The sequence below is a fragment of the Xiphophorus couchianus genome, chromosome 22 (genome assembly GCF_001444195.1).
Source record: "Xiphophorus couchianus chromosome 22, X_couchianus-1.0, whole genome shotgun sequence".
In the NCBI taxonomy this organism is placed as follows: Eukaryota; Metazoa; Chordata; class Actinopteri; order Cyprinodontiformes; family Poeciliidae; genus Xiphophorus; species Xiphophorus couchianus.
The window spans coordinates 26,543,697-26,615,432 of NC_040249.1; the positions used below are offsets into that span (position 1 = coordinate 26,543,697).

Consider the following 71,736-nt stretch of genomic DNA (forward strand, 5'->3'; position numbering starts at 1 on the left):
GGAAAGCCCAAAACAATATCAGAACACTCACAAAAGTACATTTGAGGTCTTATGGATTATGGTAAAATACCAATCTGATTAAAGTAATAAATTGTTTTAAAGAGGCAGGAAGCCGAAAAAATCGCTCAAAATTATTGGATACAAGCAACTTGCAAACTGCAAAATACATAAATAAACAAATACATTTGAAAAACATGAACATCCAAAATATTAACTTGTTTTTTTTAAAAGAATTACCGTATATTTTGTTTCTTTATGTGGTGACTAGTTCTTTGATATACTTTCTACTTAACTTTATTCAACAGACCATTTTCTCAGATCTTATAGTGACTTGACTTTCTTTCCAGATTTTTCTAATTTTTTTCAAATATACACTTCTAAATAATACATGAACTGAATTCTAACTATGCTTGAAAAAAGCAACACATAACAGGCATAAATGATTATTTGAGGTATTTGTATGTACATAACCTGTTTATTTTCTATTTTGATTGCAGTAAAAGCAACAAAATACCCAGACATCTATATGCTTTTCTATACAGTTTCCATACATATCTAAAAATATATTACATGTAATAAATATTATCTTTCATGAACATTATTTTGGGGAGGACAGATTAGATACTTTTATTTTGAAACGGCCCAGCGGAAGTCAGCCATTGACTGATAGCTTGACCACAGCAGCGAGGCAGCAGCACACAGGGAGCCCGCTGCCACCTCAACATGGAGTAGCTGGAGCCGAGCGCCTACTGCCGAAGAGCGGATTCCTTTGACGGGAATACCCGGCGCCATATATTTAATTTATCTGCCAAGAAAAACCCTCGCCAATGATACAGCGGCCATATTTAGTAGAGTCACAGGGAAGCCCGGCTTTTATTTGAAAAGATGGCGAACGACTCTCCAGCTAAAAGTCTGGTAGACATAGACTTGGCTTCATTGCGGGTGAGTGCTGGGGACCCGAGACGGATGTTTTTCCTGCTCTATATTTATTTATTTTTGCCTCTTTTTTTATTTAATACTTCTCTGTAAACCGTCCTCTGTTTAAAGCGCTTTACACGAGCAGGTTTCGGCGTTTTTTGTGTGGGAAAGATGCTTTAAAAACGAGCGCTGAGGCTCATCGAGGTGTTGCCAGTGTCTGATTTTCCTTTGTTCGAGATGCGTTTGGCATGTAGGGGAAACCAGGGCGCAACAGCTGGCGGACACCGGACAATGTTATCAGTTTTAAGATGTAGCAGCACTTGTTATTGAACCACCCTGTCTTTTTTTTTTTCTCTACTGCAGGATCCGGCTGGGATATTTGAGCTGGTGGAGGTAGTTGGAAATGGCACCTATGGACAAGTATACAAGGTTGGTTGGAGGCATGGCCTGTCCTGTTTTCATCTAATCTGTTTTTCTGTTTTAAACTCTAAGAACAAAGGAAGGGACAATAGGCTGGATGGTAAGGTTGGACCACATGGAGGGAGAACGAGCAGCGCTTTCCCTCTGGTGTTATTGTTAAGAGTTGGCCTGGGAGGTGAGGGTTAATGGCTGAATCAGACCATGTAAACTCTGATGCATCACCCATCTTGCATCAACAAAAGAGTAGATAAGACGTCCTCGCCTTAATGTAGGCAAAACCTCCAAGAGTCAGATGTCACAAACCAACAGAGCATTTAAAGACTTACAATCGGGCCAAGATCATGTAGATACAACATCCTGGGGTGAAACATGATTTATACTTGGAACAGTAGATTGCTCAGATTATGAAATTTGCACTTTCCTTCTTGTTCAGTGTTCCTTCAGGTAACTGACAAAGGATTTAGCAATACTAAATGTTTAGTATGGCAACAAGTCCCTAAATGGGAAATAAATTCTAAAAAATATGCATCCGATGTTAAAAAAATAGCTGGACTACAAAAATTATATTGTAAATAATACATAAATAAACATCACATTTTGAAATTGCTGTTAGAAGTTTATACTCCTAACCTATATACAAAATGTTGTGATATTTCTGAGCTTAGTCAAAACATCTATCAATAGTTTGCATGCAAGACAGTAAAATTTCAATTTATTAGTTAAAAAAAATTACATTTTATAGCACATTTATTATCATTACAATAGTTTACACTATTAATATTCCATAATACTACTTGGACAGCAGTTATATTGGCTCATTATATATGTGTATCTAAAGACTTTGTTTCTAGAACATTTAGTTGTTCTGGGAAAATTTATATATATAGAAAAAACATATTTTTCAGTGATCATTGCTGCTGGGACAGAAATGATTAATTCAGTTTTTCCTGCATCTGGTTTAACTGCTTGTCATATTGTCATGACAACTTCCTCCTACATTATTGTATATTTGATTTTTTCCTGATATCAAGCAGTTATCAAAGAGAGTTGTGACGCTGCAGCCTACAAAGCTGTTTTTAAGAACCATGTAATTGTGGATTTTGTTTGTGTTCCAAATAACAAATGTTCACAGGTCAATGCACAGCGGTGCAATGAAAAATGGATTTCCACCTCAGGATTTCAGGAAACACAAAGTTTCTTAGAAAGCGCACTGAAACAAAACGGCAGATTTTACTTTATATGTGTGTTGTGTTAATGGTATAAGAGGCACAAGAATCTAGCTGATCAGCTGGGAATGGAAAAACAATATGGCAGAGCAACATTTGACTGATTTTTGATCTAGATGCCGAAGTTGGATTTGACCAGAATAACCTTTTGTCTTCACTATGTGGTTATATATCTAACAAAATGGAGGAATAGAAAGATTAGCTCCACTTATGTATCAAAGCACATGTTTCTAATATTTTGGCAGATTTATTTCAAACTCAAAAAGTGCATTGTAGCGCCTGCTGTTTGGTGAATCTCTGGGTTTTTACCTTGCAGGTTTAAACCAGAGTTTGACTCAAACAATCTCCCAACTGGGATTGTCTTCTGAACTGTTCATTTACCAGTTTGAATGCTTCCATCTCATTTAGTTTCTGTACAAATTCACCCCAAAACGGCGCCTCTGCATGTAGTCTTAACTTGTAGCTTCCTCTGTTGTGTTGGCATGGCAATGGCGTGGGTGGCGCTGCAGGTGCATGCAAGGTGGGGTCAACTGGGTCATTACAAGTCTGCCTGTATCACTTTTGGCAGCCGCAGCATGTGATTCAGCAATGCTTGAACGTCATCTCAATGGACAGTTGCTCAAGATCTTTAATAATGAAAATTAGTCTGCATTGGTCATGAACTGTTTTAATGTTGCCAAATATTCTTGAAATCCATTCTGTGTTCCCTCATATGGCTCAAACACACTGATGCAACGATAAAGAATAAAAGTGAAGAACTTTGATGGAGAAATTTGATTTAAAAACTTGCAAATAAGGAGAATATGCTATAAGGAATGATAAACAATAGGATCTGCCTTTTGTGATGTCATCAGAAACGTGTAGGTTTTCGTGCTTGTCTTTTGGATGCCTGTTTTTCTCTCTATTCAATCATTTTTTTAAAAATCGGGAACAAATTGAAAACATGTCAGTAGCTGAAAAACGATATATATAGTCAGTTTATTTGGATTTTTAAACTAAAGTCTGGTCAGTATCTTTACGTTTTCTGTTTATTTACAGCAAAACCAAAAAACTTAAAGACTTTTTTCTAATTTGGTGACTAATTGTGTTCCGCTTGTCCATCTGCACTCGGTGTTGCATTTCCAACACCTTAAACTACCATTGCTTACTGATGAAAGACATCGCCACGCAGGAATGGAGGCAGACGGATTCATCTTTCTGTGCATGATGGTTTTTTTTCTTCTTCTTCTTGCAGCTGGATTGCTAAATGGCATTACCCAGCAGATATGTCCAGTTCAAAGCGTGGCATTGAGGGTTAATGCTGTCTTGTGCTAGCTTTCAGCGGTGCTCCAGTGACCTCCATTCAGTCGTTCCAGCATAATAAACTCCCAGTCTGTCCCCTCCTTGAAATTGTGCTTATGTGACTACTTGAAGTCAACTCTTTTAATGTGGATCCTTCCATGTTATCTTCCCACCACATGCTTTTAAACTCAACATATCATGGAGAAGGGAATTAGAGCCTCTCCCTCTTTTTATTTTTTATTTTTGACCATTTAATCTCTTTCTACATTCAGCGTTCGGCGCTAATTCTATTTGCGAGCGTCGCCATGCGAGAATGGAGCTCACAGTTGTCAGATTAGCTCGCGGTTGACACAAAAGATGTAGTAGTTGCAGGCAGCCTGCATGAGATAAGCCCAAACTGTCTCCAGTGAAGTCGCTGCCAAGTGCTGGAGCTCTGCTGCAGCGGCTTCCTGTCGATCGGCTGTCGATTAGCGAACTGGCCGGAGGGATGTGGCGTTTGCGACTGAGAGAGGAGCAGCTGTCCGGCTCCAGACAGAACCCACAAAGCTCAGCTTGTCTCCGCGGCCGTTTGGGTCTCTCGCTCCGTCAGTCGCTGGGGTCTGTAGAAAGGAGGCGTTTGTCTGCAGCGTTTCAAAGTCCAACCGACTGAATAATCACAACAGGCTCCCCTCTAACTGAAAACTGGGAGGAGTTTTGTCCTCCCTCTGAGGCCTTTTCTGCTTTGTCCACTGCTTGGTCACACTTTGCAAGCCCCTTTATTCCCCCAGATTTGTTTTTTTCCCCCTGTTGTCACAATGTGTTCGAGCTTGTTCTTTATAAGACATTTTCATAAAAGGTTTCTGAATTTGTCAGGCATTTATGATAGTAAAGTTTTTGTAATAATTTTGATTCATTGTTGTGACAAACTCCCATTAATGATGTCTTAAGATCCTCAAAACTATCAGTATTGTCAGGATTGTTACTCATACTATTCATTCAATGAAAGCAACAATACATTTTAAAATATAGCTAAATGCAGCTACAATTTATATAAATCACACTTCTTTCTGTGACTGATGTCCTGAAGACGCATATTCCAAATGGGAATGTTTTTCAAGATCACCATTTGTGTTTCTGGGGATACATTTAATGTGACACTCATTCGCAGCTTCTAAAAAAGAAGTAATGTTTTTTTTTTTGGTATATTATTATCACAATAGTACCACAAAATACAGTGTTAAAACTTTTAGGCCATTTCGCCCACCCATCTTCTGTTTTTACTGAAGAGCTGTAAAAGCAGCACTTTGTAGCACTTAAATGTTTCTGATAATCATATAGATTTTAATCAGATAAATATCAAGTTTTAAATGAACAAGTAATTGCCATCCTTTGGTAAATCACGAATTATCTATAACAACAGCTGCCACACTTATAGCTACCTACTTTAGTCCTTTAGAATAGAACCTGACAGACAACCTGAAGTAGGCTAGATCTCCAATAGCAACACATAATACTTTAGTCTGAAGAAATTTAAGATCAGTTTGGTTATAAGGTCATATCTAAAGGGCAGCACATATCTGCAATGTTGCTTGACCCTGTTTTAATTTTGTCTTAATGGCCATCGCTTAAAGTGATCCTTTTCAAACATGTACTATTCAAGAAGATGAAAGCTACTGAATAAAACATGAATGCCACTCCAACCCTCCCATAGCTGCTACTCTTCTGCACTGCCTTCGTAGTTCTTCTTCCTTTGTTGTTTCATGGCACCAATTGCAGTGGAAGAAAATTATTTAAAGTGGTGGTGAGAAATCTGGTTTAAGTGGAAATATAAAGAAGAAACACAAAGCTCATGTTTTGAAGATGTGTAAAAGACTCGCATAGTAAAAATTAGTAAGTAATTTATGTTCCATATGGGGAAGACTGACATCTGCTGACATAAATTGATAAATATATTAAAAAAATTCACTGATCTGATGTGGGTCAAGATCCAGAAGTTAAAAACGATATTGGCAAGATTTCATAGTCTCTTCAGATTCTAAAATGTGCAACCATTTTAGAATAAAGTGTAGAAACTCTGAAGTCTTTATTTCTGCAAAACAAGAATACAGAAATCTGTGAAGATACCATGAATTTACACTGTAAAAACGAAGGAAGAACCTGGTTTCCTGGTCTTAAAATGCCATGTAAATGTTTTGGTGGCCATGCTGTGCTCCTGTCTCTCTAAACCTGCTCGGTCTGTCAGGATAACGGCCATCGCCCCTGGAGAGGTGCCAGATTACAGTCAGCTTCTAAAAACACAGCAAAGCAGTTTTCCCCCCTCTGTTTTTTGGCAGACAGCCTTAATGAAAATTGCTTTAGGGTTAAAAAGCACACTTTAAATCACTTATGTTGGTTTGGACAGTTAGCTGATTGGTATGTAAGCTGATGGAGATTAATTTGAGTTCAGGTTTTGCATTAATAAGCTTACAAACTAATATTCAAGTTGTTTTCTAATCAGATTGTGATCTGCTCTCTTGGTTACACAAGATTTTCTGATGTCATTCTGACTACAGATATCTGTCAACACTTCTATCATGTGTAAACTAAGCAGTTGTCTGGAAGTTGCAGTTCATACTCTCTTCCATTAGTCACTGTATTTCCAAATATTTGACCTCAGTGTTTTTACATGCTCATGTGTTAGACAAAGAGCTTCTTACTAAGCTCTCCCTGCTTATCAGTGGCACTGACCGACTGAGTGTACCAAGTCTGGGGCCTCTCTTTAGATATCATGACTCAAAAGAAGGAAAAAATGACCCAAGATAAGCCTGAGAGGAACATGAATCCTTGAATTGCAAATGGTATGCAGAGAAGATTCTCCCTGCAGTACAGAATCACCATATATAGTCATCACGCCCGAGCCCACAGCGCCCATGTCGACCTGTCTGCTATGCATCTGTGGGGTGTGCCAACTTCTGTGCCCTGTTATTTTCACACTTCTCCTGCGTTTAGAAAATTAACATCAGAATGCCCAGTTTCAGAAGAACAGAAACCTTGTTTCCTGCAGATCTTTGGTTAAATCTGGAGAATCTTTGCAGCTATGTAGGTCATGTGGTCCATCTTTTCCGTTTGTTTACTCTGCCAATCGAAGTGGCAGCCTCGCCCCTGCCCTCAGAATCAGACGGTCGTCCTCGGGGGGCAAGCTCTGCCTGATGGGCACAAAGGCTCTGAGCTGCTGCTGAACCTCTCCTTCAGTCTGTTTAAAGGCCCACCAACCATATGGGCTGTGCAATACGTGTTTTGTACCACAGGGCAGTGGTTGGAGCAAATTTTGTATTTATGTCCAATTTTAGCAACCTTACAATGTAGTTTGAATAATAAGCATGGGAAAAAATTTTATTTCCTCTCCTTTTGTGTAAATGTTAGTTCATCCCATCTGTCCACATATCCTTCTGATTGTTTATCCATCTGCCTGCTCTTGTCCATTGGTCCATCATTCCATCTTCTGCCCATCTATCCATACGCTATCATACTATCTGGGTGTCAATAGTTTGACTGGTGTCAATTATGAAAGTCCATCCAGTTGTCAATCTTTGTCGTCCCTCCATCCTTCTGGACATCTTTCAGATTCTCCAGAAGGATATCAATCAATCTGTTCCTCTATCCATTGTCTCTGTCCTTCCAGTTGTTTATGATCAGTCCATCCATCTGTCTACCCCATTCAGCATTCATTTCTCTGCTCTATTTTAATAGTTCAAACACCAAATTGATCATAATATGCACAGTGTAAACTTTCTTGGCATTACAGCAGAAGCTAACAATCACAGTCTTAACAAACATTTAACAAACATTTTCTTCAGTCTTTGTTTTCTACTGTCACAATGTCGCCTTTGCTGTCAACTTCAGCCTCTTGGTCACTAAAATCTACATCAAATGGGGGCATTAAAGACAAAACCAGATCATGTGAAAGGCCAATAATAGTCTATAACTGGCAAGCAGAGAGTAACCTACCAAATATGGTGCCCAAGCGGTCTACTGTGATTACACTTTTGCACTCACTGAAACTGCAATTTCAGTACAGAGTGAACATGTTTGGGCTTTCTAATGCTTGAAGCATCCAGTAAAGTTGCGTTAGTGCTGGGGGTGGTAGATGTCACCAGACTGGAGGTTAATCCTCGTCGACCCCTCTGCAGCTGCATGCAGGATTTCCACACACAGCCCTGAAAGTCATGCTTTCTTCAGCAGTTTGTAGAAATGTCAGACAGATGCAAGAAATACATCAATAGGGAAGTATTGATCCATCAGTTGACAATAAGCAGTCAAGTTCAGGTAATGGGGCATTCTAGTATTTTAAGTAACTAGGATTCAATAGGATACAAGAGAAGATTTGCTGTATTTTACAATGCAAAGACAAATTATATGTTGAATTAATCTTTATTACTCACTAATGGGTTTGGTATTGGTGACCGTTGTGTTGCAAAGCAGTGGTCTAGAAGCCTTTGCTAAACCCAGCAGCTCGTCTTGCCTAATTAATTTTTGCTGAATAGAGCTCAGTTGTAAAGATCCTGGCTGCTGATTGGCTGCGGAGGCTTTAGGTCAGAATAGGGGGGTGTTAGCTGGCAACAAGGCCTGGTGTCTTGTGTTAGAACTACTTTACTCTTTCTGCTGTCCACATTCCTCATTATTGAAGGATTGTATCTGATCTCGTTCTTTTTCTTCTTGTGACGTGTGAAACATTGTGAGAAACTCCTCTCGTTTTCACCCTGCACAGTGTGTCTCTCTTTTGTCCTCATCGCCCCCACAGTGACCCTTCTCCCTAATTGGTGTCACAAGACGTAGCGTGTCACCTGACGGGTCACACTGCCCAAACAGAACTCTCTGTGTTTGTCTGTGTGTACATGCTACTGTCCCATTGAGACGCCTCATTACCAAAGTGAACTCGCGAGGTGGTGGGAGAGGAGATGCTCTTCTTCTGCCCAGAGAGGAAACTCTTCTGTCAGCAAAGTTGGATGTTGCAAGAGGAGTAAAACTTTTGTAAAACGTCAAGGTTCCTGCTCAGTCTTCCGGGTCAGGCTATGAATCTGATTAATCACATTTTTTGAAGATTTAGTTTGGACTTTGAAATAAGTCTAATGACAAAATCAAAAATAATAGAAGAAAAATTTCTTAATATTACCAGAAAAAAAGTTTCAATATTTGGGGAATGATGTAGTAATTCCCCAAAATTACTTAATGCTAAAAAAAAAAAAACTTAACTCAAGCTTGTTTTTTTTCTTCTTCCTTTTTTCCCCTCATAATTTTAAGACATTCTTTTGGTAAAATTGTTTATTTATTCTGCTTATGCAAGGATAAATTGCTGTTTTCTCCTAATTAGACAAATTCTTGTAGCCTGGCTCCCATCGTACAACTCACAGAAAGGATGGTTGAAATAAGCCATTCTTTGAAAATATTTTTTTTCCATTTGTAATTTCATTTTTAGAAAAGAGAGAGAAAAAAATCTGATCTGATATGGAAAAAAAAAAAAATCAACTTTTATTTTTAAGCCGTATCGCCCAGTACTTGTATGAAGTCTGATTTAAGTACTGTCTGGGTCTAGATCTGCAAGGAAGAAAATAGTTGGGAAAATTATTTGTTTTCTTAGACTTTATTTTTTATCCAGTTGTTTAAACATTTTATCCACCCTCTTTTTGTGCAAAGGTCCTGGGTTCGATTCCCGGCCTGGGGTCTTTCTGCACGGCGTTTGCATGTTCTCCCTGTGCATGCGTGCGTTCTCTCCGGGTACTCTGACTTCCTCCCACAGTCCAAAAACATGACTGTCAGGTTAACTGGTCTTTCTAAATTCTCCCTAGGTGTGAGTGTATGTTTGTCCTGTCTTGTCTCTGTGTTGCCCTGTGACAGACTGGCGACCTGTCCAGGGTGATCCCGCCTCTTGCCCGGAACGTTAGCTGGCGATAGGCACCAGCACCTCCCGATCCCACTAGGGACAAGAGTGTTATAAAATGGCTGGATGGATGGATTTAATAAATGGTTACCAGACAACTAAGAACTCTGAAAACTTGATTTGGTGAAGTGTGTAAGTTTGACATGGAGCGTCCTAGATGTCAAATTGTCCAAAATAAAACACGCCAACCAAAAATAATAGAATGAAAATTACCAAGCTTATTTTAATGTATCATGTAATAATTCCTTATTGCCACTGGCTTAAACCTGAAAATAACCAAGAACACAAATTTGACATCTAGTTTTTTTCAGCTTTTTTTCATTGCTTTTTTTTGCTGGCACCCTGATTGCTGCTAATATGCTGTAATTCAAGTTGCCGAAGGACAACACCATGAATCTTCTCAGCAGCAAACTGCTGCAATGCAATCAATCGATCAATCAGATCAATCGCCTTCTTGTTTTGGTTTTCTCCCAGCTCTCTATATGTCTGTTTGCTCATTATATCCAACTGTTCTTCTGGTCTCATGGCACTGTCATCCTTCCCCTCTCTGCCTCCTTATCGCTGGCTCTGTGTCTTCAGGGAGGCAGTCTGTGAGAACTGGGTCAGTGTGATGTATGAGGCAGCAGAGAGAGAAAAAAAACCCCAAACCCTGTCAGATCCAGCGACAAGCACGGACTCGTGTGTTTCTACCTGCTGTGGCCTGATCATTTCTCTCCTCCGGATTTATTTGATGCATGTTGGAAAAGCCGTAGGCAGAGGTGTGAGTGTGGGTGAACGGTCTGAAAATAGATATGTTAAATTCCCAAAGACAGATGGATGCTGCGAGTTGAATCCCACCTACTTGCTCTCAAAGTTCAAAATGTCACCTTAGATGTTAATACAAACCCCTTGTAGCAATAACCCTCTGGAGATTTAAAACTAAATAAAAAAAGGAAAATTAAATATTGTCGTAAATCGTAACCAAATATCTTCAAAGAGGCGTTGTGAATGATGATGCTGTGGACAAGAGGATTCTCCAGTAGCAGTTAGTCTTGCAACGAATATGAAAAAGCCTCTGACTGAAGACTGTTATGATGGTTTCATGACTGTCCTAACATGCAAACAACTACATTTCTGAGCAGCAGAGAGCATATTCCACAGTAACATCTCCTGGATGACAGCATCAATTGTTGGCTAATCAACCTCATCTGCTTTTGCTGCTCCATATTAAATCTTTAGTAGTATTGTTAGAGAGACATGAGAGTAGGGAATATGATCCTTTACCATCACGTTCGATGGCTTGAACTTGCTCCTCACTCCTCTCATCCGACAGTTCTGTCCTCAAACAACAACAAATAAAGTTTGAACAAACAATGTTTTTCACCTTCTTGAAAATCATTTGGCTAAAATTTTGAAGCCTTGAAGCAGAGATTAGACCATGGACCGAGAAAACTGATCAGCATGAAACATTCTGCATGGTTAAAACAAACTTGTTGTTTCCCAGCACCGATTTTCAAGGGTTATATTTTATACTTCTACCTAAATTTGCCATTAGTACTCTCATGGTGATACGATCCAGACACGGTGTCTGTTTTCTTCTAAAATAACTTTAGAGTTCATATTCTCCAAGCCATTCATGTCAGCAGCTTTATTTTAGAGCAGCCTTCTTATCGCCTCCTAGTGCTGAGTGAGATTTCTCCCCAAATTTAATGACTGAGCTCTCACAGAAGAGGGTAGATTCCCGTTATTTCTGTCTTTTTAGCTAATATCTTTGGCTCTTAAGACTCTAAGCCATTCAGTGGCCTAATGCTAAGCTGGAGAGAGGCCAGCAGCACATCTGGCCATGGTTAAGAGGAGCTATGATTGAGGGAGTAGAGATGGAGGCCAGGGAGGGCTGAGTGATAACTTAGTGCCTCAGATAACCCTCTCCACAGCCACGCCTTGCTTTCTGCTTCAAGAGGCCCTTCAATGCCTAATAGCAGGGCTCTGATGAATCTCTGGTGATTCTGAAAGCTACAGCATGGTGAAAATAGCATTAGCCCCCTTTCAGATTTCTTGTTTACCTTTTTTGTGCAAATATTAATATAAAAATGTACCCTGAATGCATAAACACAAATGAGTAAATGCAAAAGCAGTTTATTACTGCGCCACTTCTAAAATCACAAAATGTTGCTTGATTGATTTAACCATAATGTTTAGAAACATTTTGTAAAATTTTAATTGGCACACACAAGACTGACTAATCAAAATGTTGTATCATCAAAAATATATTGTAAATAGTTCTCGTCTGATAACCTGAAGTAGGTTAAATTGCACGCCAAACTTAATTGTGATTAATCAATTACAATTACTAAATTGTCAACTAATTTAGTAATTGATTATTCATTAGCTGGAGTATAAAGACTTGAAAAAAGTCAGTTTTCTGAGAAAATCACAACATATTCAGAGCAATACTTGAGCCAAAGCTGTAAAAAACCAAAAAAACAATACATACCTTTTGGATGTAAAAAAACCCCCACCTGTTTTAGCCAAAACTTAAGTTCTAGCTTCTTATTGCATTTTAGGCATAAAATATTTATTTTTTATATGTAAAAATAAAAATACATGCTCATTTGTATCTTTTAATATAGTTCTAATACTTTATTTAAAAAAGTGGTTCAATAAAAAATCTAGAGATTTTTTTCTTTTTTTAATCGATTAATCATCAGAACAATCAATTAATCAATTACTAATATAAACATTAATTGCAGCCCTACTTAAAAGTAAAAATTTCTTTGGCTTCAGCACTCCAGTGAGCCATTAACCACAACTAGTGAAAACATGTGACAGTGGTGAACCTCCCCAGGGCCTGGATGATTTGTTTCTTCAGTATATCCATCCATCCATTTTCTTACACCTTTGTCCCCAGTGGGGTCGGGAAGTGCTGGCGTCTATCTCCAGCTAATGTACTGGGCGAGAGGCAGGGTCCACCCTGGACAGGTCGCCAGTATGTCGCAGGGCAACACAGAGACACACAACCATTCACACACACACACACACACACCTAGGGAGAATTTAGAGAAACCAATTAACCTGACAGTCATGTTTTTGGACTGTGAGAGGAAGCCGGAGTACCCCACTGTGCAGCCTTCTTCAGTATATTCCCACAGATTACCTTTGCAACACTGAGTAGCAGGCCGCTGTATCTTATCATTTGTGTGCTCCCACTCCCAAATAAGTTTTCCTTGCAGACATTCCTCCATAAAAGTGATTTCACAACACAACATGCTTTAATTTTTGATCGACTTACCATTTAAGCCTGTCGGAGTTCCCTTGTCCCGTCTTTGATGGCAGACGGTGGTAAAGTACAGTGTGAAATAAATGTTTAGTGCTATTTTTACCATGTTCGGACTAGAACCAGACTGATATTCATGCAGAGGCTCTTACTTAAAACTAAAACATATGATTAACTTTAGTTACTCAATAGTTTGGGTTTGGGTTGCAGCAGAGGGGATGACACTGATGTTAATCAGCATTGACATGAAATTAGTCAGCTTTGTTGACCAACACTATTAAAGGAGGTTGAGGTTGCAGCTGCATGACTCAAAGATTCATGATATTTAAAATATTCAAGCCAGCTGCCAGAAATCTGTCTAAATCTTCAACTTGTTTGACCTGCTAAGCCATAACTGCGCACATGTCACTTTTGTCGTGAATAGTATATAATAGTAGCATTATTATTCATATATATATATTAGAACACAGACAACAATTGTCAAGTCCCATTGTTGCTATCATTTTTAACATTATATTATTATTTTATAATATGTTATTTGCTGTGGATATACCAATTAGGATCAAGATTATGTCACTCACCCCAATCAGAGCAGAGCATTGGTGCTGTTGAAATAAGAGTTTTTTGTGTGTTAATGGACATAGCTGTATTCTTTCTTTCAATAATACAATGCTAAGGTATTATCGACATGTTAACAAGATGTTAACAACCTGTTAATGTTTATTAATATGTCAGCATGTTAACATATTTTAACATATTGACAAGTTTGCTCTCTGTTTTGATGGGACCTGTTGATATTTTGATGTCTCCCACTTTCACTTTGAGCTTCATTATACTGGGAGAAATTTCACTTAAAATAGTTTGGAGCCAAGAGGCATTTGATGCAGAAAATACTATGCATGAACTTCAAAAAAAAATGTCAAAACCTTCCACATAAAATTAGCCTGAGTTTTAAAAATTAGCTGCACAAAAAACAAAACAAACTGGACAAAAAATGAAAGGACATAATTCAAGTAAAAAATTTTAGGGACTTAACCAGAATCTATTAACCATATCTGTCAAATCTGTTCTGGCTATTTCTACAGGTTATTTAGGTTTTATGATTAGCTTACTGATTTAAACTGATTATTTACCAAGGCAACCTCAATTTAATCTAGCTGATTTACTGTTGATTTCTTGTGCACTGTGGCTCTAACTTCAAAGCATCCAGATGGTTTAATCTATTACAGGGACAATAAATAAATGAGGGATGAAAAGGACTTTTTTTTTCTAACATTGAGCATGACTGTAAAGTGGAGTATTTCGTCATTCGTTGCACTAATGAAGTGTAACCACCCAGTTGCTTTGTGGCATCAGAGCAATAACCTTGAGGATCGGATAACCGTCCCAGACGCTAGAAAACATTTGGAAACATTATGTGACCATAAATACTTCAGTTTCATGGAGGCGGGATTGTTGGGAGGGAGAAAGGCGGATGAACATCCTGACATCCATTCCAAGGCACAGATTTTAACTATTAGGAATGAGCCCAGTTGAACAGACATTTTTGCTAAGCTGTCACAGCTTTGCGTAGTAAAATGTTTGAAATTTTACTAGTTTAATAAAAATAAAATGATCATTATTAAAAACATTTTTAATATGTTTTTACATTGTGTATGATAATTCTAGACTAGAAGATTTAAAATGGCAAACATCAGAGGTTGCAATCAAATGTATCAGATTTGAGGGTTTTGGCCTTCAGCAGTCACCATGTGTTGAAACCCTTGAGTGATTGGCTGATAGTCAATAAATATTCTTACTGGATTGGTCACTAATATGTATTGAATACATACTGTATATAAAATCTGCTTTAATTGCTAAAACCTTTGACAAGGGTTCCTTATTTATGGCAAAAAGATAAGTCTGGTGGTTTATTCAATATTCATTGGATGGTGTAGGAAAGCTAAAGTTCTCTACAAAGATGTTTTCACTGTCAAGAAATCTTTTCAAAATTACAGTATTGGAATTACAATTATTTCAAAGTATTGCTCGAGTTTGACTTTTGATCAGCTCTTCCACATGTTTTTTTTATTTTTATGTGAAGTTGTTGATAGATCTCCTTTTTATTTATTATTATTTTTTTTGTATTTCTACAGACAACAGTAATACATATTGAATAATTGATCAGTAGTTAAATTATAATTGGAAAATATTTTATACATAAATGCAAATTCTTTCAAACTAAATCACAACTCTCAAAACAATCTGTTTCATGCTAGAAGTTGCTGAAAGTTTTGAATTTGAAGAGCATTTTTTATTTTTTTTCATCTGAAATACACATTGCAATTTTTTTTTTGTTTCTCACAACAATGGTGTTACTGGGGCTGGTTGCTCACTCCAGTATGTGTGTGGAGTGTCCCGACAGTGATGCAGTATCCCTCCAGTGTTGTCTCTAAGATGAGGGGAATACCGATGTGGCCAGCTCCCAGAAATGTCCCATGTTTTATCTCCTCCCAGGGTTCGGTGAAGGAGGGGGCTGATGTAAAGAGGCCTCTATTTCTGTCCTTTGTTTATGTAAGGAGTGGTAGCAGGGTGCTGGGAAAACAGAGAAGTCTGGGAATGTTGGATTTATATGCTCATATCTAGGGCACTGTTGGGCTTTAGTACTGGAGATTTGATACCAGTAGGGATTGCCATATAAAACTACTGATTGCAGCACTTAAATAAATAGACACCTAAAGTCTGTGTCTTATTTTTGGTGGAACAGCAGAAAATGTTTCTGCTAATTGTATTATCCTACTTTTTTTATTGTAATTCTTTGAAAATGTTTGACCAAAACTCATCTCTTTTAAATTCTTTTCAACATGTTTTTTCATAAATACACAACTCGGTGGTATAAAGACAAATGAAGATGCGAATTTTTTATTTTAAGTTTTCTTGATGCCTAACTGAGCTGGGGGTATCAGAAAATTAGCAGCAATTTATTCCTAAAGAGTTTTTTTAATGTGCAAAGCTTTGCAGAATAATGCATTTTTAAAATAAACTTAGAGCACAAAAATGCAGAGCACAGATTTATTATTTTACGTACCTGTGCACAGTGGAGTATTGAGGCCACTATAGATTCAGGAAATAAAAATTTTTTGGATGTCTTGCCAAAAACTTTCACACATTTACTAGAAAAAAAAGTAATGTTGAAATGTTGTAAGTTTGCACTAATTTTTTTTCTAATTCCACAATAGAACGGACATTTCTTAACATTGTAAACTCAAATGCACATCTACTTAACTTACCATCTCAAGAGAGCTTGACCCTTTTTTTGTAGAAAATCACTTTAACTTTTTCTTTTTCTCATAAATTTGCAACTTTTAAACATCAGAGAATATCTGGGATTTTACTTGTGAAAACCTCTGCAAAAATGTAGATTTTTTTTTGGGTGTGTGGAGAAATATACTCATCCTTGGCTAGTTTATTTATATATTTATTTATATATTATATATTTATTTTTTACTTCAATATCTACAATGGCTCTAATACGCCATCTTAATCCAGGGACTCGGAGTGAAAGATGAGCAACGAAGCTGTTTTTACAAAACTTTTAAGTGTTCAGTTTATTGGACAGAAATCTCACATTTTTACTTTTGTATTTTACTCTCTTCAGGGACGACATGTCAAGACTGGACAGCTGGCTGCCATCAAAGTCATGGACGTCACAGAGGTAAGACTCAACAGGACCCATTGAATCCCCCTCATTTTCATCCTGGGTCCTACAGCCACAATGATCCCTGCTGTGATCAGCAGGGATCCGACTGCAAAGTTAGGATCCGACTCCATGAGGCCCTGACTTTCCACCTGCCACGCCTTGCTTGAGTCGGCAGAGCGATGAATCAGAAATCTGCTCGACTGATAATCGTATCCTGTTAACGAAAATGTTACCCAACCTCCACCTGGACTTTCTGACTACACTGTAGGAGTGCCTTTCATGGTGTGTTGTAACCTAAGGCCAACAATGCTTCTTTTAAAATGAAACTCACCTGTCACGTAACGCAGAAAGCATGGTTCTCACATCTCTTGACACCTACACAGCCTTCACAGCTGATACCAGTTGTGTAGGCTTAGAACAAGTATGAACAGGTGAGTGTTCCCAGACGGTGATCGTAAAAATTACATGCATTGATTATTTTTCTTTCCAGCGAATAATTTATTGACGAATAATTTATTGACTCATCATGTTCTGACATGATGAAGCTACCTTGAGGATCTCACATGGGGTTTTTATTAACTATAGTCCTTATTTACAACTTTATTTTTCTAAATATTACACTATATATGTGTGATATATGTTTAGAAATGTGAAGTTTTAAAGATTTAAAACTGTTGATGTATTTTTAGTTGGTCCATCTTCAAGTCTGGGGTCAAGCTGACCCAATTTCTCATCGCTGCTCCACATTCTTAAATCCAGCCATACAGCCCAAGAGCTAAAAACAGATGACTCTCTGAGATGCTAATGTGTTTATAAAGATTTGTACAAGCTACCCCTGTTACAATAACCAATAAATCAATTAATTGCACAATAAATTAAAATGAGCGCAATAATTTCCATTTGATCTTTCAAGTGATGCTGCCCCTTAATAGTGAAAAAGCACTCTCTTGAAAATTAATGAGACACAATATGAAGTAGTTTGTACTTTTTGTTTTCGTCAGACTTTATCATCCATTTTATTTGTTTCGGTTGTTTTGTGTGTTTATTTTAGATATTTAAAATGTCTTAAATGTTCTCTGGAAATGAAACTTTATCTTTGAGAGGGTTACATTAAACGCTACTTTGGTTGAAATTGGTCTCAAAACGACAATACTACAGTTTATCGCAATAGTTTCGGGAACAATTTATCTTCCATCAAAATGTTTTGTGACTGGCTTAATTTAAATCATTGATAAGTTTTAGGCTTAGGACTTTACCATCCATCTCCTGCAGTATTTGACTGTGATTGGCATTGGGATTGTCATAGAACGCTAACGTTGGAAGAAGAAGAATCACAATTAGTCCTACTCACATGTACGCAACATACAGGAGCATATAAATGCATCAAAATATGGTGAAAAAGTTTAATAATTTTAGCAATTTTAATAAAAAAAGTTAAGTTAATATGTTGGATAGCTGGAATGATGTATCGAACGCATTAATTTCGGTTCATTTTAATATTTATGGCTGGGGCTAATTGAAACCCAAAATTAGAATAGAGAACAACATCAATAAAAAAGAATATATTTTGCAATCTTTTCTTTTTAGTGAGCTGAAACAAGAGGTGGACGATTGATTTGTTCTTAAGCTTTTCCTTTTGCCTACATCTCCCAGAATGCTGTGGAGTTCAGTGAATATTCTACAAATGGAAATCTCTATCTGACATATTATCTGTTGAAATTGATCATGTGTCTATTGTGATTTTGTATTATTACTGACTTGTCCAGCCATAGGCTGAAATGATGCCAGTTCTTGGTTGGTGCGCCTTTTACATGAGTTATTGTATCAATGCAGCTCGGCATGGAGGTGACTACTTGCTAATTAATTAACTCTGAGTTTCCCAAGAAAGATGGTTTTAATTCTAATACTGACAAGAAAGAACAAATCACTTTGACTGTTTAAAAGACAGTGAAGTTATAGGATTTTTTGATGCTTTTATTTAGCTTCAATTATCTGAGCTGGTACCAGATCAATGCCATCTTCAGAGAGCGTTGATCTATTGTTCCTCGTCGTTCGACCAGAGCCTATCTGCCTGCGTTTTCCTCCTCTAGACACATCGCCATGCGAGTTTCTTTCTTCCCCCTCACCATGTGACTTGTGGCAGCGGGGCTTTCACAGCCGGGGGTGTGATAATTCAACAGCTGCGCGGCAGCACAGAGAAGGGATGGGGAGCAGCGAGGGTCTCGCTCGGCAGAAACGCTTACGTCAACTCAAACGAGTCATGCAGCAGCAGTATGGCCGCCTGCATAGATGCTCATCTGCCATTTTGCTACAGCTGACAAAGACTTGCGGGAAGAAGTCGTGTCTGCACAGATCATTGCTTTTATTTTGGTTGTATTCAGTTTTCAAATATAAAAACCATCACCGTTCTGCCCCCCCTCCACTCTTCGCTTTGTGCTTTTTAAGAGAGGTCATGTACGCATACAGCAAAGCACTCACAGGCTGCTCTCTGCATGTGTTCAATTAGTGTGTCACCATTAATCAGTGTCAAGTTGCTGTTGGGTGAAAGCAACGAGTTTGCACTGTTTTTATGAAGAGTTGGTAGTGGAGGTTATTAGTATGAAAGGTAATTTCCTGCGGAGATTAACTGTAGCATTAATATGAAATTAGCTTCATCGATGGTAAAAACAACAAACTTCAACTCTGCATTCTTTATATGATGCATCATTCTTCTTCTTTGTTCCATTTCCTGCTGATTTATCACTCCCCCATTCTTGTAATCCTTCGCTCATCATGTTTCGGGTAGATTTTCACATCAGTATTCTCAGCTTTCTGCTCTGTGCAGCCTATGATCAGGATAAAAGCAGCTAAAAAACTGTTGTACATATTTCACAGATGTAACCATCAATCTGTTTAACTTGCTACATGAGTCACTCATGCGTCATTAATCCCCAAACAAAGGAATCATTTGCCCAGTGACAAAAACGTCTGCCTTGTTTTCAGAGCAACGTGGTTCTCCTAGACAGAAAACAATAAAAAAAAAAACGCTCGTCCAGGGCAGCCGGTAGTGAAGTTTAACCTCTCTGTTTTCACAGAGCTTAACATTTTGATAAGGATTCCTAGAGCTCTGGTCTGGAATTTGATTTGAGTGTTTCCAGGTCTGGTTAAATATGGAAAATGAGGAAGTATTGAGAAAATATTTGTATTTTGAGATACAAATATCATCTCAAAATGAAGGAAGTGTTACCCTTCATTACACTGCTTAAGAGTTGCCCTTTGTTTCTTTACTTCCTTTTTTCTTTGTTTTGTTTCTTGACACTAGACTCATCCTTTCTTTCCTTTATCCCCTTTATCCTTACTGCTTCCTTGCTTCTTTTATCCCATACCCTAATTCCTATTTTCTACCCTTTTGTCCTTCTTTTCTTCTCTCTCCTTCTTCCCTTCCTCATTTCCTTCTTTATTTCTTTCCCCCATTTCTACCTTCCTTCATTTGTCCCTCCCTTCCTTCCTCTTTCCTTTCTTTCTTCCTTGCTTCTTTTCTTCCTTTCTCTCTTCTATCCTTTCCTTCCCAGTGTCTTCCCTTCAGTCTTTCCACTTTCACTTTTTGCAGGTTTCATATTTAAATTCCTGTGAACCGCAGCAATGTCTGCCATATCATTGTGTATTTTATATGAACATCTAGAAAATCGGATAAATTTTCACCTTTTAGATCATTTAAGACCGACTCCTCTTTAGTGATTGCAACAAATACTTGTTTTTTTCTAACCAGGATATTTCTGTTTGCTTTAATCTTGTATTAAGGATGAAGAGGAGGAAATTAAACTGGAGATCAATATGCTTAAGAAGTACTCCCACCACAGAAACATAGCCACCTACTATGGTGCTTTCATTAAGAAGAGTCCCCCGGGACATGACGACCAGCTCTGGGTAACCCCTGCTGCCTTCCTGGATTACAAAGTTCATGTTGTTGTCTGGTGTCCACTGATGATGTGTGTTTTTGCAGCTGGTGATGGAGTTTTGTGGTGCTGGTTCGATCACAGACCTGGTGAAGAACACAAAGGGAAACCAGCTGAAGGAAGACTGGATTGCCTATATTTCCAGAGAGATTCTTAGAGTAAGCTTCTTCTATATCAACTGGCTGCAGCACAATATTAAGGAAACTTATTTCTATTTCAAAAATGTGTGTTTTGTGCAGTTTTGGCTTGATTACTGTGCTGAACATGTTTTTTTTTTCAGCAAATTGCCTTTTCTTTTTTAGTCTGACTACTTGACAATTATTTCAATAGTCGATTAATTCGATTAAACGTTTCAGCTCTAAATGCATGCTACACTTTTCAGATTGCCTGTTTATTTTTTTTTCATCACCGTTATAATCTGTCCACCTTCCTCAGGGTTTGGCCCACCTACACGCCCACCATGTGATCCACCGTGACATCAAAGGCCAGAACGTCCTGCTGACTGAGAACGCTGAAGTAAAGCTGGGTGAGTTCCTAAAAATCGACATCTGTGCACTTCAATAACCCTACCTAGTCGTATTCCATTAGTTTTCACAACGTTTCCTCTCCAGTGGATTTCGGTGTGAGTGCCCAGCTGGATCGGACAGTCGGGAGGAGAAACACATTCATCGGGACTCCATATTGGATGGCCCCAGAGGTCATCGCTTGTGATGAGAACCCAGATGCCACATATGATTACCGAGTAAGGGTTTAGCGCTCAGAATGTGTCCTTGTTGATATGTTCCCTCACCCGCCGGGTTTGCTTAATGGAAATGTTTGTTGTGTTGCAGAGCGATCTGTGGTCCTGTGGCATCACTGCGATCGAGATGGCAGAGGGCGCGCCGCGTGAGTTTTTGTTTTGCAGCGTAATTTATTTAACCTGTTGATTTCTTTGATCCCTAACGAGTTTATGACTCACCTCGCAGCGCTTTGCGACATGCACCCCATGCGAGCGCTCTTCCTCATCCCAAGAAACCCTCCTCCGAGGCTCAAATCCAAAAAATGGTAAGTTTCACGTAAAACTGATGTCTTTAGTTTGTCTTGGTGAATATTTCTGTATCCCTTCCAATCCACTTTCATGCTGCCATCTTAAGTTAGCTTGTTTCAACTTGCGGTGAAGCTTTCGTTGCTTTCTCTTTTTATGTGCAGTCAGATTTTTATCTCGGGCAGCTACAGAGGCTTAGATCCAAACACTTTGGTGCTGAGCTGAACATCTGTGCTGCACCTGTCCTGGCAGCCTCTGTTGGCAGCAGAAATAACCCAGATTTCTTCTTCTCTCGAGTCTAGATCTTACATTTTTTTGGTTACTTACCACAAATTGATTGTTCCATGGTGTGATTTCAGTTTCACGTAATTTAAGGAAGCTGTAGGAGTGATGAGGATGTTCATGGCTCACATATGATGAAAAGGTATTTAGGATGAGCTCACAGATGTGTTGGGAGTTGTTGCACTTTAATATCAAAGGAACTGTCCAAATACTTTTTCACTTGTACAAAATAACATAATTTCACCGTCCTTGTGTTATCCTGTTGTCATCCAGCTCTAGTTTAGGGGGAATCGTTTAAACAACAAAAGTATTTTTTCCAGTCTTATTGTAAGTTTTGAGGTTTACAGGCAGAATTGGAATTAATTGTTGCCTGATGATTTTATGTTACAATAATCTTCCTTTTCCTGATGACAAATATTAATAACATTTTCTGAAAATTGCGTCTCATTTTACTGACGCTGACACAGAGCGTGGCTACGAAAGGAAAACCTCATCAGTGACGACCTTACTTCTCCTCAAGATGATTCAGAGTGAGATATTTCCAGCAGGATGATGACAATAAGGGCTTGAGTGGTCGAAGGGCGAGCCGATGAGCTCATCAATCAGGTTTTAATCTAGATATCGGGACTATTTCATCAATTAAGAAATAATGATTTATTAACCTTTCCCGTTTTGCCCTGGGAGCACATAATATTCATCCAGCTCCTCCTGTCTTGTTTTCACTTTCCCATGATGCTCCTCTGCATTTTCGGCAGGTCCAAGAAGTTTTTCAGCTTCATAGAGAGCTGTCTGGTGAAGAACTACACGCAGCGGCCTCCGACTGAGCAGCTACTGAAGCATCCCTTCATCCGGGACCAGCCCAATGAGCGGCAGGTCAGGATCCAGCTCAAAGACCACATCGACCGCACCAAGAAGAAGAGAGGGGAGAAGGGTGAGGCTTGGTTTGTTCATTTTAGAGCTTAGTGACGTGCTTCATACAGTCTGGGAAATTAGGTATCCTGAAGTAGTGCCTCAATTCAGAATAAAACAGTTTGGACGTGTTAAAACAAAATGTTGTTTTACGTACAGATGAAACTGAATATGAGTACAGCGGCAGTGAGGATGAGGAAGAGGATCCTCCAGAGCAGGAAGGAGAGCCGAGGTAATCTAGTAACTTCATCATCTCCTGACACCGTCCTCTGGTAACTGTAACAGTTTTCTCCTCTTCTCCATCACATGCAGCTCTATCGTCAACGTGCCGGGAGAGTCGACTCTGCGGCGCGACTTCATCCGCCTGCAGCAGGAGAACAAGGAGCGGTCAGAGGCGCTCCGCCACCAGCAGCTCCTCCAGGAGCAGCAGCTCCGTGAGCAGGAGGAGTACAAGCGCCAACTACTGGCCGAAAGACAGAAACGCATCGAACAACAGAAGGAGCAGAGACGGCGGCTAGAAGAGGTTGGATGTTTTTTTTTGTTTTATTTTTTTAATGCAGAGCGGTGAGGGTCGGGTCGCTTTTCGGAAACATTGACATGTTGCTTTTTAATCTGCAGCAACAGAGACGGGAGCGGGAGATGAGGAGGCAGCAGGAGCGTGAGCAGCGCCGGCGGGAGCAGGAGGAGAAGAGGCGAATGGAGGAGATGGATCGCCGGCGTAAAGAGGAGGAGGAGCGCCGGCGAGCCGAGGAGGAGAAGAGGAGGAATGACCGCGAACAGGTCAATTTATTCACATTCTGGGGAATTTAATCTAAAATATCCGATGATATGAAGTCGGGTCGTGAAGTTCTTGATTTCTGTTCTGGTGCTTCGTTTGGCTAACAGGAGTACATCCGGCGTCAGCTGGAGGAGGAGCAACGGCACCTGGAGAAACTTCAGGAGCAGCTGCTCCGTGAACAGGCCATGTTGCTGGTGAGTTTGTCAGACACACACACACCCACCCCCACACAGAAGCACGCACGCATATAGTCAACACTCATTTTGTCAATTATTTCTTTATAGTAAAACAGTGTGTGTGCTGGGTTTTAGACTCTTTCCCATATGTTTCTTGAATCCCCAAGGTTCAAGAAACACCGTCCTTGTGTTATCCTGGCTTTTTTCTGTAGTGGTTGACCAGGATTTTATTTAGAAGCATCAGAGTAAAGGGGCTGAATATAAAAAGCATGCCCTGCAAGATCACAAAATCTTACAATTTTTTAAAGCTTCTGGAGCAAATATCTTAGTACACTTGAGATAGAAAACAAACTAACTTGCACGTAACTTTTCAGCGAGATATAGGAGACTGTTTTATGTCAATATTTTCTCAATAGTGATTTTTTTTTAAAGTACTAGTTTCGCTGGCAGATTTTCACTTGTAGCACAGGAAAACGTCTTGTTATAAGTGAGATAATCTGTCTGTGGAACTATTAGTTTCAATCTGTATTAAGGCGTTATTGACCCAAATTGTACTGAAAAGTTACTTGTAAGTTAGTTCTGTTAAATGTACTGAGATATTTGCTCTAGAAACTAGACTACAACAATTGTTTTGCAGTGTTCCACACCTTTCAGGTTTTTATGATAAAGAAAACCAAGGGTGAGCTTTTTTGCTCCATTTCACAATCATGTATCACTTTAGTTTTTTCCATAAAGGTTTCATTGAAATGCATAAAAGTTTGCATTCATGTGGCAAAATGTGGGAAAGTTCAAGGAGTGCGGATGTATTTAGAAGCACTGCATCTCATACTGACGGCCTAATTTCAGGTTTCCATGGAAGACACCTTGTGTTTTTGTATTTCTTTTAGTTTGTGTCATGTATCTGTTTTATAATAAAGGCTGAATCAAACAAAATGGCAGTAGCTCATGTGTTTCCACCACCGCGCTCTGCAACAGGAGTTCAAGTGGCGTGAGCTGGAGGAGCAGCGCAAGGCAGAGCGCCTGCATAAGCGCTTGCAGCAGGAGCAGGCCTACCTGCTGTCGCTGCAGCATGAATCCAAACCGGAGCCTGGCGACAAGACAAACCCCCCACCAGACCTTAGCAAACCCCCACAGACCTCCACTCTGCCCCCCGACGGAGCCCACACCCCTTCCCCTAAAGCCGAGGGCCTTGACGCCGCTGCTTCCGAGTCCACTAAAGCCCCTCTGGTTGTCCCCGGAGACGGCGCTAAGTCCCAGCTAGGAGAGCAAGATGGGAGTGATGAGAGCACCCCCCCTGTTACTGAAACCCCCACTGACTCTAAAGCTCCCCAGGCAGAAAGTTTGGAGGCTGCCGCTCATCCCCCTCAGCCAATCAGAGAGGTGAACCTCCTCCCTGGCTCTCTCTGCCCTGCTGCCTGCTCTTTTCAGCTTCCACTTGCTTGCCTTCACACACTATAATTATAGAGGCACTATCTGACACACACAAATAGTTTCCTTAGTGTTTTTTTTATTGTATATGGAGGTGGTAAAGAAGTTTTTAGGTTTGGATGAAAGTTTCTGCCTCTGAACTTTGCCTGAAAGGCTGTCGGTGTGTAACCAAAGTGCCAGATGCATGCAGACGACTGAGGCCCAAACTAACATGCAGAGAATGTCCCGTCTGCAAGGAGCCCCTCGTCTGTCTTTAACTGTCGACTTTCTTCACGCTGGGCCTTAGTATTTACAGATGTGTATCTGTTTGCACGCTGCAAAAACACAAAATCTTACAAAGTATTTATGGTTTGCAAATATCTTAGTACACTTGGAATAAGATAAATCTAATATATAAGTAAACTTTCAGCAAGCTTATTTTAAGTAAATACTCCCTTAATGTTGATTAAAAAGTGCTAGTTCCACTGGAAGATTATTTTACTTGTAATATGGGAACAAGACATTTTCCCCATATTACAAGTAAAATAATCTTCCAGTGATTTTGTGTTTTTGCGGTTCGAATGTGTCTACTTCTGAGTTTCCAGTATGTTAATATCTTTCTCACCAGTTGCCTGTATTAAAAAAATGAAGACAAGGAGATGTGAACTGCATTTTATGTAAATATTCAACTTTGGTGGCAATTGTTGTCACTTTCAGCTGTAGTTCCTTTTTGCTAGTTTTTTTTTTTTCTCTTGTCAGATTTGGTTCATCCATTAAAATATCCCCAAGCCTTCATCCCATGTTTGTCGTCTTCAGGCTGACGAGCGTTTCCGAAAAAACATTCAGGGCTCCCCTCAGTCCGCCCCTCCTTCCAAGCAGCCCCCTCTGCCTCCCCGCTCCTCTGAACCTTACTCCAACGGCGGCTCGGCTTCGGAGGCCACCGCCATGCACCGACCCATGGAGCCTCAGGTAACTCCTTCCTCCTCCTCTCCTCCATACTCTTATAATTTAGGTTTAATTGGAATAATATGAGTTTTTCTGCTTGGAAATCTTTTCTGAGTAATTTTGACAACTTAAGTTGATGTTATATGCAACTGAACCACACTTGAAGGTTTATTAACGGGACTGGTTGGAAACAAAAACAAATTTGAGCCAAAGAAATGCAAAAAATGAAGTTTTTTAAAATGAGGGACGCATTGTTTTGTGTTCTGTGTCTGCATGTCTATCTATCAAAGCACATGTAAGTGCTAAACCTCGCGCATCTTCCCCTCGTGTCTCACTGTGTTGTCCGCTTGTTTCGCTTCCCCTCCTCTTCCTCACTCCCTAAAAGGTCCAGTGGTCCCACCTGGCTGCTCTAAAGAGCAGCAACAGTGCGGCCCCTTCTCCTCCTCCGCCCGTGGTCTCTCGCTCCCAGTCCTTCAGTGAGTCTGGCGGCGTGAGCTCTAGCTTTGCACAGCTTCACCTGCGCTCCCAGGACCCCCACCATCACCACCACCCATTGCCTGTACGCCCCGACCCCCAACCCCAACCTCCCCTCCACCACCCCCAGGCCCAGACCCGGCTCGAACGCCAGACCAGCGGCGAGGAGGTTCCTCCCAAGGTAAGGAGCTGGCGAGGGCCGCTCTTATCCCACTCCCCTCCCCTCACTGTCAGCCTCCTCCTCTCACATCGTCCTTCACTCTTTCCGTCTGCCTTTGTTTTATCTCGTTTTAGTCACAGCAGAGGTAACTCATAAAATCCATTAGAATTAAAGCTTGAAGTAACAAAATCCAGTCACTACAAAGGACTTTCTGATTCAGATGGCTTAAAGGGCTCATGTGTTGCTCATTACGTCATAATGAACGGGTTTCTTTTCTTCTCATTTTATTTTTATTTTCATACTGTTAAGTTTTTTTCTGATCCAGATGTACAATGCTTTTGGAAAAGTGTTTTCCCTTCAATGTAAAATCCAGAGAAGGGTAGTAACTACTTACATTTGCTTGAGTAACTTTTTGAAAAGGTATACTTTTAGGAGTAGTTTTATTACAATATAATTTCTACTTTTACTTGAAAGTAGAACACGATATATTGAGTATTATAAAGTATTGCTACTCTTAGAGAAATTTCTGGATACTCTGCCTACTGTGAATAACCTCAATGAATGTTGATCAAATTTATTCTGACCAAAGATTCACCAGACACAAATACACTCCTGCAGATTTTGTTAATGTTTCCCAAGTTTTATACTGAAAGAAACTAATTTCGATTTTCTTTTTCTTTTGCCTGATTTTATTTTAATGTTCTTTAAATTAATTATTCTAATTTTGGTCCTTAAAATAACCAAAACCTTTTTACCAAATACTTTTTTACTTGAGTAATGTCTTGGACATCTATTTTTTGCTTTTACTTCCTCTGAGAAATACTGAGAAATTTTGCTTGCTACTGAAGTAATATTTTTGGATTCTCTACCCACCTCTGGTCAAATCAAATCTGAATAAATGCAAAAAAGATACTTTCAAATTGTAATTTCATCTATTAAAGGGAACACCTACAAACGTCACTTCACTCAATTAAGGTCAAAGTTCATGACATAAGCAATAAGAAAGATGTGGGTGGGGCTGCTTTACGCTCAAGAGTGTTTGGATAGGCCTGCAGCACCCCAGCAAAACAGCCGTATTTTGCGAGGCAGCAAACACTTCTTCACAGCATTGTATGTTTGTGTGTAACGTTTTTAAATCCTTTCTCATTTGTGACAACAGAAGCAAAATAAAATATTTATCGGAAACACCTTTGACTCTCTCTGACAGGTACCAGTGAGGACAACATCCAGGTCTCCTGTGCTGTCTCGCAGAGAGTCCCCGCTGCCATCTCAGCCCAACCAGAGGAGCGTTGGCAGGTCAGTGACGGACAAATTGAATTTATCCAACCGTGAGCAATTATTTAAAAATTTTGGACTAATTTAAAATGTACCAAAAGAAGTTATTTATTTTCCACGTTAAAGGTGTTATTTTTCTGCTGTGACCTGAGCTGTGAGGTTGAGCTAATACAATCAGACAAAAAAATAAATAATTGTTTCTGTCGCAATCTACTGTTAACAGCCAACAAAAGAAGCCAACAAAGAAGCAGAAACTAGTGGCATTTTTCTGAGGTTTGAACTGGAACGCATTCAAGTTGACTTTGACATTTCACCCAGATCCTAGTTCAAAGATAAAAACAAAAAGGCTAACTACAGTTAGCATTACACACCTTTAATTATGCATTTCTCAGATGTTTTAACCTTTAAACAATTGAGCCACAGAAGTGCAAGTTAACTGGTTTTTACTGCATTTTAAAAACCTGGCAGCCATGTTGGAGTTTGAAGTCCGGGTTTCCTTTTGTTTCTTTTGTTTTTATGGCTAAACTCAGAAAAACAGTAAAACCTTGTGTACTACTTTTTAAAGTGCTTGGTGGCACAGTGGTTCTTGGAAGTATTTACATGTTCATGTTAAAATAGTGTCTGTTTATGACTTAAAATCTCAAAATATAATATTGTATTTGTCAAGTTATTGTTAACTGATAAAATGTGAAAAGTTTCAGTACCTTGCAATAGTTTTGCAAGGTACTGTGAGAGGGTGGCTGAGTAATAATCAGTAATCATGTCATGTCACCATAACTCACTAGATTTGTCAAACAGAACTGTACCATGACACTGAATAACACTGCACAGCGACAGGGATGCATACATTTATTCTAGACGGTTTACTTAGGTTGTGCTGTTGCGTTTTTTGTGTTGTAGTAATGTGGAGCAGCGCCCCCTGTGGGACAGAGTGGAGAAGCTGCAGTCTCGGCCCGGCAGCGGCAGCTCCTCGGGCTCCAACGCCAGCTCCCAGGCCAGTCCGGGTGACCGTTTCAGACCACGTTGTGAGTCACCTGGTACTGTACACATGTCACATACTATACTAACAAACTGTGATTGCTAGAAGATTAAAAACAGCCTCTGTCCATGTTGGGTTTCTTCTCACTAATGCTGTTTTGTTTTCATAAAGCTTCGTCTAAATCTGAAGGCTCGCCTCTGCAGCGTCCGGAAAACATCCCAAAAAAGCAAGAAGAGAAGAACTCCTCCAGGCCTACTCGGCCAGCCGTAAGTTCTCAATCTCAATAAAGACTTAAAAAAACATGTCAATTTCCCAACTTTATTCCTCATGTGAAAGATAAAAAGGTGAAAAATTAAGCAATCTTTTTCCTGATTCATATTCAGATCATAAACAAATAATTCATGATTTAAATAGATCAAAAAACAAATTGTTTTTTTATACTATTGATTGCTTTTTCCAACAAAAAAAAAATTATATCAGAGATAACAGTGTTTTAGAAAATGGAAAATAATCTATAAGAAAAACATAGAAAAGTGTAGAATTAATTTGACTTTCCAGGTCTAGATATGAACAGAAAAACAAAACAGATTAAACCGTCTGTAATTTTTATTTTGTTATCTGAAAGACAACAAACAAAACTGAATTTAACTTTTACTGTATTTTACTGTCCACATTTCATAAAAAGTATTTGAAACCAAAGTCTGGAATTTTGAAACACAGTTCCCTGAATTCAGTGCAGGTTTTACGAGTCAAAGTGTTTCCTCAGCCTGGTTTTTACTGCTCCGATGTCCAGAAGTTGATCAAAACTGACAGGAAAATCAAACCCCTGATTGCATACTTGATGGTGAACAGCTGGGACCTGTTTTCATTTTTCTCTTGACCTCCTTTGTTTTCTGCCACTCTTACTTTTCCAACCCAGGGTGACATGGTAAGCGTCGTTCATGCATTTGCGTCATCACATCCGTGTTATGCTCGGGGTTCCTGCACGCTTTGGAAAAGCTTAGATTTCCTACCTGAGTTTTTGAGTTTGGGGTAAATATGGGAAAAATTAAAATAAGCTCGGAAAAATATGCGTTTTTACAGACTTTATTTCTTTTCCCATTTTGTTAGATGCTGTTGTCCCTTCTCCTTTCCTTCTGTATGTCCTTCCTCTTACTGTTTCTTTCCTTCCTTGTGTCCTACACCCTTCCTTCCATTTTCTTGTGCTTTGTTCTCTTTCCTTCCCTTCTTTCTTTAATTCTCCCTTCCTATGTTAAGACCTTATTTCCTTCCAGTCTCTGTTTTGTCGGATTCTGTCGAGTCTAGAAATATCGGCCATATTTCACAGTGAACTTATTTTAAATTTTTAAATGATCCCAAAGAACTGGGAGCTCCGGAAACCAAAGCTTCGGAAAGTTCAACATATTTCCATGAACGATGTGTAGGAACCCATTATGACTGCACCTTCACTCCACTCCCTGCATTGCACAAGTAAATGTGAATGATGATGATGATGATGATGCAGCATGCCTGCCTCCTGTTCACCGCTCACCATCAACACAAAGCGGCTTAACCCTCAGCTGCAGCTTTCTGAATCTGAATTTGAATGCATATAAACTCCTGCTGCTTCTCTACATGTCAGAGTGGTTCCTAATCTCACCTGGCCTTGTTGTCGGATCAGATTGCAGCCTGCTTGTTTTGTCGAGCATGTCGGGGAAATGTTCCCTCCCTTTTCCTGCTTGTGGTTGACATTATAAAACAGCATCATGAGGTTCCTGATTATATGCTCCTAAGACAGTCTCAATGCATCCTGGTGACATTTTTCACTGATTCCCAGGCTGAGTTTGTTTCTAAACAACCTGTTTGAGCCTAGAAATTCAGTAAACTCACCTGATTAGGTCTCTGCCAACTTGTAGAAAGTGAGGAGAAATTGGTGTGGCTTTAGCTTCAGATGTTTTAATGCTGTTCAGATGAAGAGTCTTTCATCTGTTCTTGCAGGACCTGACTGCTCTGGCCAAGGAGCTGCGTGCGGTGGACGACGTGCGGCCTCCTCACAAGGTGACCGACTACTCCTCATCGAGCGACGACTCCGGCACCACGGATGAGGAGGACGAGGAGGAGGTGGACCAGGAGGCGGGAGACGAGTCCACCTCAGGAGCTGAGGACTCCAGGACGGGGTGAGTCAAAGTGTTTCACCAAAAGGAAATGTTAGCCTCAGAAAAATAAATATATGGGAGATTTTTATATCTAAGTTTGAACTTGCATCTTCCTTCTTTGAGGCCTTATGTCTTTCAAATTTTTTCTTCCTTCCTAACTGGTGCCTTTTTTTTCCTTGCCTTTGTACTTCCAACTTTGAATCCTTCCTTCATTCTTCCTTTCCTTCTGCCTTTTTGTCTCACTTCCAGTCCTTCCTTTATTCCCTCGCTTTCTTCCTTTGTTCCTTCATTGCGACTTTTGTCAATTCTTGACTCCTCTCTCCTTAATTTACTTCCTTTTTTACTGCATTTTTTTCCTTCCCCTTCCTTCCATCCTCAAGTCTTCATTACTTTCTCTGGTGGTGTCTTTCCTTCCTTCTTTTTTCCTTCCATATTTCTTTTTTCTATTTTTTTTTGTTTGTTTGCTTTTCTTTTTTTTCTTGTCTGCTTTCATTCATTCTTTCTTGCTTGCTTGCTTTCCTGTTGATTTTCCAGTTTGCTTTCTTGTATTCTTGTATCAGTTTTCTCCAGGTTCCATATTGGAAAAACTGCAGATATTCATCATAAATTCAAAGTAAAGTTTAGTATTTCAGATATTTAAAATGAACATGAAGGACTGAAAACTGGAAAGTTGAGTCTGGGGAAAGTCTGGAAGCTCAGTAAACCCAAACTGAGCTGAATGATCTTAACCCTCCTCTGACCCCCTGCAGGAGGCTGAGCAATGGAGAGACTGATTCAGCTAAGACCATGCTGGTGGACGACCTGGAGAGCGAACAAGCCACCACTCCCTCCAAAGACGGCACCCTGGTTATCAGACAGGTAGAAAATCTTCCTTACTGAAGTAAAAAATGTTTTAATTTGACAAAAATCCAGTTTTCATTTTCTCTGCCCAGGCTCCATGTTATTCATTCGCCTCTCTGCCTTGTTTTGCTGCATGTTGATTGTGTTGTGATGTTCCACCTTCACTGATCTTGTTGTTAAAATGCAGCTTGCGTTTACAGCTGGTGGTGTTGCTCTTCAAAGATAAATGACTGGATTATGCATAGAATTTGCTAAAGTATTCACACTCTGAACTTTTTCGCGTTTTGTCACATTTCACCCAAAAACAACAAACAAATTTGGACTGAATAGAGAGTATCTGTGAAGCCAATTGGTTTTAGGTCGGGACTTTAACTAGGCTATTCTAACATATGTGTAATATTACCATCAACTTGGTTCGGCTTAACGTTTCTGAAAATGTGCCAGAATTAGCCAAAAGACTGTTTTTCATCTGTTTTGCTAAAAACAAAGGTTAAACAAAAGAACGACACAAATTTGGTCAATAAATACAATCACTACAAATAGTAAATACAAAACTGCAAAACAATTCAGTACATTTTAAGAAATACTAATCGATCACAGAGCGAATTAGTATATTTTAACAGTTTAATTATTAATGCATTGTGCCACAACAAAATGGATGAATGAATTTGACATCGTTGGTATAAAGGGGGCTGAATATAGTATTCTCCTATTGTAAAATATCAGAAAAAACATCTTTCATTCAACTTTACAAAGATGCTCTACTTTTTTCTCATCTAATATAAACTATGTAAAAAAGCCGACGGGGTCTGAATACGTTTGCATCTGGATAAAATGTTGCAAAGCTCTGAAACCTGCAGCTCCTCTTCCTCTCCACCTGCTTGCTCGAGCCCAAGTGTGCCTGTTCTTGCTTCCAGAGCACAGCTGACACAAAGCGGTTGGTCAGTCTCTCATCTTCCTCCTCTTCCTCGCCCGGCTCCGGCCCCAGTCAGGGCGTCCCGGAGAAAAACGGCTTTCCGGGCCGCATTCACCACCTGCCAGACCTTATCCAGCAGAGCCATCACTCCCCTTCCTCTTCTCCAGCCATCCTTTCCTCCATCTCCATGTCACCCTCCTCCTTCTCCTCCACCTTTCAGTCATCCTCTAGCCAGGCCAGTCCTGGAATGTGCTCACAGATTCCCCTGGACGAGCTCACTGCCATAGAGGTATGTCGCCCTCACACCACAGAGGCAAACAAACAAGAAACGGACGGTTTGGGAATAAACAGGCTCAGATGTGGAGAGATTGAGTTAAACTAAACATTTAATAGTGTAAAACTGGGACTGGGGGATGAATCAGTTTTTATCAGTCAATCAAATTATTTGTTTTTAAAGATTTAGTTTTTGGGAAAAATCTGGATTTTTTTTTTTTTAGCATTCTTTGGGTTTCAATAGTTGAGTGATGTCAGCACACCTGGGGCGGCCATCTTGTTTGAGAGGAGTTTCTGTTTGAACTGTGAGTTCAGATCAACTCTACGACAAAATATTAATTATTTTATAGAGAAAATAGTCATAATGTTACAAGAATAGAGTCTTAATATCTACAGAATAAAGTCGAGTGAAGTAGTAATTTTATTAAATTAATTATTCAAGCTTTTTACTCATTAAAACAACTTTTATGACATTCTTCTGGTAAAATTGTGTCTGAATTCTGCTAATGTTATAATTATTATAACAACAATTCTCCTAGAGTGACCCTAAAACTCTCTTGTACAGCTCACAGAAGGAATGCTTGAAATACAAGCCACTTTTTGAAAAATATTTTCTACTATTTGTCATTTCTTTTTTTTTAGAAATAAAGCAAGAAAAAAAATATTAAAATTGAATCTGGTAAGGAAAAAAAGTCCAATTTTATTTTAAACGGTATCGCCCAGGCCTAGTAAAACAAAGTCATTTACAGCTACCATGCACACATCTGATCCTGTCTATACCGACTGTGCAGTCCTTGGCTGTTGGTTCCTGTCTGCATCCTCCTGGCTTCACTTTTGCCTCCGTCTGACTCGACTCACACCTGGTTTTAATCCCTGAGCTCCTGCATTTTTCTTCTTTCCTGCTCCACAATCCACTGCCTCAAACTGCCGCTAACATCGGTGCCTCCAGCTAGCAGGATGTGGCCACAACGTGGCGGAAACTAAACCGGATCTTTGGATTAATGATAGCGAGAGGATTCTGACTAGAATGACCTGCATTTCTTGTGATTAAAGAAATCTTTGTTTTTCCTCTAACAAATCAAAGCGGCCTGCGCCTGGAAAGACTTTAATTTCCTTCAGCTCAGTTCTTATTGTCCCGCTTGTTTCATTTAAAATGTTTCTTCTCTCGCCTTTCTCTGAAACACTAACAATTTGCACGCGTTTAAACATGTTTTACTGCCCGTTTGTGTCGATAAAGTTCAGCTTGAAGTGGTTTTGTAAGAATTTATTGATGGTGTGTAAAAAAAACAAAAGAACTTTGTTGTTCTTGCCATCTGACTTTAAATCTGACTAAACTTTTCCTGTTTTAGGTAGAATCGACAGAATTATTTCTATTTGCTAAATGTCAAACATAATGACATAATTTAGCCACTTTCATCTGTTTTAAGAAATCGCACACAAAAACACAACATCAATGGATCGTGCGGTTATCATGCCTTTCAGGTAGAAGACTTTCTTTTGTGTGCAAAATGTATAAATCAACATAAATAGTTAGATTAAAGTTTGCAAATTTACTCAGATAATTTTCATGCTGAAATTTAAGTTGGCTATAATGACCGTCGTTACATTTTAATGTTAAAAAATGTCATTATTCTGACATTAAGTATATATAAGATTTGCTAAATTTAATGACTGACCAAAAACAGGAAAGGTTTAGTGTGAGTTAATTTCAGACACGGTTTTCAAATCTCTTCTTCCAGTTTTGTCTAACTAATTCTGAAGGTTCAAGCCTTCAGAGCTGCTTTCCTATTTAAAACTCTTGTTTCTTTCTTAATGTCAAATATCTTCCAGTCCCAGTCAGAGAACAACTCCATGTCCAAACACAAGTCCTCTTCATCGTTCACACCCTTCATTGACCCTCGTCTTCTTCAGATATCTCCATCCAGCGGCAGCTCCCTTAACAACATGGGTAAGGCGGCCATGTTGTGAAATATTGAAACAGACTGTGTATAATTATTTGTATTGTTTGTATTTGACTCAGTATTATTTTGAAATGCTCAATTATGTGTGCCCTTTAAAATAAAAGCAACTAACACTTTATTTATACTTTAAACTATTTTAGGACTTTATTTTTCTATCTAAAACTCTCATTAGTTTTACTACACACCTATAAATATTGGATGAATATTTGGAAAATGCACCTCCATACTGTTGTGTACAGTACAAGACATGTTTCTGTTTGGCATATAGAAGTCTTTAAATGGCAAGAAATGTTTAATAAAACATTTTTATGTCAGATTAAGCATCTTCAAACAAAGTCAGGTTTATTTTAAAGCCTTTTGCACATATTAGCCCCTAATCACAGGACGTTTGTTTAGATTGAGAGTGTTGTATATTTGAAAGAAAAAAGTCCAACCAGAACTGCTTCTGTCTGCCTCCTCCAGCTGGATTTGGTCAAGAAGGTCGGCTCGCTGACCCACTGAGGTCCGACCCGTCCCGCAAAGGATCGGTGGTCAACGTCAACCCTGTCAACACGCGCCCACCAAGCGACACTCCAGAGATCCGCAAGTACAAGAAGAGGTTCAACTCTGAGATCCTGTGTGCAGCACTCTGGGGTAGGCGTTAAAATCAAATTTTTTAAAAATCCAGAAATGGGAGCTGGTTGACTTTGACTTGGACAGGTTGGTTAATTTGTTGTCCTGTGTCTGTTTCAGGAGTGAACCTGCTGGTCGGGACAGAGAGTGGGCTGATGCTACTGGACCGAAGCGGTCAGGGGAAAGTCTACCCACTGATTAATCGACGTCGCATCCAGCAGATGGACGTCTTGGAGGGACTCAACGTTCTGGTCACCATATCAGGTGAGGACTGCACAAATCTCTCATGGATTTCCAAATTCAGAATCTCTGTACTTGTTATGCAAAGCCGGTTCTATGGTTCTTCTCTGGGTTGTTGCAGGTAAAAAGAACAAACTGCGAGTGTACTACCTGTCGTGGCTCAGGAACAAGATTTTGCACAACGACCCTGAAGTGGAAAAGAAACAGGGCTGGGTGAATGTGGGCGACCTCGAGGGCTGCGTCCACTACAAAGTCGGTATGTTTTGTCGTTTGTTTAAATTTTATTAATAAATGATATTTATTTAAATCTTATTTGTGAACCAGAAATCCTTTAAAAGTCTTTATATTAGATGATTATCTAAAAATTGTTCCTTTTTTTTCTGAACATTGCAGTGAAATACGAGAGGATTAAGTTCTTGGTGTTGGCCTTGAAGAACTCTGTGGAAGTGTACGCCTGGGCTCCCAAACCCTACCATAAATTCATGGCATTCAAAGTAAGGAGCATGACAGATTAAATTTTCTAGTCAAAGGATTTTTACCCCTGATTCTTACACATTTTATTACATTACAACCTGATTCTGAAAACATCCATTTCCTCTCTGAATCTAACACCTGGCTGGTCTGTAGTCTTTTGGCGACCTCGTGCACAAGCCTCTGCTGGTCGACTTGACTGTGGAGGAGGGTCAGAGGTTAAAGGTCATCTACGGCTCCTGCTCAGGCTTCCACGCCGTCGACGTGGATTCCGGCGCCGTCTACGACATTTACCTGCCCACACACGTAAGCGTTCAGGCCCGGACCATGAAGCCACAGCGTTGTTTTCCGCTCTTTACCGCCTAATTCTCTGTTTCTCCAGATCCAGACCAACATTCAGTGCCACGCCATCATCATCCTCCCCAACACGGACGGCATCGAGCTGCTGGTGTGCTACGAGGACGAGGGCGTCTACGTGAACACCTACGGACGCATAACCAAGGACGTGGTGCTGCAGTGGGGAGAAATGCCGACTTCAGTGGGTGAGGAGGCATTTCCAAACAGAAACTAAATAAATGTATCATCACCTCATGAAGGTAACGCGCTCCTTGTTCTGCTGCAGCCTACATTAGGTCAAACCAGATAATGGGCTGGGGAGAGAAAGCTATCGAGATCCGCTCGGTGGAGACGGGACACCTGGACGGCGTCTTTATGCACAAAAGAGCCCAGAGACTTAAATTTCTTTGCGAGAGGAATGACAAGGTCAGAATGAAATGCTTTTTTAACTTAGCATATTATAAAATAGTAGCACTCTCTCTCATGATCGGTACTTTAGTTTTACTTTTTGGTATCGGCATCTTTTGTTTCCCCCAAACCATCATTTATTTTTTGTTGTTGTTTTTTTAGGTCTTTTTCGCCTCCGTGCGTCAAGGCGGCGCCAGCCAGGTGTATTTTATGACCCTGGGACGCTCCTCCCTTATGAGCTGGTAGCCAACGAGACGACCTTGCCCACGCAGCGACGAGCCGACGACGAACCATCCTGAGCCTGACCTGGAGGAGCTCCCTCTCACACGCTCAGGCAAAACCAACCACAGTTTGGACTGTAACCATGAAAATAAAGCGGGAGCGAATGGAGGCGTGTTAGGTTTGTCACCTTTAGGTCTGTAGTTGCCTCGCTGCCCTGCGCTTTCCTCCATCTCCTCTGAGGGAACAATGGTAATCGATTTATTCTGTGTCGCAGTAAAACTTGTATGTAATTAACAAATTGTCCGGAGGGGTCAACAAAAGGCCTAAACAGCTTTTGCTGTTTGGAAAAACAAAACTTGATGTGCCAGAACTTGTGTAGCTGTTGACCTCCCTGTCAAGCATGTTTCTGAACAACTCCAGTCCTCCCCTCTGACCGGTGCTTGACGTGTGAATCTGCGTCTTCACTTTGTTCGCCTTAAAGTGAAAACTCCTATAGGGACCTTTGATTTATCTGTTAAACACAGGGTACAGGATCAGCAGCTTGTATATACATCGTGCTGTAAGTTATGTTTGACAGTATCCCTGTTGGTGACGTCATGACGCAAAATTACACCCAGATTTTATTTGTGTTTTTTTTTAAATACACTGTATATTTTGTATGTGACTTGCTGCATATAAATAAACGTCAACAAAGCAGGACACATCAGATGAGCTGTAAAGGAAAAATCCACACTATTTATCCTCAATCTGTAATATTTTTAGGGCTCTAACTTTCTCACGAAGTGTTTGGTTTGACTCTGCTGTCAGGTTTCGTTTTTTTTCTACTGGAAATCTAAAAACACAAAGTAAACACATCCAGAAATGTGACATTCATCCTATTTTTTGTTCTTTTTATATTAGTTCCAAGTAGGGCTAGGGTTAAACTGTGAATTAGCAGGCAGGATTAGCAGGATGACGGGCTGGAAAAAGGGAATAAGAATCGGCTCTTCGTCTCTCTGCACAATCGGGACATTTACCCGTTTCTCGCTTAATCTGTAGCTTTACGGTTGCCTTCGAAGGGTTCCCTGTCGATTTTTAAATTGGAGCTAGACCCTGAAGACATTTGGATGTTGTGTACTGCTGGAACTCCTAAAACCAGTCATGTCACCTAATCTTGGACCTCTTTTTAATGACGCTTGGTTGTTTACATAATCATGTCCAGATCAAAAGGCATCCAAACCAAACAAATGTTTTACTTTTCATATCTGAAGCCCATTCTTCACTTCACTTCCCCTCCCTTTCCGCAGTTAAAATGCATCTGTGCTTTCATTCAGACAACACAACTTCCTAGCAGTCTTTGCTGTCAGACGGTGCCTTCAGGTGCATCTGAGGGTGATGGGATCAATATTAGGTGCTTTTTTTTGTAGTCTTGGGCTGATAAAAATCACTCGTTCTAACAGCAGTGTTACAGAACCACTTCAGATCATTTTTTTACTTAGTCTTTGTTTCTGACATTTCTCTACAGATAAGTATGCGACTGCAGTGGTTTTTAAATTGTAATGCACACCTTATGTTCGAAATGTTTACAGAAGCAGATGTTTTTCCTTTTGTTTTGCTTTATTATTTTTTTTAAACCAGTGTGTGTCAGTATGAATATTTATGGTTTATTTTTAGGCTAGACTCCCCCCTGTTTTGTATTTTGTAGCCCTCTTTGTATTATCATTTAGACGTTTCTGTGCAGGGATAATCAACTTCTGCTCAATAAGTCCACAGTGTCATTTCACTTGATTCCTCTGCATCCTTCGCAGTGCACAGTAGGCCGCTGGCTGTGTGGCAAAAGATGTTTTCCACTACCCAGGTGACACGTTTTTCCTTAAACGTCACTCTGCCGTGCCTCTAATTTATGTCCTCTCTGTGTGTGCTATGGGGGATTACTGTGTTTTACTGAAAGTCTTTTTTTTCCCCTCCATTGAATAAAATCAGACGTGATTTACAGAGTTGTCATTATTTCGTAAAACATCTATTTTTCTGTAAATGTCTAGGTTGCTTCTGATGGTGCGAAAAATACTTAAACTATAGCTTGCTTAGGACAAGTGGCTAATAATCTGTACACAGAATTTTTAATGTAGTTTTTATTGCATGTAACTTTAGCAAGATATAGGAGCTTGTTTTAAGTCAATACTTCTAGAATATTGATAAAAAGTACTTGTTCCACTGGTAGATTACAACATTGGAAAAATGTCTTGTTATAAATGATATAATCTACTGGTGGAACTATTACTTTTTAACCAATATTAAGGATTTACTGACTTAAAAACGGTTTCTATATTGTACTGAAATGTTACTTGCAAGATAAAATCACTTTCTATGAAGGATGAGTAACTAATAAAGTGCCGAGTGGACCTCTTTAATCTGCCTAAAGAGTGGCTTTAGGACTGGCACGTTATGAAACTTTATTTTTAGATTTAAGGCTAGCCTTAATTTTAATAAAAATATCACTTGTATTTTTTAGTCTAACCACAAGGGGGGGGGCTATTGCACCTCTCAAGCAGAAGGCCTTTTTAGCAGCGCAATACGCTTTGTAAATTAATTTTAACACTAAATGTCATAGCTTCCTGTTTATTTTATTTATATTTTTGAAAATTTAGACTTACGCGTTTTATCTTAGTAAACGTATTTCAGATACTGTGTAAATCTTTACATTGAAACTTATGTATGATTTTAAAAAAATGCTTACTTTCAGCTTTTGCCTCGTTTTTGTAACAAAACCAAGTGGTTAGATTTTATTGTGAAACTCCAAACCGGAAACTACTTTGTTGCTCTATCAGCTCGACGGAGGTTGGTTGGGTCACGCTGCAGCCCCAGCCGGATGTTTTGTTGCGTCCGTCTCCGGCCCAGGATGGAAGGTTTTGCTCGTTTTAGCCCCGAACTGGTGCAGCGGCGTCCCTGACCGGGTAAGTGGCCGAGTCTGGCGGTGAGCTGAGCGGACTCATTAGCCGGAGGAGCTGCGTGTTGGTGCGGGTGGAAGCTGGAAGGGAGGTCGTGACGGTGTTGGGTTTCTGCGGTGGCCGCGCACGCCTCTGCGCGGGCCCTCCGCGACGTCTTAAATATGGATAGTGGAGCAGATTGTAGAGGATGAGGATGGGGTGTTGCCATTCCCTTTAAAAAATGCATATCTGCAAATAAGAGCATGGATGTTGTGGACTGAAGAAGGCCGAGATTATGCATGTGTAAGGAAAGGGAGTTCGTTTCTTCCACCTGCTTTGTGTTTATATCCAAAACATGGACTCTGTGCATTATGTTTGAAGCAACAAAGTGGACATTTGTAAATTAAACCTTAGTGTGTTGATTATCCTCTCCAATAAACTACCTTCTGTCTTGTTTGCTCGTTTTGTCCATGCGGTATCTGCAGAAGTGCATATTTTCTGCACGTTTGTAACTGTTTACGTTAATAACAAGTTGGGGGGAAATGCATGTGGGTACTTCAGCTCTGCTCCGTTTTTTTAAGTAAAAGTGAAGTAGTTGGGGGTTTAGCTGTTAACATTTTGGGGGCAAATCTCCTGGTCCAACAGTTTTCCTCATCTGACCCTAAGACCAGAACATCCGATCAGTGACCATCGTTGATTGATGGCTACATAATTGGCCCTCAGGCATTCGTGTGTTTGTGGATTTTTAGGAATGCTGCGTTTAGAGTATGCAGCGCTTTCTGCAGAGGGAAAATCAAGAGGTGCAGACCACGAAAAGAATCATTTCCACACAGTACATCACTACAAGATACTTTTTCATCCAGATTACTGCAGATTTATACTTAAAGCTGGAAGAAGTTCAGGAATTATTTATTGTGGTCTCATAGTTTACATCTCCAATTCAGTGTGAAATACACTTTATGTACCTGAAATAATTTCACTCATCCATCCTTCCTTAAATTCTCGCTGTAGAAATTAAAAGCTTAGATCTAGAAATTTGAGGCAAAGGGGATATGAAGTAAGGCTGAAGCAATTATTCGTGATGAATTGATTATTGAAATAATCAACTAATTTAGTCATTGATTAATCGTGGACTATGCAGATAAAAAAAGGCCTTTTGCTGAAAAATACAATTTATTCAGAGCAGTAACTATGCCCAAACTGAACAAAATTTATATACATGTTGCATTTAAGATAAAAACTAATTTGTCTGTAAATATTGTCAGTTTTGGCTTCAGTCGGTTCACATTCACGAAAAGGAATGCTGCCGTTATATTTTAGGCAATAAATGAAAAGTCGGCAGAATGTGTCAATGGTTTGTCCAATTTATTGTCAGAATAATCAATAGAATAATCGATTACTAAATTAATCGTTAGTTTCAGTGTGTTGGCTTTTATTCGAACTGCGTTTCATTGTTTTTGCTCCATGATGCTGCCATGTTCACGATGAGCCAGAGGCTCGGTGGGCGTCATGGAGACAAAGAGGAGAAAAGATTTGTGTTTCCCAGTCATCATCTGGCCGAAGTGTGCCACAACAATGCAGACGAGGGACATAAACTCCTTGAACTCCCCACTTTGCGTTTCTCTCCTGCTTAAGCTCATCCGGCCTATCCTTAAAGGGCGGGCCGGGCGGTTCGGCCTGTCTCTCTGCCCCCCCTGCCGCAGCACCACCCCCAACCTGAAACAAAAGAGAGAAGAGTGACTGTGGCGCTCGGTGGCCAGGTGTTCCCCACGCTGCAGCTGCCCTCCCCAGCCTCCCTTTGTGTGGGTCTATTGTTGGCCGGCCCTCCCCTCCTGGATTCATCGGCCACACAGGGGAAGCCCCTTTCAGGCTTGGGACAGGAGTGTGTGTGTTGGAAATTACGCGTGCCTTAGGGAAGCAGGCATCTGCCCAGAGCCACTCCCCTCCTCCTCCTCATGTCTCGGTGTAAATCTGCTGCTCTCTGATTGGTGAAGAAGCTCCTACTTCAATCCAGGCGACGGCGGACATTGTTGCTCCATCTGTCCGGCCGCTCATTGTCCAACCGGCCTGCTGGAGGACGCCGTCTCGCTCCGGAAGATGCTTGGATGGGGCAACTTTGGCTCCCAATTTGTGTCCATTTCACCGGCAGCGTTTCTCCTCATCTCCTCAGCGAGGATTTAAATATGTGGAAATGAGACACCCAGGTCTGACTGGCTCTGGTGAGTGATATGAACCCTCCACCTTTCTGCTGGCAATTACGCAATTATTCCCCTGGACCTAACCGCCTCTGATATCGGAGATGTTTTGCAACACAATCAGGATATGTGCATGAGAGATTCAACCTTTTTGGTCTAATAAATAGACCTGTTAGGATAACAAATTTTGCTGGACAATAAATTATCCCAGAAGTTATTGCGATAAATAATAATATTGTTATTTTGAGACCATTTTCAAGTAATATTCTGCAAGAACACAAGGGTGAAGAGAGGTCAAGAAAGTCAGCAGTACATGTCATAATAGACAGATAATAAAATTAGACATTGAAAGTTATAAAATACAAACAATTTGACAATAAGTAAAAAAACAGTAGCAATTTAAAATTTTAAACACAGGGACTGTTGACAGGATGTCCACTAAAGCCTCTGACCGTCTGGCTTTAGGGTGAACCTGCTGGAAGATGTTTTCAATGTTTCCTCCAGTTGTAGGCTATTTTCCATACAGAGAATCGCCTGGTTTATGTTTTTCCTCTCATAAGCTGCTCCAATCTTTGAGCTCTTCGACTCGCCGTCACTTGAACAGGCAGGAACGCCAAACTTAACGTCTGATGTTCAAACATGAGAAGCATCCTAAATGATAAATTAAAACGATATCAATCATTTTTATTTTCTTGATTTGTTGTTTTTCTCTTTAATCTTCATTGATCTTTGAGAATGTGTGCTTGCATTATTATACCATTACCACTAAATTACTTGAACATAGTTTCAAAACAACTTCTGGGACAATTTATCGTCCAGCAAAATTTTATTGTGACTTGCCTAGAAGCTGCTTCTTAAACTGGTTTGTATTAAATCAGAAGCTTTAATATGCTGGTTTATTATGAAGTAGGATGTGTGGTCACAGTAAAACCAGATAGTCTGGAATAGTTAAGAAAAAATGTCCGTAGAGCGCGTTGAACGTCCCGATTTCATAATTTTTATAAACGAGCTCATCCAAGAAAATGTGAGTAATTCAAACCTGAATTGTTTGCTGAACGCTGAGTTGGAAAAATGTCAATTTAACCAAAAATTAGGGTAAAAAAAACCCCACATAAAATAAACTTCAGCAATTCTAAAATTGGTCAAAAGTACTTAAAAACATACCTAAAAAAAAAGTTAAGCTATGAATCCACATTGTCTCAAACTCTAAAATGATCTTTAACAACATAAACAAATCAAAGCTTTATTGATGTGCTTAGTAAGTTTTAGGACTTCAGCATTTGGACTTGAAGTGTCCCCTCCCCCACGTGTTGCTAAATTACAAAGAACAGAAGCTGAAACAAAAATTTGCAGTTCAATTTGTGTTTCTCAAGATTTTTTTTTTTTTATGAATTAGTGTGAATAAAGTATATGCAGACCGATCAGTAAACATCTGCTGCCGCCATCTGATTCTGCCTTTTTTTCCCCTACACTAACATTTAACTACCTACACTAACTACCCTCACTCTTTGTATGAGCATGAGTCACCTTGTGAGGTAGATCTTGTTCATGTGCCCTAGGGCATCATCGACGCCCACAGTGGTAAACGCCAAGGCCCCGATCCTAATCACGGCTGCAGCTCTATTGTTGTCAGTGAAGCACACTTAAGCTCAGCTCATCCCCCATATAGGACTTCTTTTTTTTTTTTTTTTTTGCTCGGGTAGCCGGTTGAACGCTCCTATCTTGGCATGCTTTCAGCAGCTGTAGCTTAGCAACAGTAGCTCGCCAGCTCCTGTTTCATAAAATGCTCTCCACCCTGCTCCTCCTCCCCTCCCAGCAGCTCCAAGTCGTCTCACCTCCCCTCGTCTGCTTTGTCCAGATCATTTGTTTGACTGATTTTCAGGAAAAATCCAGGCTTCCGCCTCATCTGCACAAAACATTGGCATTTTTTTTGTTGTTTACTTGCAAACATTTCCTGTAAAAACCTTTGTAAGGTTTCTCCTTCTCTTTGTGCTCGTCACTGGACATTAATACATTTTCAGGCTTAAATGGACATTAAAGAGCAGTAGATATGCTTCAGAGAGAACATCTAGCGTCTTTCTTTCTCAAACGTCTTTCCACTTGACTTCATTCTGTTGTGGCAGAAAAACACTTTGAGTCCTTTTCATCAAGTAAAATCTCTTTAAATTATAACTTTAATGCTTACGAATATGCCACAAATATTATAATGTTCACAAACAGGATTTTTGTGTGTGGAAGATTTCTGACTTTAGCAAGTTCCAGTTTCCCTTTTTTAAGTACAAAGCAAGTCAAAAATATGTTGTTGATCCAAATGAGAAGTTAAATGTTGCAACTCATATAATGCAAGTTTCTTCAAAGAGTTGTTTTAGATGCTATTTGCTACTCCTGTAGCAGTCTGTGTCACGGCGACTGATCTGAACACTGGTTTTGTATGACAGTTTGCATAATTATATAGTTGTACTATAATTCAAATCATCTGCAGACATTTTAAGTTCTCCTCTTGGTAATCATACGCAGCAGTCTTTGCATGTGTTGAGGAAAACCCAGCATGTTTTCACAGCTCAAAAGAGTAAGAAAATAAGTTCAGCCTTCCTGTTACCAGCTCTCTCTTAAAAAGTAGCTGCTGAACGAACCACAGACATGAAAGCAGAAGAAAAACAAGTTCTTCTCACAGGAGGAACTTTTTCAGGCAGCCGCTGCTGGAAAAGGTGAGATTTTTGAGCTAAAAATGGCCAAATTGTTGCATCTCTGAACAGCTTTACCACTAAGAGGCATGCGCCATTAAAGATAAATGCAGTCAGAGAGTTTATTTTGAGGTGGTAACATGCAGGTTTTGCCAGATATTTGAAGCACCTCAGGGTGGGAGGGAGCATATGGACCTTAATTACAAGATTGACTGAATGGGAGGGGGGAGGAAGGGGGTTAACGGCTGGATGTCTTGTTTTCATATAAAGTGATTCATCCTGTGTTGCTCTGTAGATTAATGTGCTGGGGCACAGCGCTTTTGAAAACATACTGAGGTCAGCTTCTTGGGTGGGGGGGCGAGAGTCCATTAATTCATTAATTACAGTGAGGGGGCCCCTTTGGTTCTTTGTGTGTGCAGCACACAGTCAGAACCATAGCAGATGACATTATAAATGTACAGAAACATAAAGAGAAAAAAAGACATTTTTATTTGGTAAGATTATTTTTAAAAAGCAGTTTCTGGCTGCTATATGTCGATATGTTGCAGCATGATATCATGTGTGCTACGTCCCGTTATGCAGCTGGAGGGCAAAAAAACTGCTAGCAGATTATGACTACAGTTGGTTTTGGATATCAATTAGTCAAAGGCACATGATATATAAAAGAAAAATGGATGCAATGCTTTGCTACTAATTGTCAACACTGTAGTAAGTTGATAAGAAGGTCAGGAAAATATTTTAATTAAAAAAAAAATTGCAAGGGAAAGGGAAGTAGGTCAGTTGTGCTAGCTTGACTTTGACAACTTTATGTTGTGCAGAATTTGATGCAACAGGCAACTTACATACCAACCCTCTGAGAAATCATCAGCAGAGAAGGTGTTTAAATTAGCTCATCTACGCGCCTCTGTGTTATTTTCCGATTGTTAATAATCAGAAAATAAGCATAAAGCTTGGAGACATGAAACTGTAACAGACTGAATGTTCTGTACTTTGTGTGGGAAATGTTTGCATGTTGTTTTGATGTCGAGTCCTAGCACATTAGTGACGTTGTTGTCAGTTAGTTGCTATAGCAACGAAAAAGAATACGAGTGGCTCTCGGTTGTTCAAGAATTTTTCTGCGTTATTTTCTCCTTTGCAGTGCCGCACTGCACTAAGTTAATAATGTGTGCATCTCCAGGTTTCACTCTGTTAACGGAAGTGTAAACGATGCTACGGATGATGAGTAATGGAATAGTCCTTTTGCCTTCCAGCATTGTGCACATGTGGAGGTAAACGGTAGCATGCAACATGTCTATGCCGGCTGTATGAATGCTAGCTTGGACGACGGGGAAAATATTGCTTAAAGTGATTAACTCCTCTTCGTCTCCCCCGTCAGGCTGAGATGAGTGGAGCTTTGTGAAGGAGCGCTGCTCGGCCCCGTGTGCTGGATGTCTGTGACGGATCCATGGGCCAGAAGGACCATGTGGAGGCGGGAGCAGTCCTCGACCTGGCGCCAGACCTGGAGTATCTCCACGTAGCAGGGGCCGACCGGCAGGCTGGCGGCCTTGACGGACCCCCTGCTATGGAGGAGCAGGCGGAGAGCTTCACCACCACCACCGCTGTTTGTTCCCTTCCGGAGGAGAGCGGTGGGTCTGATGGCGAGTGCAAGACGGCGCCGCCGGCCACAGCAGACTCAGACAGAGGAGAGGTCAGCTGCACTTCCAGTAAAAACACCCACCAGCCGCTGTGCCGCACGCCATGTGTAGATCTGGGCACGGAGGGGCCTCCGGAGCCTCCGTCGGATCCCTCAGGAGAACCGGAGCGGGAACCGGCCGAGCCTCCGGCCGACTGCCCCGCACCAGAACCAGAGCCCAAGCTGGCGGGGAAGGACTACCAGGCGAAGCTGGAGTTTGCCTTGAAGCTGGGTTACTCTGAAGAGACTGTGCGCCAGGTGCTGTCCAAGCTTGGACCCGACACCCTCATCAACGACATACTGGGCGAATTGGTCAAACTGGGCACCAAACCTGACAGCGAGCAGCCAGCGGGAATATTGACTTCTACCTCATCGTCTTCATCATCCTCGTCTTGTGGCTGCTCTGATGTGCTAGATGGGCAGAGATCGGACTCTCCACTACCCACGGAGTCTGTCTGTGACCAGGACAACCTGCGACCGATCGTGGTGGACGGCAGCAACATGGCCATGAGGTGAGAAGGAACGCTTTGGCCAGGTATACACAGTTAAATGTGTCATCTATAAACCTGGTTCAATCCATCTCCACTGTCACTGTTAGTGGTATATAAAAAAAATATATATAAAAAAGAAACACTGAGACTGGTGGCCTGACACTGGGAAAACCCCTGATTATTGTGAAGTTTGATTGAATGGAATAAGGAACTTTAAGTAAAACAGGCAAATATAATCTAAGAACACAAATTTAACATTTATAATACATGTAAAGACATATCTTTGTTATGCTCTGCAGTCATGGAAACAAGGAGGTGTTTTCCTGTCAGGGCATCCAGCTGGCTGTAGACTGGTTTGTGGAGCGCGGCCATCAGGAAATCACGGTTTTTGTGCCTGCTTGGAGGAAAGAGCAGTCCCGCCCTGATGCTCCAATAACAGGTAAGTGAAAACCAAAATATTTTCTTTAAGCAGTGCAATTCCTTCTCTCTGTTACGTCCGTTACCTGAATTTTTTCCCACTTTCTCAGATCAGGAGATCCTGCGGCGCCTCGAGAAAGAAAAGATCCTGGTCTTCACCCCCTCACGGCGCGTCCAAGGCCGGCGCGTGGTCTGTTATGACGATCGCTTCATCGTCAAGCTGGCTTATGAGTCAGATGGCATCATCGTCTCCAATGACAACTACAGAGACCTGGCTAATGAAAAGCCTGAGTGGAAAAAGTTCATAGACGAGCGGCTGCTCATGTATTCCTTTGTCAATGACAAGTAAGGATTTTGCTGCAAAAGAATAGTGACGTGTAGGTCTTTAGTTTGATTGTAGAAAGTCATTAGCAAAGAGGACGCTTGTCTTGCGCCTTAAGAAAGAACCTCAGGTTCTTACCAGCCTTTAAATGAACCTTTTGTTTCAGATTTATGCCTCCAGATGATCCTCTCGGACGTCACGGCCCCAGCCTGGACAACTTCTTGAGGAAAAGGCCAATCCTGCCTGAGCAGAAGAAACAACCCTGTCCATATGGTGAGAAAACAACAGGAAAAAGTTGTCACTGTGTCCAAATAGCCTCTTGTTACAATCCACTTAAAGCAGTGGTGTCTAAAGTTGGTCTTGAAGGACTGCTGTCCTGCGTAGTTTAGGTGTTTACCTGAGCCAAATGAAAGAGTTATTGGTTTGCTGTTGTAGATTTACCTGCTGAAAACTGGTTCAGGCATTTGAATCATATTTGTTGGAGTAGAAAATCATATAAAAAGGCAGGATAATTTAAAGTGAGGTTGTGCCACACCAGCAAGTCCACATCCGAGTGGATCTGTAGGACAAAATAAAGGTTTTGAAGTGGCTTTGAAACAATTGGAACAATTCTGGAAAAAAGAGTTGGTTATAGTTGTTGCTGTCACGGTCATTACAACCAGTTTCTGCACTACCTCACACACTGCTCCTCCTTTCCTCGCTCCCCGACTCTCTGTTTTAGGGAAAAAGTGCACGTATGGCCACAAGTGCAAGTACTACCACCCTGAGAGAGGAGCTCAGCCTCAGCGCGCCGTGGCCGATGAGTTGCGTGCCAGTGCCAAGAGCTGCGTCCCCTCCAAGAACCAGGGGGATGCTGGACTGGTGAAGAGCCACAGTGTGCCAGCTGGCACCATCGAGGCAAAAAACGGTGCCCCAAAAAGGCAATCGGATCCCAGCATCCGAGCTCTGTCGTACAGTGACGCTGAGGAGAAGCTACTGGTGAAAAGTAGACTAGAAAGCCAGAAGAGCAACACAGGTGGGAGCAGCAGTAACAGTTCTAGTAGCAACATCAGCTGTAGCGGAGGTTTAGCGGTGTCTTCAGCCCTGGCAGGACCGTCACCTGGTTTTGGTCTTTTGCAAGACCAACAGTCCAGATCAGGGACACACCTACCGGCCCCCAGCCATGATCTCTACCCTCACTGTGAGACTCCAGACTTAAGCTACTTCTCTGTAACACGGGCCTACTCTGGTCTGAGCCTCTCCTCCCGACGAAGCCCGGACTGCCGCTACCCCAAGGATCCGGAGCTGCGGCTCGGCTCGATGGGCTCCACAGGTTCTGAATGTGGGAGTGAAAGCAGCATCAGTTGTGGTAGCAGTGACTCATATAGTGACCGATCCTGTCCCGGATGCCCCCCAGAACCTTTATTAGAAGAAAGCGTTCATTTCCCCAACCCCGCTGGCCGCCTGTACGCTCATCACATCGCTTCTAACCATGAGCTGTGCGGTCTGCATGCGGCAGATTACCCAAGCATCCAACACAACCACACCTCTAATCCAGCCGTTCAGTCCTACCATCTGAATGCTGCGTGTGGGCAGAGCTGTGTTCATGAGCAGCCTCCACCAGAGGGACCCCCTAAGCGACCCCTTTACCCTCTGCCTCCTCACCTCCAACACCAGCCGCTAGCTGCCCGCTCCAGCTGCCCCGGCGACTACCACTCTCTGCCTCAGTCCAACCATCAGCCCCCTGGATCTCCCATTGGCCGCTGCCTGGCCCCCACTCGCAGTGAAAGTGTGTCCGACTCGCATCTGTATGAACATCTCTCTGCGTCTCACCACCACCATCGACCGAAAACGCTGCCCAGCTGGGAGACTTATTACAGACAGCCGTCACTCCCACCATCAAGGTACGAGCCGTCAGCCTACCAGAGTCTGCCTGACACGCATCAGTCGTCCTGGCACCCCGCACCGTGGCCTCAAGAGGGCTACAGCTCGTCTCACCCAGCTCTGCACCTGTCCCCGACACGTTACCTAGGCCACCCGCCGCCACCAGCCCTCTCACCCCACCCTCCTTACCCGCCTCACAGCTCCCATCTCGCTCTTCTGTCACACCCTCCTCCTCCGTACGGGCCGCAGCACCCGGAATCCCCCGTGCACTGCCGCTACGAAGACGTGAGGGAGAAGGTGTACGTCGACCTTTGCAACATCTTCCCCTCGGAGCTGGTGAGGCGTGTGATGGCTAGGAGCCCCCATGTCACGGACCCCCAGCAGCTGGCTGCCGCCATCTTGGCAGAGAAAGCACAAAGTGGCTACTGAAGAATCCCCTCCCGTTTGGACAAGCAAAAGAAATTAGTCAAGAACTTTTAAGCAATGTACGTGCAGTCTTAAAGGGGCAGTATTATATATTTTCAGGCATATAGTAATTATAAAAGTGCTCTATTTGGGTGTCAAATATGACTTAAAAAAACTTTCATTTAATCAAACATGCATGAAAGAATCAAGGCAGCTCTCCAGGTATGTTTTTTTTTTTTTTTTTACCCCTCCAGGGGGTCTTTTTTGTGGGCTTTAGTGTCCCTTATGTGACAGTCCGGTGTGGGAAACACTTTTATATCATATGCCACATGTTGGTGAAGGTATGCCACTGACTTCAATAAGAATTAGCTTTGACTGAATAAGGCCATCTAGAGAAACCTGCAGAAATGCAGTTGTTTAGGTTAAAGTTCACCTGGCTTAAAAACTATGTATTTACAGATTAATGATCTTTATGCTACCGTTCACTCTCTGGTACTTGGTCTGTTTCCTGTATCAATCTTTTTGTGTGTGTGTTGTGTTTGCTGGGTTTTTTTCCATGATTGTTTCAAAAAAAAAAAAAAAAAAGGGTGTTCAAAATGTCGTTGTATTGAGACGGCAGTCTTTTTTGGTCAGAGTTGTAAGCCGTAGAGATGGGTGACCCTGTCCTGTGTACCTTAGTTTTAGTAAGGGACATCTCTCTCATTCTCTCTCTCTCTGTAAGCCCTAGACTTTTGGGTAAACTCTGGTTATCTGCTTCAGTTCAGGCGCATCGTCGACAGCAAGTGTAAATATATTTAACCGTTTTCTTTCGCTTTGCTTTCGGGGCAGTAGAGTCTGCTGTCGTCTGGAGCAGATCCCAGCTGAATTCACGCTAGTTGGAGAAAAACCCTGTTTGATACAAATTGTATTATGAACTAAGTCGCTGACATTATATACAGTACATGGACTTGTCGTTGTAAAGCGAAATGACAAAGTGCATTGACAACCGTTCTGTTTTAATTGCAATTTTACAACTTTTATTCTTAAAAATAGCTTTGCGACAATTCATTTGAATATATTTTTTTGAAAATTAGTTGCAGACCTACTATGTTTAGGTATCAACTACATTATTTGTTTTCTTTGGGTTTTGTTATTGGCTACGTTGGTAAAGATGTGTAAGAAGAAACCAATTTTACATTTACACAATCGCAATAAATGAGGAAAAAGTGCAATTTTCACATTTCTGTTTAACATAATGGATCTTTTTACACATCGATAGCAGGGTGGGCAATAACAATGGAAGCTGCTGTAAATAACCATTAAAGGAACATTTAGTGATTGACAGCCTGATTTTACTCTAAGGTTGGGATCACTACGTTTTTAAATCTCCATTCTCCGTTTATTGGCGTTGTTTTTATGTACGTAACACAAGTTGTAATGAAAGAACTTAAAACAATTTCTCCCAAGTCATGAATTCAGTAGAGTTCATTCATGATTAAAATAATACTTAGATGATATCCCTGTGGCCATTTTGAATTTCTCTAACGCCTAAATAGCATTATTTTCATCACACATACACACCCTATACTTATTTACGAACTCTATTTGATTTGACCATTTACTAGACAAGATAATGATGATGTTGTTTTCTAAATCCCAATGGGACGCATGGTTATTTATATGTAGTCAAAATGATTAGGACTGAAGTAAATTGATGAGCAGTTTTTAATATTTTTGTGAAAACTGCTATCAAAATACTATAAAACCCTGAGCATGGTTTTGATGGAATTTTCCTCAGATTTCTTTCGACCCTGATGATGTTTTGCCATATAATTGCAAAAAAGCACTTAGGAAAAAAAGACGAAAGGAGATTATATTACTTGAAAACGCCAAACTTTTAAATTAGAAAGAATTCAAACCCCCATTTGAAGTTCAAAATGGCTACCAAGGAGGGTAGCTTGAGTGAGCCTTGTTACAAGCTTGCTTCATAGACCAGACATTGTACAAATATCTGTTTAACTGTACAATAATACTGAGAGAGAATTCTTTGTGTTTATTGAAGAAGCGCCTTCCCTCCGGCTTCCTGGCACTGTGTGTCAGTGTGGCGACTGAGCGTGGGCCCAAAGTAATGCCTCTTCGTGGCATTGTGCTTATGACACATCCGATAATCTGAACTATGTTCAGCTAACTATTATGCATGAAGTTTTTTTAAATTCTTTATTTTCTGCATGAGTTGTTTTTGTCTTGCCATGATGTTACTGACAGGCCTGTAGGTTTAAATGTTTGCTTGCTTGTAAATTTTATGAGCAGCTACAACAGACCAGGATGCTTTATTTATAGTGTACACTAACCATGAAAGGGGCGTCACCTCCTCTCCTCTTTACTGCACCCTGTGGTAACTTCTGACTTGTAAGTATTTTAAAATTGACTCGGAGGCTAAAAGTCCAGTTTCACATTTGTTACATTTTCTCAATAAACTAACAGTGTAAAAACTTCAACTGTAATTGTGATTGTTGAATAAAGGCAACATACTGCTCTAAAATACACTTCAGGTTGTTTGTCTTAATTTTTGTCTCCACCAACAATTTAACCTATTTTGAATTTTTGTGGGGGAAAGTATTCCAGCAGTTAAATTATATATATTTCTAAAAATCTCTATAACCTCCCCCCTGGTTTGTATATCACATTTCAGCAACAAGACAGTTCATAGTGATTTACATCATAAAGACACGAAAATACACAGTCATGAAAACACCACCCAGTAAACAATTGAGAAAACCAGTAACATTACATTTTGATGAATGGCATCATAAACACTATCTTTCCACATCTAATAAGTTGCTCCATGTTTTATATATTATGGTTCAAATCCTGGCATGAATGTCTGTTTTATTAGCCTCTTTCAGTCACTATTGACAGCAGAAAAGATAAATGTGCTACGAGAAATTTTTGCAGCGTAGGAGATCATGTGCTCTGCAGGTTATGGCGTCAGACACCAAGTATGAAGGTCAAGGGTTCAAATCCTGGACAGAATGTCTATTTTGCCAGCCTCTTTCAGTCGATACTGATACCTGGAAAGATAAATGCGCCGCGAGAAACTTCTAAAGTGTAGAAGGTCATGTGGTCCACTGGTTATGGCAACAGACCTCAAATGCAAAGGATGTGAGTTCAAATCCTGATCTTGGTCTATTAATAAAGTGGATCTAAATGATTAATTTGGGATTTTTAGATTAAAACCCACAAACTTCATAATAATCGGTCAAAATTAAGACCAATTTCTGCTTAAATATCTTTTTTTACCATTCTATTTTGTCACTCCAGGAATGCACCGATTTCAAAGTCTTTTGCTGATACTGCCGATTTTCCTTTTTTGCGGCTTTTTAAGCAAAAACTCAAAAAAAGGAATATCGGCAGTATCAGCAAAAAACTTTGAAATCGGTGCATTCCTGGAGTAAAAATAGAATGATAAAAAAAAGATATTTAAGCAGAAATTGGTCTTAATTTTGACTGATTATCATGAAGTTTGTGGGTTTTAATCTAAAAATCCCAAATTAATCATTTAGATCCACTTTATTAATTGACCAAGATCAGGATTTGAACCCACATCGTTAGTATCTGAGGTCTGATGCCTTAACCTGTGGACCACATAACCTTCCATGCTTTAGAAGTTCCTTGTGGAGCATTTATCTTTTCTGCTGTCCATGGTGCCTTTGAAAGAGGCTGGAAAAATAGACAATTCTGTCCAGGATTTGAACCCTTGACCTTCATAAATGGAGACTGATGCTTTAACCTGTTGACCTCATTATCTTCCACTGTTTGAGTGACATATGTTGAGGTGTTTTGATCTTCATGTAACAAGTGACCTGGCATGAATGTCTGTTTTATTAGCCTCTTTCAGTCACTATTGACAGCAGAAAAGATAAATGTGCTACGAGAAATTTCTGCAGCGTAGGAGATCATGTGGTCTACAGGTTATGGCGTCAGACACCAAGTATGAAGGTCAAGGGTTCAAATCCTGGACAGAATGTCTATTTTGCCAGCCTCTTTCAGTCAATACTGATACCTGGAAACATAAATGCGCCGCGAGAAATTTCTGCAGCGTAGGAGATCATGTGGTCTACAGGTTATGGCGTCAGACACCAAGTATGAAAGTCAAGGGTTCAAATCCTGGACAGAACATCTATTTTGTCAGCCTCTTTCAGTCAATACTGATACCTGGAAAGATAAATGCGCCGCGAGAAATTTCTGCAGCGTAGGAGATCATGTGGTCTACAGTTTATGGCGTCAGACACCAAGTATGAAGGTCAAGGGTTCAAATCCTGGACAGAACATCTATTTTGTCAGCCTCTTTCAGTCAATACTGATACCTGAAAAGATAAATGCGCCGCGAGAAACTTCTAAAGTGTAGAAGGTCATGTGGTCCACTGCTTATGGCAACAGACCTCAAATGCAAAGGATGTGAGTTCAAATCCTGATCTTGGTCTATTAATAAAGTGGATCTAAATGATTAATTTGGGACTTTTAGATTAAAACCCACAAACTTCATAATAATCGGTCAAAATTAAGACCAATTTCTGCTTAAATATCTTTTTTTTACCATTCTATTTTGTCACTCCAGGAATGCACCGATTTCAAAGTCTTTTGCTGATACTGTCGATTTTCCTTTTTAGCTGGTTTTTAAGCAAAAACTCAAAAAAAAGGAATATCGGCAGTATCAGCAAAAAACTTTGAAATCGGTGCATTCCTGGAGTAAAAATAGAATGATAAAAAAAAGATATTTAAGCAGAAATTGGTCTTAATTTTGACTGATTATCATGAAGTTTGTGGGTTTTAATCTAAAAATCCCAAATTAATCATTTAGATCCACTTTATTAATAGACAAAGATCAGGATTTGAACCCACATCGTTAGTATCTGAGGTCTGATGCCTTAACCTGTGGACCACATGACCTTCCATGCTTTACAAGTTCCTTGTGGAGCATTTATCTTTTCTGCTGTCCATGGTGCCTTTGAAAGAGGCTGGAAAAATAGACAATGCTGTCCAGGATTTGAACCCTTGACCTTCATAATTGGAGACTGATGCTTTAACCTGTTGACCTCATTATCTTCCACTGTTTGAGTGACATATGTTGAGGTGTTTTGATCTTCATGTAACAAGTGACCTGGCATGAATGTCTGTTTTATTAGCCTTTTTCAGTCACTATTGACAGCAGAAAAGATAAATGTGCTACGAGAAATTTCTGCAGCGTAGGAGATCATGTGGTCTACAGGTTATGGCTTCAGACACCAAGTATGAAGGTCAAGGGTTCAAATCCTGGACAGAATGTCTATTTTGCCAGCCTCTTTCAGTCAATACTGATACCTGATACCTGGAAAGATAAATGCGCCGCGAGAAATTTCTGCAGCGTAGGAGATCATGTGGTCTACAGGTTATGGCGTCAGACACCAAGTATGAAGGTCAAGGGTTCAAATCCTGGACAGAACATCTATTTTGTCAGCCTCTTTCAGTCAATACTGATACCTGGAAAGATAAATGCGCCGCGAGAAATTTCTGCAGCGTAGGAGATCATGTGGTCTACAGTTTATGGCGTCAGACACCAAGTATGAAGGTCAAGGGTTCAAATCCTGGACAGAACATCTATTTTGTCAGCCTCTTTCAGTCAATACTGATACCTGGAAAGATAAATGCGCCGCGAGAAACTTCTAAAGTGTAGAAGGTCATGTGGTCCACTGGTTATGGCAACAGACCTCAAATGCAAAGGATGTGAGTTCAAATCCTGATCTTGGTCTATTAATAAAGTGGATCTAAATGATTAATTTGGGATTTTTAGATTAAAACCCACAAACTTCATAATAATCGGTCAAAATTAACACCAATTTCTGCTTAAATATCTTTTTTTACCATTCTATTTTGTCACTCCAGGAATGCACCGATTTCAAAGTCTTTTGCTGATACTGCCGATTTTCCTTTTTTGCGGCTTTTTAAGCAAAAACTCAAAAAAAGGAATATCGGCAGTATCAGCAAAAAACTTTGAAATCGGTGCATTCCTGGAGTAAAAATAGAATGATAAAAAAAAGATATTTAAGCAGAAATTGGTCTTAATTTTGACTGATTATCATAAAGTTTGTGGGTTTTAATCTAAAAATCCCAAATTAATCATTTAGATCCACTTTATTAATAGACCAAGATCAGGATTTGAACCCACATCGTTAGTATCTGAGGTCTGATGCCTTAACCTGTGGACCACATGACCTTCCATGCTTTAGAAGTTCCTTGTGGAGCATTTATCTTTTCTGCTGTCCATGGTGCCTTTGAAAGAGGCTGTAAAAATAGACAATTCTGTCCAGGATTTGAACCCTTGACCTTCATAATTGGAGACTGATGCTTTAACCTGTTGACCTCATTATCTTCCACTGTTTGAGTGACATATGTTGAGGTGTTTTGATCTTCATGCAACAAGTGACCTGGCATGAATGTCTGTTTTATTAGCCTTTTTCAGTCACTATTGACAGCAGAAAAGATAAATGTGCTACGAGAAATTTCTGCAGCGTAGGAGATCATGTGGTCTACAGGTTATGGCGTCAGACACCAAGTATGAAGGTCAAGGGTTCAAATCCTGGACAGAATGTCTATTTTGCCAGCCTCTTTCAGTCAATACTGATACCTGATACCTGGAAAGATAAATGCGCCGCGAGAAATTTCTGCAGCGTAGGAGATCATGTGGTCTACAGGTTATGGCGTCAGACACCAAGTATGAAGGTCAAGGGTTCAAATCCTGGACAGAACATCTATTTTGTCAGCCTCTTTCAGTCAATACTGATACCTGGAAAGATAAATGCGCCGCGAGAAATTACTGCAGCGTAGGAGATCATGTGGTCTACAGTTTATGGCGTCAGACACCAAGTATGAAGGTCAAGGGTTCAAATCCTGGACAGAACATCTATTTTGTCAGCCTCTTTCAGTCAATACTGATACCTGGAAAGATAAATGCGCCGCGAGAAACTTCTAAAGTGTAGAAGGTCATGTGGTCCACTGGTTATGGCAACAGACCTCAAATGCAAAGGATGTGAGTTCAAATCCTGATCTTGGTCTATTAATAAAGTGGATCTAAATGATTAATTTGGGATTTTTAGATTAAAACCCACAAACTTCATAATAATCGGTCAAAATTAAGACCAATTTCTGCTTAAATATCTTTTTTTACCATTCTATTTTGTCACTCCAGGAATGCACCGATTTCAAAGTCTTTTGCTGATACTGCCGATTTTCCTTTTTTGCGGCTTTTTAAGCAAAAACTCAAAAAAAGGAATATCGGCAGTATCAGCAAAAAACTTTGAAATCGGTGCATTCCTGGAGTAAAAATAGAATGATAAAAAAAAGATATTTAAGCAGAAATTGGTCTTAATTTTGACTGATTATCATAAAGTTTGTGGGTTTTAATCTAAAAATCCCAAATTAATCATTTAGATCCACTTTATTAATAGACCAAGATCAGGATTTGAACCCACATCGTTAGTATCTGAGGTCTGATGCCTTAACCTGTGGACCACATGACCTTCCATGCTTTAGAAGTTCCTTGTGGAGCATTTATCTTTTCTGCTGTCCATGGTGCCTTTGAAAGAGGCTGTAAAAATAGACAATTCTGTCCAGGATTTGAACCCTTGACCTTCATAATTGGAGACTGATGCTTTAACCTGTTGACCTCATTATCTTCCACTGTTTGAGTGACATATGTTGAGGTGTTTTGATCTTCATGTAACAATTGACCTGGCATGAATGTCTGTTTTATTAGCCTTTTTCAGTCACTATTGACAGCAGAAAAGATAAATGTGCTACGAGAAATTTCTGCAGCGTAGGAGATCATGTGGTCTACAGGTTATGGCGTCAGACACCAAGTATGAAGGTCAAGGGTTCAAATCCTGGACAGAATGTCTATTTTGCCAGCCTCTTTCAGTCAATACTGATACCTGGAAACATAAATGCGCCGTGAGAAATTTCTGCAGCGTAGGAGATCATGTGGTCTACAGGTTATGGCGTCAGACACCAAGTATGAAGGTCAAGGGTTCAAATCCTGGACAGAACATCTATTTTGTCAGCCTCTTTCAGTCAATACTGATACCTGGAAAGATAAATGCGCCGCGAGAAATTTCTGCAGCGTATGAGATCATGTGGTCTACAGGTTATGGCGTCAGACACCAAGTATGAAGGTCAAGGGTTCAAATCCTCGACAGAACATCTATTTTGTCAGCCTCTTTCAGTCAATACTGATACCTGGAAAGATAAATGCGCCGCGAGAAACTTCTAAAGTGTAGAAGGTCATGTGGTCCACTGGTTATGGCAACAGACCTCAAATGCAAAGGATGTGAGTTCAAATCCTGATCTTCGTCTATTAATAAAGTGGATCTAAATGATTAATTTGGGACTTTTAGATTAAAACCCACAAACTTCATAATAATCGGTCAAAATTAACACCAATTTCTGCTTAAATATCTTTTTTTTACCATTCTATTTTGTCACTCCAGGAATGCACCGATTTCAAAGTCTTTTGCTGATACTGCCGATTTTCCTTTTTTGCGGCTTTTTAAGCAAAACTCAAAAAAGGAATATCGGCAGTATCAGCAAAAAACTTTGAAATCGGTGCATTCCTGGAGTAAAAATAGAATGATAAAAAAAAGATATTTAAGCAGAAATTGGTCTTAATTTTGACTGATTATCATGAAGTTTGTGGGTTTTAATCTAAAAATCCCAAATTAATCATTTAGATCCACTTTATTAATAGACCAAGATCAGGATTTGAACCCACATCGTTAGTATCTGAGGTCTGATGCCTTAACCTGTGGACCACATGACCTTCCATGCTTTACAAGTTCCTTGTGGAGCATTTATCTTTTCTGCTGTCCATGGTGCCTTTGAAAGAGGCTGGAAAAATAGACAATTCTGTCCAGGATTTGAACCCTTGACCTTCATAAATGGAGACTGATGCTTTAACCTGTTGACCTCATTATCTTCCACTGTTTGAGTGACATATGTTGAGGTGTTTTGATCTTCATGTAACAAGTGACCTGGCATGAATGTCTGTTTTATTAGCCTCTTTCAGTCACTATTGACAGCAGAAAAGATAAATGTGCTACGAGAAATTTCTGCAGCGTAGGAGATCATGTGGTCTACAGGTTATGGCGTCAGACACCAAGTATGAAGGTCAAGGGTTCAAATCCTGGACAGAACATCTATTTTGTCAGCCTCTTTCAGTCAATACTGATACCTGGAAAGATAAATGCGCCGCGAGAAATTTCTGCAGCGTAGGAGATCATGTGGTCTACAGGTTATGGCGTCAGACACCAAGTATGAAGGTCAAGGGTTCAAATCCTGGACAGAACATCTATTTTGTCATCCTCTTTCAGTCAATACTGATACCTGGAAAGATAAATGCGCCGCGAGAAATTTCTGCAGCGTAGGAGATCATGTGGTCTACAGGTTATGGCGTCAGACACCAAGTATGAAGGTCAAGGGTTCAAATCCTCGACAGAACATCTATTTTGTCAGCCTCTTTCAGTCAATACTGATACCTGGAAAGATAAATGCGCCGCGAGAAACTTCTAAAGTGTAGAAGGTCATGTGGTCCACTGGTTATGGCAACAGACCTCAAATGCAAAGGATGTGAGTTCAAATCCTGATCTTGGTCTATTAATAAAGTGGATCTAAATGATTAATTTGGGACTTTTAGATTAAAACCCACAAACTTCATAATAATCGGTCAAAATTAAGACCAATTTCTGCTTAAATATCTTTTTTTTACCATTCTATTTTGTCACTCCAGGAATGCACCGATTTCAAAGTCTTTTGCTGATACTGCCGATTTTCCTTTTTTGCGGCTTTTTAAGCAAAAACTCAAAAAAAGGAATATCGGCAGTATCAGCAAAAAACTTTGAAATCGGTGCATTCCTGGAGTAAAAATAGAATGATAAAAAAAAGATATTTAAGCAGAAATTGGTCTTAATTTTGACTGATTATCATGAAGTTTGTGGGTTTTAATCTAAAAATCCCAAATTAATCATTTACACCCACTTTATTAATAGACCAAGATCAGGATTTGAACCCACATCGTTAGTATCTGAGGTCTGATGCCTTAACCTGTGGACCACATGACCTTCCATGCTTTACAAGTTCCTTGTGGAGCATTTATCTTTTCTGCTGTCCATGGTGCCTTTGAAAGAGGCTGGAAAAGTAGACAATTCTGTCCAGGATTTGAACCCTTGACCTTCATAATTGGAGACTGATGCTTTAACCTGTTGACCTCATTATCTTCCACTGTTTGAGTGACATATGTTGAGGTGTTTTGATCTTCATGTAACAAGTGACCTGGCATGAATGTCTGTTTTATTAGCCTCTTTCAGTCACTATTGACAGCAGAAAAGATAAATGTGCTACGAGAAATTTCTGCAGCGTAGGAGATCATGTGGTCTACAGGTTATGGCGTCAGACACCAAGTATGAAGGTCAAGGGTTCAAATCCTCAACAGAACATCTATTTTGTCAGCCTCTTTCAGTCAATACTGATACCTGGAAAGATAAATGCGCCGCGAGAAACTTCTAAAGTGTAGAAGGTCATGTGGTCCACTGGTTATGGCAACAGACCTCAAATGCAAAGGATGTGAGTTCAAATCCTGATCTTGGTCTATTAATAAAGTGGATCTAATGATTAATTTGGGACTTTTAGATTAAAACCCACAAACTTCATAATAATCGGTCAAAATTAAGACCAATTTCTGCTTAAATATCTTTTTTTTACCATTCTATTTTGTCACTCCAGGAATGCACCGATTTCAAAGTCTTTTGCTGATACTGCCGATTTTCCTTTTTTTGCGGCTTTTTAAGCAAAAACTCAAAAAAAGGAATATCGGCAGTATCAGCAAAAAACTTTGAAATCGGTGCATTCCTGGAGTAAAAATAGAATGATAAAAAAAAGATATTTAAGCAGAAATTGGTCTTAATTTTGACTGATTATCATGAAGTTTGTGGGTTTTAATCTAAAAATCCCAAATTAATCATTTAGATCCACTTTATTAATAGACCAAGATCAGGATTTGAACCCACATCGTTAGTATCTGAGGTCTGATGCCTTAACCTGTGGACCACATGACCTTTCATGCTTTACAAGTTCCTTGTGGAGCATTTATCTTTTCTGCTGTCCATGGTGCCTTTGAAAGAGGCTGGAAAAATAGACAATTCTGTCCAGGATTTGAACCCTTGACCTTCATAATTGGAGACTGATGCTTTAACCTGTTGACCTCATTATCTTCCACTGTTTGAGTGACATATGTTGAGGTGTTTTGATCTTCATGTAACAAGTGACCTGGCATGAATGTCTGTTTTATTAGCCTCTTTCAGTCACTATTGACAGCAGAAAAGATAAATGTGCTACGAGAAATTTCTGCAGCGTAGGAGATCATGTGGTCTACAGGTTATGGCGTCAGACACCAAGTATGAAGGTCAAGGGTTCAAATCCTCGACAGAACATCTATTTTGTCAGCCTCTTTCAGTCAATACTGATACCTGGAAAGATAAATGCGCCGCGAGAAACTTCTAAAGTGTAGAAGGTCATGTGGTCCACTGGTTATGGCAACAGACCTCAAATGCAAAGGATGTGAGTTCAAATCCTGATCTTGGTCTATTAATAAAGTGGATCTAATGATTAATTTGGGACTTTTAGATTAAAACCCACAAACTTCATAATAATTGGTCAAAATTAACACCAATTTCTGCTTAAATATCTTTTTTTTACCATTCTATTTTGTCACTCCAGGAATGCACCGATTTCAAAGTCTTTTGCTGATACTGCCGATTTTCCTTTTTTGCGGCTTTTTAAGCAAAAACTCAAAAAAAGGAATATCGGCAGTATCAGCAAAAAACTTTGAAATCGGTGCATTCCTGGAGTAAAAATAGAATGATAAAAAAAAGATATTTAAGCAGAAATTGGTCTTAATTTTGACTGATTATCATGAAGTTTGTGGGTTTTAATCTAAAAATCCCAAATTAATCATTTAGATCCACTTTATTAATAGACCACGATCAGGATTTGAACCCACATCGTTAGTATCTGAGGTCTGATGCCTTAACCTGTGGACCACATGACCTTCCATGCTTTACAAGTTCCTTGTGGAGCATTTATCTTTTCTGCTGTCCATGGTGCCTTTGAAAGAGGCTGGAAAAGTAGACAATTCTGTCCAGGATTTGAACCCTTGACCTTCATAATTGGAGACTGATGCTTTAACCTGTTGACCTCATTATCTTCCACTGTTTGAGTGACATATGTTGAGGTGTTTTGATCTTCATGTAACAAGTGACCTGGCATGAATGTCTGTTTTATTAGCCTCTTTCAGTCACTATTGACAGCAGAAAAGATAAATGTGCTACGAGAAATTTCTGCAGCGTAGGAGATCATGTGGTCTACAGGTTATGGCGTCAGACACCAAGTATGAAGGTCAAGGGTTCAAATCCTCGACAGAACATCTATTTTGTCAGCCTCTTTCAGTCAATACTGATACCTGGAAAGATAAATGCGCCGCGAGAAACTTCTAAAGTGTAGAAGGTCATGTGGTCCACTGGTTATGGCAACAGACCTCAAATGCAAAGGATGTGAGTTCAAATCCTGATCTTGGTCTATTAATAAAGTGGATCTAAATGATTAATTTGGGACTTTTAGATTAAAACCCACAAACTTCATAATAATCGGTCAAAATTAAGACCAATTTCTGCTTAAATATCTTTTTTTTACCGTTCTATTTTGTCACTCCAGGAATGCACCGATTTCAAAGTCTTTTGCTGATACTGCCGATTTTCCTTTTTTGCGGCTTTTTAAGCAAAAACTCAAAAAAAGAATATCGGCAGTATCAGCAAAAAACTTTGAAATCGGTGCATTCCTGGAGTAAAAATAGAATGATAAAAAAAAGATATTTAAGCAGAAATTGGTCTTAATTTTGACTGATTATCATGAAGTTTGTGGGTTTTAATCTAAAAATCCCAAATTAATCATTTAGATCCACTTTATTAATAGACCACGATCAGGATTTGAACCCACATCGTTAGTATCTGAGGTCTGATGCCTTAACCTGTGGACCACATGACCTTCCATGCTTTACAAGTTCCTTGTGGAGCATTTATCTTTTCTGCTGTCCATGGTGCCTTTGAAAGAGGCTGGAAAAGTAGACAATTCTGTCCAGGATTTGAACCCTTGACCTTCATAATTGGAGACTGATGCTTTAACCTGTTGACCTCATTATCTTCCACTGTTTGAGTGACATATGTTGAGGTGTTTTGATCTTCATGTAACAAGTGACCTGGCATGAATGTCTGTTTTATTAGCCTCTTTCAGTCACTATTGACAGCAGAAAAGATAAATGTGCTACGAGAAATTTCTGCAGCGTAGGAGATCATGTGGTCTACAGGTTATGGCGTCAGACACCAAGTATGAAGGTCAAGGGTTCAAATCCTCGACAGAACATCTATTTTGTCAGCCTCTTTCAGTCAATACTGATACCTGGAAAGATAAATGCGCCGCGAGAAACTTCTAAAGTGTAGAAGGTCATGTGGTCCACTGGTTATGGCAACAGACCTCAAATGCAAAGGATGTGAGTTCAAATCCTGATCTTGGTCTATTAATAAAGTGGATCTAAATGATTAATTTGGGACTTTTAGATTAAAACCCACAAACTTCATAATAATTGGTCAAAATTAAGACCAATTTCTGCTTAAATATCTTTTTTTTACCGTTCTATTTTGTCACTCCAGGAATGCACCGATTTCAAAGTCTTTTGCTGATACTGCCGATTTTCCTTTTTTGCGGCTTTTTAAGCAAAAACTCAAAAAAAGAATATCGGCAGTATCAGCAAAAAACTTTGAAATCGGTGCATTCCTGGAGTAAAAATAGAATGATAAAAAAAAGATATTTAAGCAGAAATTGGTCTTAATTTTGACTGATTATCATGAAGTTTGTGGGTTTTAATCTAAAAATCCCAAATTAATCATTTAGATCCACTTTATTAATAGACCAAGATCAGGATTTGAACCCACATCGTTAGTATCTGAGGTCTGATGCCTTAACCTGTGGACCACATGACCTTCCATGCTTTAGAAGTTCCTTGTGGAGCATTTATCTTTTCTGCTGTCCATGGTGCCTTTGAAAGAGGCTGGAAAAATAGACAATTCTGTCCAGGATTTGAACCCTTGACCTTCATAATTGGAGACTGATGCTTTAACCTGTTGACCTCATTATCTTCCACTGTTTGAGTGACATATGTTGAGGTGTTTTGATCTTCATGTAACAAGTGACCTGGCATGAATGTCTGTTTTATTAGCCTCTTTCAGTCACTATTGACAGCAGAAAAGATAAATGTGCTACGAGAAATTTCTGCAGCGTAGGAGATCATGTGGTCTACAGGTTATGGCGTCAGACACCAAGTATGAAGGTCAAGGGTTCAAATCCTCGACAGAACATCTATTTTGTCAGCCTCTTTCAGTCAATACTGATACCTGGAAAGATAAATGCGCCGCGAGAAACTTCTAAAGTGTAGAAGGTCATGTGGTCCACTGGTTATGGCAACAGACCTCAAATGCAAAGGATGTGAGTTCAAATCCTGATCTTGGTCTATTAATAAAGTGGATCTAATGATTAATTTGGGACTTTTAGATTAAAACCCACAAACTTCATAATAATTGGTCAAAATTAACACCAATTTCTGCTTAAATATCTTTTTTTTACCATTCTATTTTGTCACTCCAGGAATGCACCGATTTCAAAGTCTTTTGCTGATACTGCCGATTTTCCTTTTTTGCGGCTTTTTAAGCAAAAACTCAAAAAAAGGAATATCGGCAGTATCAGCAAAAAACTTTGAAATCGGTGCATTCCTGGAGTAAAAATAGAATGATAAAAAAAAGATATTTAAGCAGAAATTGGTCTTAATTTTGACTGATTATCATGAAGTTTGTGGGTTTTAATCTAAAAATCCCAAATTAATCATTTAGATCCACTTTATTAATAGACCAAGATCAGGATTTGAACCCACATCGTTAGTATCTGAGGTCTGATGCCTTAACCTGTGGACCACATGACCTTCCATGCTTTACAAGTTCCTTGTGGAGCATTTATCTTTTCTGCTGTCCATGGTGCCTTTGAAAGAGGCTGGAAAAATAGACAATTCTGTCCAGGATTTGAACCCTTGACCTTCATAATTGGAGACTGATGCTTTAACCTGTTGACCTCATTATCTTCCACTGTTTGAGTGACATATGTTGAGGTGTTTTGATCTTCATGTAACAAGTGACCTGGCATGAATGTCTGTTTTATTAGCCTCTTTCAGTCACTATTGACAGCAGAAAAGATAAATGTGCTACGAGAAATTTCTGCAGCGTAGGAGATCATGTGGTCTACAGGTTATGGTGTCAGACACCAAGTATGAAGGTCAAGGGTTCAAATCCTGGACAGAATGTCTATTTTGCCAGCCTCTTTCAGTCAATACTGATTCCTGGAAAGATAAATGCGCCGCGAGAAATTTCTGCAGCGTAGGAGATCATGTGGTCTACAGGTTATGGCGTCAGACAGCAAGTATGAAGGTGAAGGGTTCAAATCCTGGACAGAACATCTATTTTGTCAGCCTCTTTCAGTCAATACTGATACCTGGAAAGATAAATGCGCCGCGAGAAACTTCTAAAGTGTAGAAGGTCATGTGGTCCACTGGTTATGGCAACAGACCTCAAATGCAAAGGATGTGAGTTCAAATCCTGATCTTGGTCTATTAATAAAGTGGATCTAAATGATTAATTTGGGACTTTTAGATTAAAACCCACAAACTTCATAATAATTGGTCAAAATTAAGACCAATTTCTGCTTAAATATCTTTTTTTTACCATTCTATTTTGTCACTCCAGGAATGCACCGATTTCAAAGTCTTTTGCTGATACTGCCGATTTTCCTTTTTTGCGGCTTTTTAAGCAAAAACTCAAAAAAAGGAATATCGGCAGTATCAGCAAAAAACTTTGAAATCGGTGCATTCCTGGAGTAAAAATAGAATGATAAAAAAAAGATATTTAAGCAGAAATTGGTCTTAATTTTGACTGATTATCATGAAGTTTGTGGGTTTTAATCTAAAAATCCCAAATTAATCATTTAGATCCACTTTATTAATAGACCAAGATCAGGATTTGAACCCACATCGTTAGTATCTGAGGTCTGATGCCTTAACCTGTGGACCACATGACCTTCCATGCTTTACAAGTTCCTTGTGGAGCATTTATCTTTTCTGCTGTCCATGGTGCCTTTGAAAGAGGCTGGAAAAATAGACAATTCTGTCCAGGATTTGAACCCTTGACCTTCATAATTGGAGACTGATGCTTTAACCTGTTGACCTCATTATCTTCCACTGTTTGAGTGACATATGTTGAGGTGTTTTGATCTTCATGTAACAAGTGACCTGGCATGAATGTCTGTTTTATTAGCCTCTTTCAGTCACTATTGACAGCAGAAAAGATAAATGTGCTACGAGAAATTTCTGCAGCGTAGGAGATCATGTGGTCTACAGGTTATGGTGTCAGACACCAAGTATGAAGGTCAAGGGTTCAAATCCTGGACAGAATGTCTATTTTGCCAGCCTCTTTCAGTCAATACTGATTCCTGGAAAGATAAATGCGCCGCGAGAAATTTCTGCAGCGTAGGAGATCATGTGGTCTACAGGTTATGGCGTCAGACAGCAAGTATGAAGGTGAAGGGTTCAAATCCTGGACAGAACATCTATTTTGTCAGCCTCTTTCAGTCAATACTGATACCTGGAAAGATAAATGCGCCGCGAGAAACTTCTAAAGTGTAGAAGGTCATGTGGTCCACTGGTTATGGCAACAGACCTCAAATGCAAAGGATGTGAGTTCAAATCCTGATCTTGGTCTATTAATAAAGTGGATCTAAATGATTAATTTGGGATTTTTAGATTAAAACCCACAAACTTCATAATAATCGGTCAAAATTAAGACCAATTTCTGCTTAAATATCTTTTTTTTACCGTTCTATTTTGTCACTCCAGGAATGCACCGATTTCAAAGTCTTTTGCTGATACTGCCGATTTTCCTTTTTTGCGGCTTTTTAAGCAAAAACTCAAAAAAAGGAATATCGGCAGTATCAGCAAAAAACTTTGAAATCGGTGCATTCCTGGAGTAAAAATAGAATGATAAAAAAAAGATATTTAAGCAGAAATTGGTCTTAATTTTGACTGATTATCATGAAGTTTGTGGGTTTTAATCTAAAAATCCCAAATTAATCATTTAGATCCACTTTATTAATAGACCAAGATCAGGATTTGAACCCACATCGTTAGTATCTGAGGTCTGATGCCTTAACCTGTGGACCACATGACCTTCCATGCTTTACAAGTTCCTTGTGGAGCATTTATCTTTTCTGCTGTCCATGGTGCCTTTGAAAGAGGCTGGAAAAATAGACAATTCTGTCCAGGATTTGAACCCTTGACCTTCATAAATGGAGACTGATGCTTTAACCTGTTGACCTCATTATCTTCCACTGTTTGAGTGACATATGTTGAGGTGTTTTGATCTTCATGTAACAAGTGACCTGGCATGAATGTCTGTTTTATTAGCCTCTTTCAGTCACTATTGACAGCAGAAAAGATAAATGTGCTACGAGAAATTTCTGCAGCGTAGGAGATCATGTGGTCTACAGGTTATGGTGTCAGACACCAAGTATGAAGGTCAAGGGTTCAAATCCTGGACAGAATGTCTATTTTGCCAGCCTCTTTCAGTCAATACTGATTCCTGGAAAGATAAATGCGCCGCGAGAAATTTCTGCAGCGTAGGAGATCATGTGGTCTACAGGTTATGGCGTCAGACACCAAGTATGAAGGTGAAGGGTTCAAATCCTGGACAGAACATCTATTTTGTCAGCCTCTTTCAGTCAATACTGATACCTGGAAAGAGAAATGCGCCGCGAGAAACTTCTAAAGTGTAGAAGGTCATGTGGTCCACTGGTTATGGCAACAGACCTCAAATGCAAAGGATGTGAGTTCAAATCCTGATCTTGGTCTATTAATAAAGTGGATCTAAATGATTAATTTGGGATTTTTAGATTAAAACCCACAAACTTCATAATAATCGGTCAAAATTAAGACCAATTTCTGCTTAATTATCTTTTTTTACCATTCTATTTTGTCACTCCAGGAATGCACCGATTTCAAAGTCTTTTGCTGATACTGCCGATTTTCCTTTTTTGCGGCTTTTTAAGCAAAAACTCAAAAAAAGGAATATCGGCAGTATCAGCAAAAAACTTTGAAATCGGTGCATTCCTGGAGTAAAAATAGAATGATAAAAAAAAGATATTTAAGCAGAAATTGGTCTTAATTTTGACTGATTATCATGAAGTTTGTGGGTTTTAATCTAAAAATCCCAAATTAATCATTTAGATCCACTTTATTAATAGACCAAGATCAGGATTTGAACCCACATCGTTAGTATCTGAGGTCTGATGCCTTAACCTGTGGACCACATGACCTTCCATGCTTTAGAAGTTCCTTGTGGAGCATTTATCTTTTCTGCTGTCCATGGTGCCTTTGAAAGAGGCTGGAAAAATAGACAATTCTGTCCAGGATTTGAACCCTTGACCTTCATAAATGGAGACTGATGCTTTAACCTGTTGACCTCATTATCTTCCACTGTTTGAGTGACATATGTTGAGGTGTTTTGATCTTCATGTAACAAGTGACCTGGCATGAATGTCTGTTTTATTAGCCTCTTTCAGTCACTATTGACAGCAGAAAAGATAAATGTGCTACGAGAAATTTCTGCAGCGTAGGAGATCATGTGGTCTACAGGTTATGGCGTCAGACACCAAGTATGAAGGTCAAGGGTTCAAATCCTGGACAGAATGTCTATTTTGCCAGCCTCTTTCAGTCAATACTGAGACCTGGAAACATAAATGCGCCGCGAGAAATTTCTGCAGCGTAGGAGATCATGTGGTCTGCAGGTTATGGCGTCAGACACCAAGTATGAAGGTCAAGGGTTCAAATCCTGGACAGAACATCTATTTTGTCAGCCTCTTTCAGTCAATACTGATACCTGGAAAGATAAATGCGCCGCGAGAAATTTCTGCAGCGTAGGAGATCATGTGGTCTACAGGTTATGGCGTCAGACACCAAGTATGAAGGTCAAGGGTTCAAATCCTCGACAGAACATCTATTTTGTCAGCCTCTTTCAGTCAATACTGATACCTGGAAAGATAAATGCGCCGCGAGAAACTTCTAAAGTGTAGAAGGTCATGTGGTCCACTGGTTATGGCAACAGACCTCAAATGCAAAGGATGTGAGTTCAAATCCTGATCTTGGTCTATTAATAAAGTGGATCTAAATGATTAATTTGGGACTTTTAGATTAAAACCCACAAACTTCATAATAATCGGTCAAAATTAAGACCAATTTCTGCTTAAATATCTTTTTTTTACCATTCTATTTTGTCACTCCAGGAATGCACCGATTTCAAAGTCTTTTGCTGATACTGCCGATTTTCCTTTTTTGCGGCTTTTTAAGCAAAAACTCAAAAAAAGGAATATCGGCAGTATCAGCAAAAAACTTTGAAATCGGTGCATTCCTGGAGTAAAAATAGAATGATAAAAAAAAGATATTTAAGCAGAAATTGGTCTTAATTTTGACTGATTATCATGAAGTTTGTGGGTTTTAATCTAAAAATCCCAAATTAATCATTTAGATCCACTTTATTAATAGACCAAGATCAGGATTTGAACCCACATCGTTAGTATCTGAGGTCTGATGCCTTAACCTGTGGACCACATGACCTTCCATGCTTTACAAGTTCCTTGTGGAGCATTTATCTTTTCTGCTGTCCATGGTGCCTTTGAAAGAGGCTGGAAAAATAGACAATTCTGTCCAGGATTTGAACCCTTGACCTTCATAATTGGAGACTGATGCTTTAACCTGTTGACCTCATTATCTTCCACTGTTTGAGTGACATATGTTGAGGTGTTTTGATCTTCATGTAACAAGTGACCTGGCATGAATGTCTGTTTTATTAGCCTCTTTCAGTCACTATTGACAGCAGAAAAGATAAATGTGCTACGAGAAATTTCTGCAGCGTAGGAGATCATGTGGTCTACAGGTTATGGCGTCAGACACCAAGTATGAAGGTCAAGGGTTCAAATCCTGGACAGAACATCTATTTTGTCAGCCTCTTTCAGTCAATACTGATACCTGGAAAGATAAATGCGCCGCGAGAAATTTCTGCAGCGTAGGAGATCATGTGGTCTACAGGTTATGGCGTCAGACACCAAGTATGAAGGTCAAGGGTTCAAATCCTCGACAGAACATCTATTTTGTCAGCCTCTTTCAGTCAATACTGATACCTGGAAAGATAAATGCGCCGCGAGAAACTTCTAAAGTGTAGAAGGTCATGTGGTCCACTGGTTATGGCAACAGACCTCAAATGCAAAGGATGTGAGTTCAAATCCTGATCTTGGTCTATTAATAAAGTGGATCTAAATGATTAATTTGGGACTTTTAGATTAAAACCCACAAACTTCATAATAATCGGTCAAAATTAACACCAATTTCTGCTTAAATATCTTTTTTTTACCATTCTATTTTTACTCCAGGAATGCACCGATTTCAAAGTCTTTTGCTGATACTGCCGATTTTCCTTTTTTGTGGCTTTTTAAGCAAAAACTCAAAAAAAGGAATATCGGCAGTATCAGCAAAAAACTTTGAAATCGGTGCATTCCTGGAGTAAAAATAGAATGATAAAAAAAAGATATTTAAGCAGAAATTGGTCTTAATTTTGACTGATTATCATGAAGTTTGTGGGTTTTAATCTAAAAATCCCAAATTAATCATTTAGATCCACTTTATTAATAGACCAAGATCAGGATTTGAACCCACATCGTTAGTATCTGAGGTCTGATGCCTTAACCTGTGGACCACATGACCTTTCATGCTTTAGAAGTTCCTTGTGGAGCATTTATCTTTTCTGCTGTCCATGGTGCCTTTGAAAGAGGCTGGAAAAATAGACAATTCTGTCCAGGATTTGAACCCTTGACCTTCATAATTGGAGACTGATGCTTTAACCTGTTGACCTCATTATCTTCCACTGTTTGAGTGACATATGTTGAGGTGTTTTGATCTTCATGTAACAAGTGACCTGGCATGAATGTCTGTTTTATTAGCCTCTTTCAGTCACTATTGACAGCAGAAAAGATAAATGTGCTACGAGAAATTTCTGCAGCGTAGGAGATCATGTGGTCTACAGGTTATGGCGTCAGACACCAAGTATGAAGGTCAAGGGTTCAAATCCTCGACAGAACATCTATTTTGTCAG

General features: G+C 39.9%; 2 protein-coding genes across 14 annotated transcripts; both read left to right on the plus strand.

Annotated features, from left to right (window-relative positions):
• Positions 1–664: 664 nt before the first annotated feature.
• LOC114137530 (mitogen-activated protein kinase kinase kinase kinase 4) lies at positions 665–39,403 on the plus strand. 12 transcript variants are annotated; one of them, XM_028006166.1, is made up of 33 exons: positions 665–942; positions 1,282–1,347; positions 16,632–16,688; positions 20,454–20,579; positions 20,656–20,766; positions 21,044–21,134; positions 21,220–21,350; positions 21,439–21,493; positions 21,574–21,652; positions 22,670–22,845; positions 22,983–23,055; positions 23,136–23,346; positions 23,442–23,603; positions 23,709–23,795; positions 24,753–25,157; positions 26,001–26,153; positions 26,515–26,784; positions 27,971–28,059; positions 28,939–29,075; positions 29,189–29,283; positions 29,937–29,945; positions 30,995–31,173; positions 31,902–32,010; positions 32,910–33,197; positions 35,012–35,129; positions 35,605–35,775; positions 35,875–36,018; positions 36,116–36,250; positions 36,388–36,488; positions 36,622–36,771; positions 36,848–37,007; positions 37,088–37,227; positions 37,372–39,403. In XM_028006166.1, exons 1-33 carry the CDS (start codon positions 886–888, stop codon positions 37,453–37,455), a joined length of 4,419 nt encoding a protein of 1,472 aa, XP_027861967.1. In that variant the 5' UTR covers positions 665–885; the 3' UTR covers positions 37,456–39,403. The 12 variants fall into 12 exon arrangements, with proteins under 12 accessions (XP_027861967.1, XP_027861969.1, XP_027861974.1 ...); XM_028006168.1 differs by having other exon boundaries at positions 28,939–29,063; XM_028006173.1 differs by lacking the exon at positions 32,910–33,197.
• Positions 39,404–40,243: 840 nt separating this feature from the next.
• On the plus strand, positions 40,244–52,911 carry LOC114138404 (probable ribonuclease ZC3H12C). 2 transcript variants are annotated; one of them, XM_028007631.1, is made up of 6 exons: positions 40,244–40,364; positions 46,592–47,400; positions 47,679–47,818; positions 47,907–48,141; positions 48,285–48,391; positions 48,840–52,911. In XM_028007631.1, exons 2-6 carry the CDS (start codon positions 46,661–46,663, stop codon positions 50,408–50,410), a joined length of 2,793 nt encoding a protein of 930 aa, XP_027863432.1. In that variant the 5' UTR covers positions 40,244–40,364; positions 46,592–46,660; the 3' UTR covers positions 50,411–52,911. The 2 variants fall into 2 exon arrangements, with proteins under 2 accessions (XP_027863432.1, XP_027863433.1); XM_028007632.1 differs by lacking the exon at positions 40,244–40,364 and adding an exon at positions 42,398–42,556.
• Positions 52,912–71,736: the final 18,825 nt, after the last annotated feature.

Excerpts from the sequence above, each read along its gene's own strand:
- LOC114138404 (XM_028007631.1), top strand. The coding sequence starts at position 46,661 with ATGGGCCAGAAGGACCATGTGGAGGCGGGAGCAGTCCTCGACCTGGCG. Across the intron at positions 47,819-47,906 it reads CCCTGATGCTCCAATAACAG|ATCAGGAGATCCTGCGGCGC; the intron begins GTAAGTGAAAAC and ends CCACTTTCTCAG. Across the intron at positions 48,142-48,284 it reads TATTCCTTTGTCAATGACAA|ATTTATGCCTCCAGATGATC; the intron begins GTAAGGATTTTG and ends CTTTTGTTTCAG.
- LOC114137530 (XM_028006166.1), top strand. The coding sequence starts at position 886 with ATGGCGAACGACTCTCCAGCTAAAAGTCTGGTAGACATAGACTTGGCT. Across the intron at positions 21,653-22,669 it reads AGGCTCAAATCCAAAAAATG|GTCCAAGAAGTTTTTCAGCT; the intron begins GTAAGTTTCACG and ends CATTTTCGGCAG. Across the intron at positions 36,489-36,621 it reads ATAAATTCATGGCATTCAAA|TCTTTTGGCGACCTCGTGCA; the intron begins GTAAGGAGCATG and ends GCTGGTCTGTAG.